General features: G+C 41.0%; 1 protein-coding gene across 1 annotated transcript; it reads right to left on the bottom strand.

Annotated features, from left to right (window-relative positions):
* Positions 1 to 50988: 50988 nt before the first annotated feature.
* Positions 50989 to 51378, bottom strand: LOC147459622 (uncharacterized). Its single transcript, XM_086509871.1, has one exon. The coding sequence runs from the start codon at positions 51376 to 51378 to the stop codon at positions 50989 to 50991; it is 390 nt and encodes a 129-aa protein (XP_086365997.1).
* Positions 51379 to 72089: the final 20711 nt, after the last annotated feature.

Here is a 72089-nt window from a genome sequence, read left to right as displayed (position 1 = left end):
AGATCTACTAGAATCATTACCGAAGGAGACTTGGGAACTTGTTTTCTTACAGCTTGAAGAAATTGCTCTCACCACTATTCCACCAAATTCCTCCATAGTAGAGCTCGAGGCAGAAGAAGAGCCTATAGATAGCTTCACAGTTGAAGTTGAAAAAACTCCAAAGGCAAACATCAAGATGGAAAGTGAAGATATTTGGAAAGAGGTCATGGGTTGGGAGCAAAGAATTATACATTCAGCAAATGTTGTGTAGCTCGCCTCAAATTAAATCATAGAAACCTGGCACTAACAGTCTCTAGTAGCAGATAGCTAATTTGCAAACAGTCCTAGCAGCAGCTGAAGAATAGTCAAAGGGCAAGCAAAAGTAGCAGAAGAAGATATACTAGAATCATTATTGAACGAGACTGGGGCACTCAATTTTCTACAACTCAAAGAAAACATTGATCCCACCATTGTTCCACTAAAGTCCTCCATAGTAGAGATCCAAGTAGAATAAGGTCCTATAGATAGCTTCACAGTTCAAGATGAAAAAGCTATAAAGGGCAAAATCAAGACAGAAATTGGAGATATTTGGAAAGAAGCTATGGTTTGGGAGAAAATAATTCTACATTCAGCTAATTTTGTCTAGCTCACTTCAAAGAAAATCACAAAATTGTGGCACTAGCAGTCTCCACCCTATCCCTTAATGAAATATGAAACCGTCAAGGTAAAAGAATGACTAGTGAAAGATCAAGCTCTGAACATTGCAAGACCAACACCTGGCTTGGAGAATGTATTAGCTAAAGAAGCACCCAAGTTTGCAATTGGGGTAGCCATTAGAAACATCCAACATGGTTGAATTACCGTAGGTTGAGTCCACCAAAGACAAAGCTTCTGAGTATTACATGCTCAAGACATTATCATAGACCATATAGATCTTCAAGATGATTTTTTATCTTGCATGTTTTATGTTCACCAAGATAGCCAAGCTCATCCTCACCTGCATCCAAACCTTCCGCCAGGTAGAGCAGACAAATTCCCCATGGATGGCATTTTCAGAGGCCAACCAAGGGCTTTGCTATGATTTATCATATCAACCGCCCGATGAAGCACTTCAAGGGATTCATGCCAAGGTGATCTTCTTTACCTCTTACTACATGCAAACCTTTGAAGAAGCATTCTACATGGGGTTCTTCAATTTTTGATCCAAAATATTTGGCCCCGTGGAGGAGAATATTTGTTCTAGATTTGTGGTATACTCTACAATGGAGCTCAATACTCCAGCTGATTTACAATTCTTGGCCAAAGAAAGACAAGAATCTCCGGATAAAGTACTGATAGCCGTTTTTCGGCTCTTTGTAATTGTCACAGTGAGTTACCTCACGCTACCAAAATCACCCAAACACTGTGGCTATCCCTACCATTTCAATGTACATAGGCGTGCGTGAGTCACGGGACTTTTCCCATATCTTCTTAAAAAACCCTCAATTAGCTAGGCATTGGGCTAGTTGAGCCAAAAAAAATAAAAATAAAATAAAAAATATAAGTATATTATGGCCCATGCGTATGTAAATATTTCTTTGTATATAGGGCCTAAATAAAAGATTTTTTCATAATTATTTTGATATTTATTTAAATATTTCTACCTAGGTGTGTGTTATTTATGCTCTGTACATTGCCTCACCATTACCACAATTTTTCTTACCATTTTTCATACTCTTTATTCCATATAGAAATATTTTCATGTAAGCTTCTCTTATATTTGGTGTAACTCCACCCCAACAAAAATCCAAAAAAACTAGTTTTATTTATGTGTATATTTTTTCACTATTGTGATTTTTCCCTTCCTACATCTATTTTGTTTTTTTTCTAAAAAATTAGAACACCAAAAATATTTATCTTTTTATGGTAGCCTCATAATGAGAGAGATTTCTTTTGACCCCTTTATATTTTTTCCACTTATATTATTTATATTTGACATGTACATATTTTTTAGACCCCTCAATATTTGATTTTCTTAGTTGTACTATTCACTTATATCATAATCTCAACAATATCTTCAATTATAGACCTACCAAATAAGGTCAAGGGTAGGTGGCATGCATACATGCACTATGGAGGGCTCACTCTTGGAGGTATTCAAAAGATCATCCAAAGAAGGACCCCACAAGGACCTTGTGCAGTGGAAAAACACGGTCGGTTTTGCTGAATTTTTAAAGTTCACTTGCTCTCCGAATTTGAAAAGGTGATACAAACAAAAGTTGTAGCTCGTAGGCTGAACTTTTGCCTCAAATTTTTTCATATTTTTCTGAGCTACGAGCTGTGAGCTATGATTTTATTAGTGGACCCCAGTTTTCCCATGCTATGCAGCCACACTCTCTCTTCCACTTTATCATTTTCCTCTTTCACACACACTTCTCCACTCATCATCCCCACCTCTCTCACCACTCCTCTCTGCACCCTACTCACCTTCTCCTCAACCTTGAAGAATAAGAGAAACCATGGTGAACTCATACCTCCCACACACAATTCCATTCCAAAATTGACCACCTAGTCTCATTTTTCCTCCTCCAAATTACCCATATCTATCAAAAAAACCACAAAATTCAGCCTCTTCTCTTAAAAGACAGCATCATGGTGGTTGATTACTCAGCTTCAATTACCTTGTCTCTCAAGGAAGGTCAAGAGTGGAGAAAAAATGTACCGTCAAAGCTAGTGGACCGTCAACAAGCGTCAAAATTGGCCCTACTCAAGACACTTGGAGCATCAACCTTGTAAGAAATCCACCTTTTCTTACCTCTTAAGAGTTTTTCTTCCTTATTTGTATCCTACATGGATACTCCCATTGTAAATATCCAATTCCATTTGTAAATTAATACTAACTCTACTAACACTAACCCACTATGAAAAGTCCTATCACCTCCATTTCTCTCCTCTCTCTTTCCCCACCAACTTCTTGATAATTCCAAGCAAAAGAAATTAGATAAATTGCTGAAAATCTAACCCAACCATGGTTAGAGGAGTAACCCTAGCCTTCAAAATTGCTATAAAAGGAGGGTGTAGCTAGCACAAAAAGGAGAGCCATAAGCAAGAGCACTATGCTATAGCTTGAAAAGCCAAGCTCAACCTCTCTAGAAGGAGCTCTTGAGTGGAAGCTCATTGTCTTATGCATGTGCATGTGTTGTAATAGGGGATTAGCAAGGGAACTCTATGCCATTGTAAGAGAGAGAGTGATCATTCAATTGAGAGTAGGAAATCTATCATTTCTCCTACTAGTGTAAGCCCAACATTTGTTGAATCAAGGAGGGTGGATTTGGACTAAGCTTGGATACTTTGTCTCCCTTCCAACGTGAAGTAATGGACAACAATGATGCGTAAGTGTCTTGGTGTTTTTTGTTAAGTTCTTGATAGCTTGTCTCTAGTGTTGTCATCAATCTAGCCATAAATCCCACATACTGTAAGAGGGCGACAGGGTGGAGAGGACTCCCCTGGCCTTAAGACAGTGATTGGGGTCGCTTTTCTTGTGATGTGTTGTGGTGAAATTTACGCAAGCTATGTTGAACAAATACTAATTTCACTTTGATTTGTCATGACAGATTTGTAAGAAGGTATTAATGCAACAAGCACCCCCTCCCCCCTTTCTCTCTCTTTCTTAAATATATAGTTGTGTTTGCTTGATCATTGCCGATACGTTTCAAAGCAACCCGAGCACTATCTCTCTCTCTCTCTCTCTCTCTCTCTCTCTCTCTCTCTCTCTCTCTCTCTCTCGTGTTTTAGTGTGTGAGAGTGTTCCATTGGTGTTAGGGTTAGTGTAAATTCCTTGCTTGTTTGTGGGTTGCTCTAACGATTCTCCTCTTTTGCGTCCTAGTTCGCTCTTAAACTAGGTGATGCCCCTTGTGTAGTTGGGATTTGGCTATGGGTTTGTTGTTTTGGTTTGTGTTGTGTTGTGCCCCAGCCCCATTGAGCAGCACGGGAGCCTTGAAGGGTGTCTAGAGGTTGCTCTTCTTGTTGCCCGCCCCGGACCGCCTCAAATTGGTGCCCCCACGGAGGACGGCTTGTGTATTTTTGTGTAGAATCAACCTTTAGCATAGTCAAGTAGTTTGCATGAATCACGAAAATTTGTATGATCCCTTCATTCCCATTGCAAGGCAAAAGATACACATAATTGTTAGTACTAAGTTGCAATTTCAAGGTGTCATTCGTAGAATTTTAGGTCCTCTTAGGTTGGCCGAGATAAACGCTTTAGTAAATCCTTTTATTTTGCCTCTCATTAGGTACAACCTTAGTTTGGACGTCTATATTTTTGTTTTGTTTTAAGCATTAGGTCATATGCATAGACCATGGATAATGGCCCAGGAATAGAGATTTTCCCCTTCCATTTCACTCTACACATTAGAATAAACATTGCAATTAGTAGGAAAATCCATTTTCAACAACGTATGGTGTTCATGTTTGGTGCCCAAAGAGTAGGAGAAATTCTCGCATCACCAAACCCTGTTATCCTACCTCTTATTGATTATCATAGGTCGTTTGATGTGAATATCTTTATTTTGTTGTAGAATAGATTGCAAGCTAGAAAACATTATTGTGTAAATCTTTTTAAGAAAGAAAAACAAAAACAGGTGTCACTTTGAAATCAATTCAATGGAAAGCCAACGCCAAATGTCTGGGTATCCTCTTTTCTTTGGAGAGCCTGGAGAGGATGCAGAATTATTTTTAGCGAATTTCAAGATGTCTTGCCGTATCAAGAGGATAATAACTGATCAAGAACGTGTAGAAATGTTTGAGGTGGTCCTTAGGAAAGATGCTAGCACTTGGTTTGACTCTTTGCCTGAGGAAGTTAAGGGGAATTACACAGAAGTTTTGAATCGTTTCAAGAAATACTTCTTTGATCCCCAAAACACTCAAAAATTATGGCAAGACATTGTTTGTCATAAGCAAAAAGACTTAGATGACTACTACTTGTACAAGCAAGAGTTTCTACGTCTTTGGGCTCTATGGATACGAAATGTTGCTAACCCTGGTGATGGTGCAGAATTTCTAAAGAAGGAGAGATTCATAGCCGGACTCTTTCCTGACCTTAAGGTAAAAGTCGAGGTGGGTGCACTTGCTACCTTTGATGCAGCTGAAACTAGGGCTGCTGAGAAATATAGGAAACTCAAGTGCTTAAGGGGAGAGCTTCCAATAGAAGGTCTTAGACGCAAAGGTAAGTCACAAGCATCAACATCGAGGGAGCTTCCTGAGGTAACGACGGAAGTAATTGAGAAGTTAAACGAATCTTTAAGCAGCCTGTCAATTCACCTTGCACAAGCTGTAGGTCGAAAGGGACAAGCAAAGAAGTCTGAAGAGCGAGATCCACGACCTAGGAGAGTCTCGCAATGTTGGAATTGCGGAGAGTCTGGACATGGGATGTATAATTGTCCTTGGCCCCGTGGGGAGCCAGGGAGACCTAACTTGAATTACCCAGTGATGAATGCAGGTGAAGGAACTGGTCAACAACCAAGGCTTCTACAAAAACCAAATGGACCAAGACCACCTCCACAAGGGGTAGAAGGAGTTCCACCTTTGCCAGATCCAAATGTGCATGTGGTAGAGGTGACAAACTCAAATGAGGTTGACATGGAAGCAAATGTCATTAAGCGTGGCCGAGGAAAAGGTAAAGAGAAAGAGGGTGTCCCATCACAGAGTGACCATGGACAAGGAAAGAAGGCAAAGGAGACCAAGGAAGCTAAGAGGACTCGACGTCGTATCAATCTCCAAGACTTCCCTCTTGGACATGGTATGACTCCATACAACCTGTTGGAAGACATGCGAGGTAAGGGTCCTGATATCTCATGGCCTCAGTTTCTTGCATTATGCCCACAAGTTAGGAGGGATTTAACAAAGGCAGTTAGCACTAGGAGAAAGGTAAAAGAGAGTTTTCCTGTTGTAAAAATTGCACATGTTGCAATGAACGAGGATATTACACCTGTGCTAGATTGTTACATAAAAGGAAGATTGGTTAGGAAAGGTCTAGTGGATGGGGGTGCACAAATTTGCATCATGACAGAAGGGCTCATGCAAAGACTAGGCATGCACATCCATGAGACACCTGAAATCAAGGTGAAAATGGCAAACAATAGCAAGGCTAGGTGCGTAGGCATTTGTAAAAATATTTTTGTGGAGGCCTTTGGCATTAAGAAGGCAGTGGATTTCTATGTCATGTGTACCAAGGGAAATGGTTACCCATTTATCCTAGGAAGACCATGGCTAATGAAAATGCGAGCTTTGCAGGATTGGGAGAGTGGAAAGCTAATTTGCAGGAATGACAATCACAAGAAGGTTGTCTTTGACATGAAGGAGCAACGCCAAGAGGAGCTCCATGAAGAATCATCTCAAAGTGAGACGGAAGAAGGTTGGACCGATAGCACTTCAGAAGAAGAAAGTAGCAGCAGCATTACTGAAGAGGAGTCTTCCATCGAAGTCATGGGGGTAAGGTTTAAGCCAAGCAACCAAGAGACCTCTTGTCAAGGCTTGGAGGAGGTAGGTCCTCAAGAGAACGAAGGTGTTCAAGATGAAGGAATGCTAGAAGGTATGCTATCAACAACACTTACAAAGGATGAAAGAGAGGAGTTCAAATGTGTGCTAAGAAAGTTTCCTAGGCTTTTTGCTAAAGACAACACCGACGTGCGTGGAGTAGATGCTGTTCAACACAAGATTGAGTTGAAGCCAGAGGCCACACCTAAGGCTCAAAAGCTACGAAGGCTAGGAGTCATTAAGGAGCAGGCTCTACTCAAGGAGGTAAGAAAGCTTCTAGCAGCAGGTTTCATTTATCCAGTGGAGAATTCAGAGTGGGTCTCTCCCGTTGTTGTCACTCCTAAGAAAAACGGCAAGTGGAGGGTGTGTGTGGATTATCGTCCACTTAATGAGGCAACAAAAAGAGATCACTTTCCCCTCCCATTCCAGGATGAGATACTAAATGAGGTAGCTGGTCATGAGAAGTACACTGTGTGCGATGGTTACTCAGGTTACTTTCAAATAGGGATTGCATTGGAGGATCAATTGAAAACAACCTTTATCACTCCTTCGGGTTGTTATGCTTTTAGAGTCATGCCATTTGGTCTGACAAATGCTCCTGCAACATTCCAACGTTTCATGAATATGGTGTTTCAAGCATTCTTTGGAAACTCAATTAGAGTGTTCATTGATGATTTCTGTATTTATAGCTCAAAATCATTGCATCTACAAAGGGTAGAAGAAGGTTTAAAGAAGCTCTACGACATGGGAGGTCAACTCAACCCCGACAAGTGCCACATAGGTGAGGATGAAGTGATCTTGCTCGGTCACAAGGTTTCCTATAAAGGCATTGAGATGGATCCTTCAAAGGCAAAGGCTCTTATTGAGCTCCCATCACCGAAGAGTCTTAAGGAGGTTATCTCTTTCATTCAGAAGGTGAAGTATATGTCACGCTTCATTCACTTAGCCTCGGAGTTGCTTCATCCTTTGCAAAAGTTGACACAACAAGTAGAATTTGCATGGTCTGATGAGCTTGAAGAGTATTTTTGTAACATTAAAGTCATTTTGTCAGAGCTACCAACACTCATGCCTCCTTGTTGGGAGTACACATTCTTTGTTAGCTCTAGTGTTGGAAGGGAAACAATTGGTGCTGTTGAGGCGGTCCGGGGCGGGCAACAAGAAGAGCAACCTCTAGACACCCTTCAAGGCTCCCGTGCTGCTCAATTGGGTTGGGGTTGGAAAAAACAACAAACACACACACAAACCTGCAACCTAACCCTACACAAATTTGGGGCACCACCTAGTTTTGGATGCGAACTAGGACGCGTAAAGAGAGAGAGAGAGAGAGAGAGAGAGAGAGAGAGAGAGAGAGAGAGAGAGAGAGATAGAGAGAGAGAGATAGTGCTCGGGCTGCTTTGAAACGTATCGGCAATGATCAAGCAAACACAACTATATATTTAAGAAAGAGAGAGAAAGGGGGGAGGGGGTGCTTGTTGCATTAATACGTTCTTACAAATCTGTCATGACAAATCAAAGTGAGATTAGTATTTGTTCAACATAGCTTGCGTAAATTTCACCACAACGCATCACAAGAAAAGCCACCCCAATCACTGTCTTAAGGCCAGGGGAGTCCTCTCCACCCTGTCGCCCTCTTACAGTATGTGGGATTTATGGCTAGATTGACGACAACACTAGAGACAAGCTATCAAGAACTCAACAAAAAACACCAAGACACTTACGCATCATTGTTGTCCATTACGTCACGCTGGAAGGGAGACAAAGTATCCAAGCTTAGTCCAAATCCACCCTCCTTGATTCAGCAAATGTTGGGCTTACACTAGTAGGAGAAATGATAGATTTCCTACTCTCAATTGAATGATCACTCTCTCTCTTACAATGGCATAGAGTTCCCTTGCTAATCCCCTATTACAACACATGCATAAGACAATGATCTTCCACTCAAGAGCTCCTTCTAGAGAGGTTGAACTTGGCTTCTCAAGCTATAGCATAGTGCTCTTGCTTATGGCTCCCCCTTTTGTGCTAGCTACACCCTCCTTTTATAGCAATTTTGAAGGCTAGGGTTACTTCTCTAACCATGGTTGGGTTAGATTTTCAGCAATTTATCTAATTTCTTTTGCTTGGAATTATCAAGAAGTTGGTGGGGAAAGAGAGAGGAGAGAAATGGAGGTGATAGGACTTTTCATAGTGGGTTAGTGTTAGTAGAGTTAGTATTAATTTACAAATGGAATTGGATATTTACAATGGGAGTATCCATGTAGGATACAAATTAGGAAGAAAAACTCTTAAGAGGTAAGAAAAGGTGGATTTCTTACAAGGTTGATGCTCCAAGTGTCTTGAGTAGGGCCAATTTTGACGCCTGTTGACGGTCCACTAGCTTTGACGGTACATTTTTTCTCCACTCTTGACCTCCCTTGAGAGACAAAGTAATTGAAGCTGAGTAATCAACCACCATGATGCTGTCTTTTAAGAGAAGAGGCTGAATTTTGTGGTTTTTTTGATAGATATGGGTAAATTGGAGGAGGAAAAATGAGACTAGGTGGTCAATTTTGGAATGGAATTGTGTGTGGGAGGTATGAGTTCACCATGGTTTCTCTTATTTTTTCAAGGTTGAGGAGAAGGTGAGTAGGGTGCAGAGAGGAATGGTGAGACGGATGGGGATGATGAGTGGAGAAGTGTGTGTGAAAGAGGAAAATGATAAAGTGGAAGAGAGAGTGTGGCTGCATAGCATGGGAAAACTGGGGTCCACTAAAAAAATCATAGCTCACAGCTCGTAGCTCAAAAAAGTATGAAAAAATTTGAGGCAAAAGTTCAGCCTACGAGCTACACCTTTTGTTGGTATCACCTTTTCAAATTCGGAGAGCAAGTGAACTTTAAAAATTCAACAAAACCGACCTTTTTTTTCCACTGCAAAGGTCCTTGTGGGGTCCTTCTTTGGATGATTCTTTTGAATACCTCCAAGAGTGAGCCCTCCATAGTGCATGTATGCATGCCACCTACCCTTGACCTTATTTGGTAGGTCTATAATTGAAGATATTGTTGAGATCATGATATATGTGAATAGTACAACTAAGAAAATCAAATATTGAGGGGTCTGAAAAATATGTACATGTCAAATATAAATAATATAAGTGGAAAAATATAAAGGGGTCAAAATAAATCTCTCTCATTATAAGGCTATCATAAAAAGATGAATATTTTTGGTGGTCTAATTTATGAGAGTAATAGAGAATATATGTAGGAAGGAAAAAATCACAATAGTGAAAAAAATATACACATAAATAGAACTAGTTTTTTTTGGATTTTTGTTGGGATGGAGTTACACCAAATATAAGAGAAGCTTACATGAAATTATTTCTATATGGAATAAAGAGTATGAAAAATGGTAAGAAAAATTGTGATAATGGTGAGGCAATGTACAGAGCATAAATAACACACACCTAGGTAGAAATATTTAAATAAATACCAAAATAATTATGAAAAAATCTTTTATTTAGGCCCTATATACAAAGAAATATTTACATACGCATGGGCCATAATATACTTATATTTTTTATTTTATTTTTATTTTTCGGCTCAACTACCCCAATGACTAGCTAATTGAGGGTTTTTTATTTCAGTAAGGAGATATGGGAAAAGTCCCCTAACTCACACGCACCTATATACAGTGAAAGGGTGAGGGTAACCACAGTGTTTGAGTGATTTGATAGGGTGAGATAACTCACTATGGCAATTACAAAGAGCCGAAAAACGGCTATCACTGTGTTGCTACAACAAGATCCCCACAGTACAAGGATGCGACCCATCTACTTTGCTAGTAGGGTCATGAATGCTTTGGAGAGAGACTACACAGAAGCAGAACTCATGATGCTTTCTCTCATGTTTGTGGTGAGAAAGTTTAGATCCTACCTGCTACCAAAACCTTTTGTAATTCTCACTCCAGAGAATTTGTTCCCTTGGGTGTCATCTCAAATGAATCTTAGTACTAGGATCTCAAAGTGGATTATGGAGTTGCAAGAGTTTCAATACTCTTTCAAGGTAGAAGATAGTGTGCGTGCACAATTGGCAGGGATTCTCACTTATAGGGTGCATGAAAACGAGATTAAGGTGCCTGAAGTAAAGACCCTACCATTACCACCACCAAAAAGTATTCCTAATGCTTTTACCTTGTTCTTTGATGGAGCTTTTCGTCGAGACACAGGAAAAGCAGGGGGAGGGCTAGTGGTAATGGTGAGGCAATGTACAGAGCATAAATAACACACACCTAGGTAGAAATATTTAAATAAATACCAAAATAATTATGAAAAAATCTTTTATTTAGGCCCTATATACAAAGAAATATTTACATACGCATGGGCCATAATATACTTATATTTTTTATTTTATTTTTATTTTTTTGGCTCAACTAGCCCAATGACTAGCTAATTGAGGGTTTTTTATTTCAGTAAGGAGATATGGGAAAAGTCCCCTAACTCACACGCACCTATATACAGTGAAAGGGTGAGGGTAACCACAGTTTTTGAGTGATTTGATAGGGTGAGATAACTCACTATGGCAATTACAAAGAGCCGAAAAACGGCTATCATTAGCCCTCCCCCAGGATGATGGTATATTCATGTACCATCATAGAGCATCTTTTCCAAAGAGAGTGCTTCAGAGTCCTTGACGAGATTTTCATTGTTTGGCCCCTCAGAATTTTGGCTGGAGTTACACTCATGCTTCATGTAACAATACTTACATGAGACAGTGGCCTTTGGATAGATCTTTGGTAGATCCTTTGGTAGAAGGCGACTCAAATAGGGCTTCAAGCGATACCCGTTTACCTTCCTGGAGTGCTCTTTACCATTCAAGTCCATAAGCTGATAGTAACTAGAATTGAAAGCCTTCTTGACCATGTATGGCCCCTGCCATCTTGTTTCGAATTTGGCATCAAAACGATTATCGAGTCAATTGTCATACCTTAGCACAAGATCTCCTTCATTGATGCCTTTGTCCTTCAGTTTCTTGTCAAGCTTCTCCTTTGTCTGTGTGGCTTTCCTCTTATAGCACTCGTATGCTACTTCTCTTTTCCACTCAAGCTCAGCTAAGGTAAGAAGTCGATCCATCCATGCTTCTTGATCATCTTGTGCTGCTTTGTCATGAAGTCGCATTGTTGGAATGTTGAGCTCAATTGGTTGTAAAGCCTCTTGACGTTGACCAAGTGAAATGGTGTGAACTCCGTGGCTTCCCTATATGTGGTTCGATACGCCCACAAGGCATCATCCAAGAAGTCATCCCACAACTTTGTCTTGTTTTTCACCATCTTTCTAATGATGCCTGCAATGACACCATTAGCTTTTTCCACCAATCCATTTGACTGTGGGTAGTATGGTGTGCTATGACGATGTAGAATGTGAAGTTCTTCACAAACTTCTGTGAGCAAGCCCTTCCTAAACCCTGGACCATTATCAGAAACAATCTCCAAAGGTGTGCCAAATCTGCAACAAATGTGATTGTACACAAACTTGCTAACTGTCCTCTCATTCACTCTTGCCACACTTTGAGCTTCCACCCACCTAGTCATATAGTCTACAGCCACTAGAATGTAGAGTTTACCATTTTTTGTCCTAGGCAGAGGACCCATAGCATCAATGCCCCACTTTTCAAAGGGTCCATTTGCAAGCACTATTTGCCTCGGGCCATGCACCAATCTTCTATTTCCATTTATCTGACAATTGTGACAGCTTTTACACCAATGTTGAACATCCACATGCAAGCTTGGCCAAACATACCCCGCAAGCAAAATCTTCTTCACAACTGTTGATTCTTGGGCAAAATGACCACCACATGCCTCTTCATGCAAACCTTTTAGAATGGCTGGAATTTCCTCGATAGTTGGTACTCTTCTGCACACTTGATCCTTCCCTCTTTGATAGAGGGAGCCTTCTAGGAAGAGATATGCGCTTGCCTTCTTCATGAGTCTCCTCTTCTGAGCTTTTGTGAAGTCTGGTGGAAACTCACCCTCCAAAATGTAGCCAATGATGGGAGCCAATGACTCCAATCCCTGGTACCTCGGTTGCTTCACAGCAGCCGCCACCATGATGACCTGCACTTCTTTCTTTACACATGCAACGGCTTGTTGTGCAAGTAAATCAGCATCTTCATTTTGTTTCCTAGGAATATGATATAATTGCACCTCCTCAAATTGATTAAATAGCCTACGGATGGTATGAACTTTGGCCCTTAGTCTTTCATTTTTGCATGCCCAAATGCCTAAAATCTGCTTCACAATGAGAAGTGCATCCCCTTTTACCATGAGACGTTGTATACCATGGCCAATGCATACTTTTAAACCATGAAGTAGTGTGTCATATTCTGCTTCATTGTTGCTAGCTGAACTTGGTAGATTGAACTTCTCTTTCATGACCACCTCTCCACTTGGGTTGAGTACCACTAGCCCTCCCCCTGCTTTTCCTGTGGCTCGACGAAAAGCTCCATCAAAGAACAAGGTAAAAGCATTAGGAATACTTTTTGGTGGTGGTAATGGTAGGGTCTTTACTTCAGGCACCTTAATCTCCTTTTCATGCACCCTATAAGTGAGAATCCCTGCCAATTGTGCACGCACACTATCTTCTACCTTGAAAGAGTATTGAAACTCTTGCAACTCCATAATCCACTTTGAGATCCTAGTACTAAGATTCATTTGAGATGACACCCAAGGGAACAAATTCTCTGCAGTGAGAATTACAAAAGGTTTTGGTAGCAGGTAGGATCTAAACTTTCTCACCGCAAACATGAGAGAAATCATCATGAGTTCCGCTTCTGTGTAGTCTCTCTCCAAAGCATTCATGACCCTACTAGCAAAGTAGATGGGTCGCATCCTTGTACTGTGGGGATCTTGTTGTAGCAACACAGCACCAATTGTTTCCCTTCCAACACTAGAGCTAACAAAGAATGTGTACTCCCAACAAGGAGGCATGAGTGTTGGTAGCTCTGACAAAATGACTTTAATGTTACAAAAATACTCTTCAAGCTCATCAGACCATGCAAATTCTACTTGTTGTGTTAACTTTTGCAAAGGATGAAGCAACTCCGAGGCTAAGTGAATGAAGCGTGACATATACTTCACCTTCTGAATGAAAGAGATGACCTCCTTAAGACTCTTCGGTGATGGGAGCTCAATAAGAGCCTTTGCCTTTGAAGGATCCACCTCAATGCCTTTATAGGAAACCTTGTGACCGAGCAAGATCACTTCATCCTCACCTATGTGGCACTTGTCGGGGTTGAGTTGACCTCCCATGTCGTAGAGCTTCTTTAAACCTTCTTCTACCCTTTGTAGATGCAATGATTTTGAGCTATAAATGCAAAAATCATCAATAAAAACCCTAATGGACTTTCCAAAGAATGCTTGAAACACCATGTTCATGAAGCGTTGGAAAGTTGCAGGAGCATTTGTCAGGCCAAATGGCATGACTCTAAAAGCATAACAACCCGAAGGAGTGATAAAGGTTGTTTTCAATTGATCCTCCAATGCGATACCTATTTGAAAGTAACCCGAGTAGCCATCACACACAGTGTACTTCTCATGACCAGCTACTTCATTTAGTATCTCATCCTGAAATGGGAGGGGAAAGTGATCTCTTTTTGTTGCCTCATTGAGGGGACGGTAATCCACACACACCCTCCACTTGCCATTTTTCTTAGGAGTGACAACAACAGGGGAGACCCACTCTGAATTCTCCACTGGATAAATGAAACCTACTGCTAGAAGCTTTCTTACCTCCTTGAGTAGAGCCTGCTCCTTAATGACTCCTAGCCTTCGTAGCTTTTGAGCCTTAGGTGTGGCCTCGGGCTTCAACTCAATCTTGTGTTGAACAACATCTACTCCACGCACGGTGTAGTCTTTAGCAAAAAGCCTCGGAAATTTCCTTAGCACACATTTGAACTCCTCTCTTTCATCCTTTGTAAGTGTTGTAGACAACATACCTTCTAACATTCCTTCATCTTCCACCTTTTGGTTCTCTTGGGAACCTACCTCTTCCAAACCTCGACAAGAGGTCTCTTGGTTGCTTGGCTTAAACCTTACCCCCATGACTTCGATGGAAGACTCCTCTTCAGTAATGCTGCTGCTACTTCCTTCTTCTGAAGTGCTATCGGTCCAACCTTCTTCCGTCTCACTTTGAGATTATTCTTCATGGAGCTCCTCTTGGCGTTGCTCCTTCATGTCACAGACAACCTTCTTATGATTGTCATTCCTGCAAATTAATTTCCCACTCTCCCAATCCTGCAAAGCTCGCATTTTCATTAGCCATGGTCTTCCTAGGATAAATGGATAACCACCTCCCTTGGTCGACATAACATAAAAATCCACTGCCTTCTTAATGCCAAAGGCCTCCACAAAAACATTTTTATAAATGCCTACGCACCTAGCCTTGCTATTGTTTGCCATTTTCACTTTGATTTCAAGTGTCTCATGGATGTGCATGCCTAGTCTTTGCATGAGCCCTTCTGTCATGATGAAAATTTGTGCACCCCCATCCACTAGACCTTTCCTAACCAATCTTCCTTTTATGTAACAATCTAGCACAGGTGTAATATCCTCGTTCATTTCAGCATGTGCAATTTTTACAACAGGAAAACTCTCTTTTACCTTTCTCCTAGTGCTAACTGCCTTTGTTAAATCCCTCCTAACTTGCGGGCATAATGCAAGAAACTGAGGCCATGAGATATCAGGACCCTTACCTCGCATGTCTTCCAACAGGTTGTATGGAGCCATACCATGTCCAAGAGGGAAGTTTTGGAGATTGATACGACGTCGAGTCCTCTTAGCTTCCTTAGTCTCCTTTGCCTTCTTGCCTTGTCCATGGTCACCTTGTGATGGGACACCCTCTTTCTCTTTACCTTTTCCTCGGCCATGCTTAATGCCATTGGCTTCCATGTCAACCTCATTTGAATTTGTCACCTCTACCACATGCACATTTGGATCTGGCAAAGGTGGAACTCCTTCTACCCCTTGTGGAGGTGGTCTTGGTCCATTTGGCCTTTGTAGAAGCCTTGGTTGTTGACCAGCTCGTTCTCGTGCATTCATCACTAGGTAATTCAAGTTAGGTCTCCCTGGCTCTCCACGGGGCCAAGGACAATTATACATCCCATGTCCAGACTCTCCGCAATTCCAACATTGCAAGACTCTCCTAGTTCGTGTCTCTCTCTCTTCTGACTTCTTTGCTTGTCCCTTTGGACCTACAGCTTGTGCAAGGTGAATTGACAGGCTGCTTAAAGATTCATTTAACTTCTCAATCACTTCAACCGTTACCTCAGGAAGCTCCCTAGATGTTGATGCTTGTGACTTACCTTTGGGTCTAAGAACTTCTATTGGAACCTCTCCCCTTAAGCACTTGAGTTTCCTATACTTCTCAGCAGCCCTAGTTTCCGCTGCATCAAAAGTAGCAGGTGCACCCGCCTCAACTTTTACCTTAAGGTCAGGAAAGAGTCCGGCTATGAACCTCTCCTTCTTTAAAAATTCTGCACCATCACCAGGGTTAGCAACATTTCGTATCCATAGAGCCCAAAGACGTAGAAACTCTTGCTTGTACAAGTAGTAGTCATCTAAGTCTTTTTACTTATGAGAAACAATGTCTTGCCATAGTTTTTGAGTGTTTTGGGGATCAAAGAAGTATCTCTTAAAACGATTCAAAACTTCTGTATAATTCCCCTTAACTTCCTCAGGCAAAGAGTCAAACCAAGTACTAGCATCTTTCCTAAGGACCACCTCAAACATTTCTACACGTTCTTGATCGGTTACTATCCTCTTGATACGGCAAGACATCTTGAAATTTGCTAAAAATAATTCTGCATCCTCTCCAGGCTCTCCAAAGAAAAGAGGATATCCAGACATTTGGCGTTGGCTCTCCATTATTATGAAAGATTACAACACGAGTTACAATAAGGGATACAATAGAGATTTAGAACCACTCGCCTGCAAATGAAGAAGTGAGAAAATACCACTCTAGGTTTTCTTCTTCAGCTATCCAAGCTTCAATAAGGTCTCGATTTGTTTGATCAAAACAAAAAGGTAGACTATTGATGAGCTCTAAGAAGGGTTGAAATTCTTCAAAGCTAAGGCGATAAACAGAAATCTCTAGAACTTCATTTTCTGGATCCAAAAGAGCAACCACGTCCCAAGTGATAAATTGCACTTGCTCTACAATTCCCAACGCACAAGCGGTTTGTATAAAAACTAGATCTTCATGCTCGTCGAAGGCCGTGAGAAAGTAGCAATTGACTAGGAGCTCCTTTCCTTCGAGTTCCACACAGTCGGAGTGAGGCAACCTTCTCACAATTTCATAAAGAACATCCTCATCAAGTCCAATCAAGTTTGCAAGATTTAAAGACTCCACTTGTGCTACAAAATTCCTGGACAAAAACTCCTTAGGATTATGGTTAAATCATTCAAAAGCATAAAGAGATTTACAATGTCTCTATGAACAAAGTGTCATAGAAAGTAGAGAAGGATGAGAATTTATACAAATTTGCAATCTTCTCTATGCTCTCTTTATTAAGACAAGCTCTGAATAGCTCCCTATCTCCTTTGTTGAAAGCGAAAGGAAGACTATTAATAAGACGCAAATGAGGGAAAAATTCACCAAATGTGAGTCTATGAAGCATGAACTCTGGCCGCAAGTTTCCTGAAGAGTCTTCCTCAATGGTGAAATGCACTCGCCAAACGCCAAATTTCACTCTATTTACCAATCTTAGGGCACACACTAGTTGGATGAATGCGCGGTCTTCCTTAGTGCCCAACAACAAGAGGAAAATGGAATCCACGCGTAGGACCTTCCGTCTTAACTTCACCACCCTCTTGTTATGAGGGAGACGCCTTACTACTTGCTCCTGCAACTCAATTGGTAATAGAGCTAGATCTCTAAGGATTGAACTTTCACTGCACACACATTCCCAGTTAGAACAAATGATCGTTTTTTTGTTTCTTGTAACAAAGAAAAAACAAACATATACACTATTTTGCCGGGCTGCACTTCATTTTAAAATAAAATGAACACATGTACATCAAAAGAAGTGTGGTAGTTGATGAGAGGTAGAATGACAGGGTTTGGTGATGCAAGAATTTCTCCTGCTCTTTGGGCACCAAACATGAACACCATTCGTTGTTGAAAATGGATCTTTCTACTAATTGCAACGTTTATTCTAATGTGTGGAGTAAAATGAAAGGGAAAAACCTCTATTCCTGGGCCATTATCCATGGCCTATGCATGTCCTAATGCTTAAAATAACACCAAAATATAGACGTCCAAGCTAATATCGTACCTAATGAGAGGAAAAATGAAAGGATTTACCGAAGTGTTTATCTCGGCTAACCTAAGAGGACCTAAAATTCTACGAATTACTCACTGAAATTGCAACTTAGTACTAACAATTATGTGTACCTTTTGCCTTGCAATGGGAATGAAGGGATCATACAAATTCTCGTGATTCATGCAAGCTACTGGATTATGCTAAAGGTTGAGCCTTCACAAAACATACACAAGCCTGTCCTCAGTGGGGGCACCAATTTGAGGCGGTCCGGGGCGGGCAACAAGAAGAGCAACCTCTAGACACCCTTCAAGGCTCCCGTGCTGCTCAATTGGGTTGGGGTTGGAAAAAACAACAAACACACACACAAACCCGCAACCTAACCCTACACAAATTTGGGGCACCACCTAGTTTTGGATGCGAACTAGGACGCGTAGAGAGAGAGAGAGAGAGAGAGAGAGAGAGAGAGAGAGAGAGAGAGAGAGAGAGAGAGAGAGAGAGAGAGAGATAGTGCTCGGGCTGCTTTGAAACGTATCGGCAATGATCAAGCAAACACAACTATATATTTAAGAAAGAGAGAGAAAGGGGGAGGGGGTGCTTGTTGCATTAATACCTTCTTACAAATCTGTCATGACAAATCAAAGTGAGATTAGTATTTGTTCAACATAGCTTGCGTAAATTTCACCACAACGCATCACAAGAAAAGCCACCCCAATCACTGTCTTAAGGCCAGGGGAGTCCTCTCCACCCTGTCGCCCTCTTACAGTATGTGGGATTTATGGCTAGATTGACGACAACACTAGAGACAAGCTATCAAGAACTTAACAAAAAACACCAAGACACTTACGCATCATTGTTGTCCATTACTTCACGTTGGAAGGGAGACAAAGTATCCAAGCTTAGTCCAAATCCACCCTCCTTGATTCAGCAAATGTTGGGCTTACACTAGTAGGAGAAATGATAGATTTCCTACTCTCAATTGAATGATCACTCTCTCTCTTACAATGGCATAGAGTTCCCTTGCTAATCCCCTATTACAACACATGCATAAGACAATGATCTTCCACTCAAGAGCTCCTTCTAGAGAGGTTGAACTTGGCTTCTCAAGCTATAGCATAGTGCTCTTGCTTATGGCTCCCCCTTTTGTGCTAGCTACACCCTCCTTTTATAGCAATTTTGAAGGCTAGGGTTACTCCTCTAACCATGGTTGGGTTAGATTTTCAGCAATTTATCTAATTTCTTTTGCTTGGAATTATCAAGAAGTTGGTGGGGAAAGAGAGAGGAGAGAAATGGAGGTGATAGGACTTTTCATAGTGGGTTAGTGTTAGTAGAGTTAGTATTAATTTACAAATGGAATTGGATATTTACAATGGGAGTATCCATGTAGGATACAAATTAGGAAGAAAAACTCTTAAGAGGTAAGAAAAGGTGGATTTCTTACAAGGTTGATGCTCCAAGTGTCTTGAGTAGGGCCAATTTTGACGCCTGTTGACGGTCCACTAGCTTTGACGGTACATTTTTTCTCCACTCTTGACCTTCCTTGAGAGACAAAGTAATTGAAGCTGAGTAATCAACCACCATGATGCTGTCTTTTAAGAGAAGAGGCTGAATTTTGTGGTTTTTTTGATAGATATGGGTAAATTGGAGGAGGAAAAATGAGACTAGGTGGTCAATTTTGGAATGGAATTGTGTGTGGGAGGTATGAGTTCACCATGGTTTCTCTTATTTTTTCAAGGTTGAGGAGAAGGTGAGTAGGGTGCAGAGAGGAGTGGTGAGAGAGATGGGGATGATGAGTGGAGAAGTGTGTGTGAAAGAGGAAAATGATAAAGTGGAAGAGAGAGTGTGGCTGCATAGCATGGGAAAACTGGGGTCCACTAAAAAAATCATAGCTCACAGCTCGTAGCTCAAAAAAATATGAAAAAATTTGAGGCAAAAGTTCAGCCTACGAGCTACACCTTTTGTTGGTATCACCTTTTCAAATTCGGAGAGCAAGTGAACTTTAAAAATTCAACAAAATCGACCGTTTTTTTCCACTGCAAAGGTCCTTGTGGGGTCCTTCTTTGGATGATTCGTTTGAATACCTCAAGAGTGAGCCCTCCATAGTGCATGTATGCGTGCCACCTACCCTTGACCTTATTTGGTAGGTCTATAATTGAAGATATTGTTGAGATCATGATATATGTGAATAGTACAACTAAGAAAATCAAATATTGAGGGGTCTAAAAAATATGTACATGTCAAATATAAATAATATAAGTGAAAAAATATAAAGGGGTCAAAATAAATCTCTCTCATTATAAGGCTATCATGAAAAGATGAATATTTTTGGTGGTCTAATTTATGAGAGTAATAGAGAATATATGTAGGAAGGAAAAAATCACAATAGTGAAAAAAATATACACATAAATAGAACTAGTCTTTTTTGGATATTTGTTGGGATGGAGTTACACCAAATATAAGAGAAGCTTACATGAAATTATTTCTATATGGAATAAAGAGTATGAAAAATGGTAAGAAAAATTGTGGTAATGGTGAGGCAATGTACAGAGCATAAATAACACACTCCTAGGTAGAAATATTTAAATAAATACCAAAATAATTATGAAAAAATCTTTTATTTAGGCCCTATATACAAAGAAATATTTACATACGCATGGGCCATAATATACTTATATTTTTATTATTATTATTATTTTTTGGCTCAACTAGCCCAATGACTAGCTAATTGAGGGTTTTTTATTTCAGTAAGGAGATATGGGAAAAGTCCCCTAACTCACACGCACCTATATACAGTGAAAGGGTGAGGGTAACCACAGTGTTTGAGTGATTTGATAGGGTGAGATAACTCACTATGGCAATTACAAAGAGCCGAAAAACGGCTATCATTGTGTTGCTACAACAAGATCCCCACAGTACAAGGATGCGACCCATCTACTTTGCTAGTAGGGTCATGAATGCTTTGGAGAGAGACTACACAGAAGCAGAACTCATGATGCTTTCTCTCATGTTTGTGGTGAGAAAGTTTAGATCCTACCTGCTACCAAAACCTTTTGTAATTCTCACTGCAGAGAATTTGTTCCCTTGGGTGTCATCTCAAATGAATCTTAGTACTAGGATCTCAAAGTGGATTATGGAGTTGCAAGAGTTTCAATACTTTTTCAAGGTAGAAGATAGTGTGCGTGCACAATTGGCAGGGATTCTCACTTATAGGGTGCATGAAAACAAGATTAAGGTGCCTGAAGTAAAGACCCTACCATTACCACCACCAAAAAGTATTCCTAATGCTTTTACCTTGTTCTTTGATGGAGCTTTTTGTCGAGACACAGGAAAAGCAGGGGGAGGGCTAGTGTTGCTCAACCCAAGTGGAGAGGTGGTCATGAAAGAGAAGGTCAATCTACCAGGTTCAACTAGCAACAATGAAGCAGAATACGACACACTACTTCATGGTTTGAAGATGTGCATTGGCCAAGGGATACAACGCCTCATGGTAAAGGGAGATGCACTTCTCATTGTTAAACAGATTTTAGGCATTTGGGCATGCAAGAATGAAAGCTTACGGACAAAAGTTCATGCCATTCGTAGATTGTTTAATCAATTTGAAGAAGTGCAACTATATCATATTCCTAGGAAACAGAATGTAGATGCCGATTTACTTGCACAACAAGCCGTTGCATGTGTAAATAAAGAAGTGCAGGTCATCATGGTGGCGGCTGCTGTGAAGCATTCGAGGTACCAGGGATTGGAGTCATTGGCTCCCATCATTGGCTACATTTTGGAGGGTGAGTTTCCACCAGACTTCACAAAAGCTCAGAAGAGGAGACTCATGAAGAAGGCAAGCATGTATCTCTTCCTAGAAGGCTCCCTCTATCAAAGAGGGAAGGATAAAGTGTGCAGAAGAGTACCAACTATCGCGGAAATTCCAGCCATTCTAAAAGGTTTGCATGAAGAGGCATGTGGTGGTCATTTTTCCCAAGAATTAACTGTGAAGAAGATTTTGCTTGCGGGGTATGTTTGGCCAAGTCTACATGTGGATGTCCAACATTGGTGTAAAAGTTGTCACAATTGTCAGGTAAATGGGAATAGAAGATTGATTTATGGTCCAAGGCAAATCGTGCTTGCAAATGGACCCTTTGAAAAGTGGGGCATTGATGCTATGGGTCCTCTGCCTAGGACAAAAAATGGTAAACTCTACATTCTAGTGGCTGTAGACTATATGACTAGGTGGGTGGAAGCACAAAGTGTGGCAAAGGTAAATGAGAAGACAGTGAGCAAATTTGTATACACTCACATTTGTTGTAGATTTGGCACACCTTTGGAGATTGTTTCTGATAATGGTCCAGGGTTTAGAAAGGGATTGCTCACAGAAGTCTGTGAAGAACTTCACATTCTACATCGTCACAGTACACCCTACTATCCCCAATCAAATGGTTTGGTAGAAAAAGCTAATGGTGTCGTTGCAGGAATCATTAGAAAGATGGTGCAAAACAAGACAAAATTATGGGATGACTTCTTGGATGGTGCCTTGTGGGCATATCAAACCACATATAGGGAAGCCACGGAGTTCACACCATTTCACTTGGTCTATGGTCAAGAGGCTTTGCAGCCTATCGAACTAAACATTCCAACAATGCGACTTCATGGCAAATCAGCACAAGATGATCAAGAAGCATGGATGGATCGACTTCTTACCTTAGCTGAGCTTGAGTGGAAAAGAGAAGCAGCATACGAGTGCTATAAGAGGAAAGCCACATAGACAAAGGAGAAGCTTGACAAGAAACTGAAGGACAAAGGCATCAATGAAGGAGATCTTGTGCTAAGGTATGACAATCGACTCGATAATCGTTTTGATGCCAAGTTTGAAACTAGATGGCAAGGGCCATACATAGTCAAGAAGGCTTTCAATTCAAGTTACTATCAGCTTATGGAATTGAATGTTAAAGAGCACTCTAGGAAAGTAAACGGGTATCGCTTGAAGCACTATTTGAGTCGCCTTCTACCAAAGGATCTACCAAAGATCTGTCAAAAGGCCACTGTCTCATGTAAGTATTGTTACATGAAGCATGAGTGTAACTCTAGCCAAAATTCTGAGGGGCCAAACAATAAAGATCTCGTCAAGGACTCTGAAGCACTCTCTTTGGAAAAGATGCTCTATGATGGTACATGAATATACCATCATCCAGGGGGAGGGCTAATGATAGCCATTTTTCGGCTCTTTGTAATTTTCACAGTGAGTTACCTCACCCTACCAAAATCACCCAAACACTGTGGCTATCCCTACCATTTCACTGTACATAGGCGTGCGTGAGTCACGGGACTTTTCCCATATCTTCTTAAAAAACCCTCAATTAGCTAGGCATTGGGCTAGTTGAGCCAAAAAAAATAAAAATAAAATAAAAAATATAAGTATATTATGGCCCATACGTATGTAAATATTTCTTTGTATATAGGGCCTAAATAAAAGATTTTTTCATAATTATTTTGATATTTATTTAAATATTTCTACCTAGGTGTGTGTTATTTATGCTCTGTACATTGCCTCACCATTACCACAATTTTTCTTACCATTTTTCATACTCTTTATTCCATATAGAAATATTTTCATGTAAGCTTCTCTTATATTTGGTGTAACTCCACCCCAACAAAAATCCAAAAAAACTAGTTTTATTTATGTGTATATTTTTTTACTATTGTGATTTTTCCCTTCCTACATCTATTTTGTTTTTTTTCTAAAAAGTTAGAACACCAAAAATATTTATCTCTTTATGGTAGCCTCATAATGAGAGAGATTTCTTTTGACCCCTTTATATTTTTTCCACTTATATTATTTATATTTGACATGTACATATTTTTTAGACCCCTCAATATTTGATTTTCTTAGTTGTACTATTCACTTATATCATAATCTCAACAATATCTTCAATTATAGACCTACCAAATAAGGTCAAGGGTAGGTGGCATGCATACATGCACTATGGAGGGCTCACTCTTGGAGGTATTCAAAAGAATCATCCAAAGAAGGACCCCACAAGGACCTTGTGCAGTGGAAAAAAAACGGTCGGTTTTGCTGAATTTTTAAAGTTCACTTGCTCTCCGAATTTGAAAAGGTGATACCAACAAAAGTTGTAGCTCGTGGGCTGAACTTTTACCTCAAATTTTTTCATATTTTTTTGAGCTACGAGCTGTGAGCTATGATTTTATTAGTGGACCCCAGTTTTCCCATGCTATGCAGCCACACTCTCTCTTCCACTTTATCATTTTCCTCTTTCACACACACTTCTCCACTCATCATCCCCACCTCTCTCACCACTCCTCTCTGCACCCTACTCACTTTCTCCTCAACCTTGAAGAATAAGAGAAACCATGGTGAACTCATACCTCCCACACACAATTCCATTCCAAAATTGACCACCTAGTCTCAATTTTCCTCCTCCAAATTACCCATATCTATAAAAAAAACCACAAAATTCAGCCTCTTCTCTTAAAAGACAACATCATGGTGGTTGATTACTCAGCTTCAATTACCTTGTCTCTCAAGGACGGTCAAGAGTGGAGAAAAAATGTACCGTCAAAGCTAGTGGACCGTCAACAAGCGTCAAAATTGGCCCTACTCAAGACACTTGGAGCATCAACCTTGTAAGAAATCCACCTTTTCTTACCTCTTAAGAGTTTTTCTTCCTTATTTGTATCCTACATGGATACTCCCATTGTAAATATCCAATTCCATTTGTAAATTAATACTAACTCTACTAACACTAACCCACTATGAAAAGTCCTATCACCTCCATTTCTCTCCTCTCTCTTTCCCCACCAACTTCTTGATAATTCCAAGCAAAAGAAATTAGATAAATTGCTGAAAATCTAACCCAACCATGGTTAGAGGAGTAACCCTAGCCTTCAAAATTGCTATAAAAGGAGGGTGTAGCTAGCACAAAAAGGAGAGCCATAAGCAAGAGCATTATGCTATAGCTTGAGAAGCCAAGCTCAACCTCTCTAGAAGGAGCTCTTGAGTGGAAGCTCATTGTCTTATGCATGTGCATGTGTTGTAATAGGGGATTAGCAAGGGAACTCTATGCCATTGTAAGAGAGAGAGTGATCATTCAATTGAGAGTAGGAAATCTATCATTTCTCCTACTAGTGTAAGCCCAACATTTGTTGAATCAAGGAGGGTGGATTTGGACTAAGCTTGGATACTTTGTCTCCCTTCCAACGTGAAGTAATGGACAACAATGATGCGTAAGTGTCTTGGTGTTTTTTGTTAAGTTCTTGATAGCTTGTCTCTGGTGTTGTCATCAATCTAGCCATAAATCCCACATACTGTAAGAGGGCGACAGGGTGGAGAGGACTCCCCTGGCCTTAAGACAGTGATTGGGGTGGCTTTTCTTGTGATGTGTTGTGGTGAAATTTACGCAAGCTATGTTGAACAAATACTAATTTCACTTTGATTTGTCATGACAGATTTGTAAGAAGGTATTAATGCAACAAGCACCCCCTCCCCCCTTTCTCTCTCTTTCTTAAATATATAGTTGTGTTTGCTTGATCATTGCCGATACGTTTCAAAGCAACCCGAGCACTATCTCTCTCTCTCTCTCTCTCTCTCGTGTTTTAGTGTGTGAGAGTGTTCCATTGGTGTTAGGGTTAGTGTAAATTCCTTGCTTGTTTGTGGGTTGCTCTAACGATTCTCCTCTTTTGCGTCCTAGTTCGCTCTTAAACTAGGTGGTTCCCCTTGTGTAGTTGGGATTTGGCTGTGGGTTTGTTGTTTTGGTTTGTGTTGTGTTGTGCCCCAGCCCCATTGAGCAGCACGGGAGCCTTGAAGGGTGTCTAGAGGTTGCTCTTCTTGTTGCCCGCCCCGGACCGCCTCAGTACTATGATACTCTAGAAGCCTTGAAGAAGCAATCAAAAGATCAAAAATTGGACCACCATATCCGATACCCTGAAGTTGTTTCACAGAGGACCTAGTCTAGGAGGGGGGGGAAATGTTAGCACACTGCTAACCTCAAAGTCTATATATATATAGCCTATGATATAATCGCTCTTTTTTTTAATCAATGTGGAGATATTTAGCCTTAAGCCCTTGTAATTCTTTGATTTTCCGGCTCAATTTGTAAACAGTTAAGTGATTATGAGCCAGACAGAGTAGGGCTAAATGCTTCTAGATTGTATCATTTGAAATCTTAGGCTACAATGCCATTAGAGAGTTTCTCATTTTTTAAGCCAAAACCTTTGGCTAAGGTATAAACGCCATGTTTTTGTAAAATCGAAGAGAGTTCTTTTTGGATAATAAGCGTTACAACTATTCTTGCACTGTTTTCTTTTTTATTGTCAATCTCATAACTCCCTCATGAAGTGTTTGTTTGATGGGTCGTCTGCTTCATTGCATTCACAAGTGAAACCCCTTCGTGGCATTGTATTGTTACCATATACATGTGGTAGTGATGTGTGTGAACACACTAGGACCGCCGGGGCAGTTTTTCCCTCTTTAGGAGGTTTTTTCCCCCGTGCATTGTATATACGCCCATCACTTCAGGGCTATCTATCTTTCCATTGCACACTAAGTAACACACTCTCTATTGTGTTCCTTGAGATTCCTTCGTCTTCTCCAAGCTGTGTGTGTTTCTCTGCAACCCTAATTCCAACAATTGGTATCAGAGCAGGTCACGTCCTCCCGGGCTTAGTCGCCAGATGCTCTAGCACACGCCTGCTCACTTTCTCCGATTTCAGTGAGCTTTGGCAAGCGTTCACAGGTCGACAAATATTTTGGGCGAGCTCGAAGAGCTCGGTCTGCTCAGAATTTTGATTTGGGCTCATTTCGGCCTCCAATTCCACTACAGGTAGTACTGCACAGGCTATTTCTTCATTTTGTGCAGAATTTCTGTCAGTGCCGTTTTCTGCATAGCAGGTGCCTTATAGTCTTCTACGGTTTGTGCTATATAGCACAGGTTGTTCCTGCTCCGTTTCTCCTATTTTCGGGCAGTTTTCACATCCGGTGCAACATTTACCATGGCTGACAACAACAAGACAGATGTGTTCAAGATGTTTGCTGCTGAGAACAGGTTGGATGGGGACAACTACCCTATGCGGGCTTATATGATGCAACATGTTCTTGTGTCAAAGGGTGTCTGGAACATTGTGCAGGGCATTGATGTACGTCTTGGTTCTGAGGATGTAGGCGATGTTGAGGATGTTGCAGGTCTTGCTGCAAGGATTGCAGCTGTTAGAGTTGTTTTACCTACGGCATAACAAGCTCGTTGGGATGTTAAGGATGCGCAGGCTCATGCATTGATTGCGTTGTTTATGAAGCGCACCATTGTTCCTCACATCCGTTCAACGAAATCTGCAAAACAAGCATGGGATATTCTAGCAGGTCTTTATGCAAGCCGCAATGAGGCTAAAATTGCTTTGCTGCGTAAAGAGCTGGAGTCGAAGATTATGCATGAGGAAGATGATATGGACAATTTCCTTGCTAGTGTCAAGGATATCAATGAGCAACTTATTTCTGTAGGTGAAGTCATTTCAGACAGTTCCCTTGTGCAGACTGTTCTTGATGCCTTACCAGATTCCTAACAGACTTTTGCTAGTACTTGGAGACTGATGACCCAAGGAAATCCTGAAGTTGTCAAGTTTGATGCATTATGCACATTGCTGTTGCAAGAGTCACTTTCTAGAAAAAACAGGACTAGGCAACGTGCAGTTGAACAGGCTTTTATTGCTTCTCAAAGAAAGGGTGGTAACAGTAATGCAGGCACTTCTTATGGTTCTGCTGCGAGTGGCAAAAATTTTGTTCCTAATGCTTCTACTGGCAGTACTTCGTCTGGAAACTCTGGTTATAAGGGCAAAAAGAAGATGCGTTGCCATTATTGTAAATCCAATGATCTTTGATCAAGTCATGTCCTAAGTTGAAGGCCAAAGAGGCTAAGAAGAAAGAGGGTGGTTCCACTGCAAATGCTGGTTCCACTACAAATGCAGCCATTGTTGAGTCTTCTATGAAAGGAGACTGTGTTGCTGATGTTGATGTAGAATGGGCTTTTAGTGCAGAGTGCACTTACAATCCTGCTATCCATGATGCATGCTTGTTAGTTGCTGCAGATTCACATGTGGTATTTTGACAGTGGTGCTACAAAGCACATTACCTCAGATCGTGAATTGTTTACCTCTCTCGAGTCTGTCCCTCATGAGAATTCAGTCACTTGTGCCAACAACGCCTCTTATCCAGTTCAGGGAGTTGGAAAGATTATGCTCACTGCTGCTAATGGCAGTTCCTTCACACTTGTTGATGCACTTTATGTACCTGGGATCAAGAAGAATCTCTTGTCTGTATCCGCACTTGCTAGACTCGGACTTGTAGTCAAATTTGTGGATGACAGATGTACAGTTCATGATCTCAGTTTTGGTGATGAAATTGTTGCATCTGGGCTTTTGTGTCGTGGGCTGTATAAGCTCAAATTGTATGACAAGTGTGGACAAAATTTTGCAAATGCTGTTGCAGATTCAAGGGCTATTTCAGATGCAAAACTTTGGCATGCACGTTTTGGTCATCTGAATTTTGCCAGTTTGCTGTGTTTGCAGAAATCTGATATGGTTGCTTCTTTGCCGCCTCTTGAAGCACCTGTCAAACATGTTTGTGAAGGCTGTATTTTGGGTAAGATGTAGCGTTCTAACTTTCCAAAGGATGGTTCAGTTCGGGCCACATGCAGGTTGCAGCTTGTGCATAGTGATGTTTATGGGCCCATGCAAACTCCGTCCTTGGGCAATTACCTGTACTTCGTGACTTTCATTGATGATTACTCCAAGCATGCATGGGTATTTTCGCTTAAAGCGAAGTCCGAAGTTTTTATGTGCTTCAAACAATTTCTGGCTATGGCTGAAAATGTCTTGAAATGTACTATGGGCACCCTCCGTTTTGATCCAGGGGGGGAGTATATGTCTCATGAATTTAATGCATTTCTGGCTAGTCGTGGGATAAAACACCAATGTACAGTGCCTTATATACCTCAGCAAAATGGTGTTGTTGAGAGGAAAAACAGGTCACTGACGGAAATGGCACGATGTATGGTCAAAAGTCAATCTTTGCCGCATTCTTTTTTGCTTGAGGCCATCATGTGTGCCACTTATGTACTTAACAGGTGTCCTATGAAAGCTTTGCAGTCTATTACTCCATATGAAGCATGGCATGATAGAAAACCTTCTATTGAGCACATGCATGTTTTTGGTTGTTTGGCATATGCTTTGGTGCCACAAGTGCAACGCAGAAAATTGGATGATAAGGTTGTCGAATGTATTTTTGTTGGTTATAGTGCTGAAAGAAAAGTTTACAGGTTGTATCATCTGCAAACAAAACGTATTCTGGTTTCTCGGGATGTAGTGTTTGTGGAAGATTTTGTTCAGCCCTTGCTGTCATGTACTAGAGACAGTTATGTAAGCTCACAGGACATTTATGACACTTTGTTGCCTCTTTTCAGTGGTGGAAATACGAATGTATGTTCCAATGAGGAAAATGTACAGCCTATGGGGGTTTCTGAAAATGTTTTAGATCAGCCTATTACTGATGCAGATGTACATGATGTACTTGATGAGGAAAGGGCTGAAAATGAACAGGCTAGAGGTATGCCAAAATGGCTGGTGCACACTTTGTGTGACAGTAAATTGGATGCACCTTTGTCTATTCGTACTCATTCAGGCTCTTGCCATGCATCTTATGCATCAGGTTGTTATGCTTTGGCTATGTCTAGCTTACATGATGTTGAGGAGCCTCTGTCTTTTGATGAAGCACAGAATTCAGAAAATTGGATGGCTGCCATGCAATCACAATATGATGCACTTATAGAGAATGACACATGGACTTTATGTGATTTGCCTCCTGGCAAAAAGGCCATTGGTACGAAGTGAGTTTACAAGTTGAACGCAAACCGGATGGTGAGATCGATCGCCATAAGGCTCGACTTGTTGCAAAGGGTTATACACAGCAAAAAGGCATAGATTATGAATTAAGAGACTTTTGCTCCCACTTGTCGTATGACTACTGTACATTTTCTATGTGCATTGGAAGCACATTTTGGTTGGGATGTACATCAATCATACATTGTTACTGCTTTCTTGAATGTTGACATATTTGATGAAGTTTATGTAACGCAGCCTCGCGGTTTTGTCATAAAAGGACAAGAGGAAAAAGTGTGCAAATGTAACAAGGCTTTGTATGGGTTGAAGCAATCTCCTCGTGCTTGGTATGAGAAAGCTGACACTCATTTGGTCAAGCAAGGCTTTCGTAGCAGTCCAACAGAAATCACATTGTATGTAAAGCGTGAGGGTGATGTATTTCTCATCGTGGTTCTTTATGTTGATGATTTGCTGATCAATGGACCAAATGAGAGACATATTGATGAATTTAAGGCTGATTTGAATGCTACTTTCAAGATGAAAGATTTGGGGCTGTTGCATCATTACTTGGGTATACAGTTTAAGCAGTGTGATGGTGGTATTGCCTTGTGTCAGAAAAGTTACATAGAGACATTGCTATGTAAGTTTGGACTTGAGGATTGCAAACCTATTGTCACTCCCATGGAAACATGTTTGAAGTTGAGTCTACATGATGCTGGTGATCGTGTTGATGTCACTCTTTAAAAAACTATTGTTGGCTGCCTCATTTATGTATGCAACACGAGGCCGGATATTCAGTTTCCAGTGTCACAAGTTAGCAGATTTATGCATAGCCCAGGGTCTAAGCATTGGCAAGCTGTCAAGAGGATTTTTCGCTACCTTAGTGGCACTTTACATCTTGGCTTGTTTAATCCCAAGGGGGGGATCATTGCCGCTAGACTTACATGCTTTTTCGGACTCAGATTGGGCTGGTTGTTTTGACACGCGAGTGTCCACAAGTGGTTTTTGTTTCATGCTTGGCAGTTCATGTATATCATGGTTGAGCAAGAAGCAAACTACTGTGGCCACTTCGAGTTGTGAGGCTGAGTATAGGGCAGTCTTCACGGCTACGGTTGAGTGTGTATGGCTTGGACGCCTTATGGCTGATTTGGGTGTTGGACAAGACACTGATGGGGGCTTTTCACAAGCCAAGCTCCCATACCCCTCTTCTCTCGTCCCCACCCCATGAAAACCCCCTCTTAGGGAGGGAGTGATAAAAGGCATTGGAAAACGTAAGAAAAAAATAAAGTATGATTATGTAAATATATAAGAAAGGTAAAATAGGCCACCTCATGCCTGCGCGGCAGCCCATCCCCACCTTGCCTCCTTTTTCTTCACTGTTGCCCCGCCGTGTGTCCCTTTTCCTCTCCTCCACTCAAAAGGTCAACCCCCTCTCTCTTCCCCTTGTCCTTTCTCCTTTCTCTCTCCCCTCCAGCTACCCCACCTCTCACCAATAATGCATTATAACTCACCAATAATGCACCCTAACTCACATGCAACTTACCCTATCTTCCAAAATAGTATACCCCATCCCTTCTTTCTCTCTCCTATCATATCCCATGAACCAAATACCCCCCTCTCTCTCTAAAGGGCACCATGTCTCTTGTATTATAGCTAAATAACCTCCCCCACACTCACACACACTCAGTTTCACCGAAAAAAGGTGTCCACAGACCCATCCCCACCCACCTAATTTTTCTTGTGTTCACACACATCTGCACACAGATTCGCCTCTGAACACACTCCCCTCTTGTAATTACTTTATTCTCCATGTCACCTCTTACTTTTTTTCCATCAACCCATCTCTCTCTCTCATGAGACTGCTATTCTGGCACATATACACACAGCCAGACAAGTGGGGTCCACAGTCACATGGCCTATGTAGATAATGATTTCTTCATTTCTAAATTCTAGAATTTCTCCCCCCTCCTCCCCTATATAAAGAGGGGTCACCATCACACTAAAGACACACACCATCACCAAAGAGTACACTATGCACTGTGTGTGCCTAGTGCACACACACCCACACCATCACCATCACCGCAATCACCATGCTCGTCTTAAGCATGACCTCTACACCCTTGGGCTATGGAAGATGAAGGGAAACTAAATGAAGGATGATGGCCGTAACCCTCGTGCAAGTCTTCACCATCAACTCCCACCTATCCGCCATGTGCTCTACCACTCTCTCCCTTCTCATTCCCCTACCCTATGCTCCCCATTTCATCGCCTTATTCTCTAAATAAAGCTTCAGGTTTTGTGAGTATGTTTTCTTGCAATGTTTTGCGCATGTGAGGTGTGCGGAATCGCCACCTAGTCTTGTGTTTGGAGTGAGCTTGTGTATGTGTGAAGGGTGTGCGGACTCGCCATCCTTCTGTGGTGCCTAAGTACTAAGCCGCCATACCCCCTCCCTCTCTCTCTCTCTCTCTCTCTCTCTCTCTCTCTCTCTCTCTCTCTCTCTATTTATCTCATTTCCATTCCTCTTCATCATTACTCCCAAGCATCCATCTCTCTTGGATGAAAACTTTGTTATGGTGGTGTGTTGTTTGCAACCTAGCCGCTGAAGCTAGGTAGTGCCCCCCTGTTTGCTTTACCATGACAGGCTCGAGGCGCGCCATTCGGTCCCCGGTGTTTTAGAGGCCGTCGGGGTTCGGGGTTCGCTTTGCTCCCGTCATTTGGTGCCCCCACTGAGGATCTTTTCATGAAACACTTCGGTTTACAAGACTGAAACCCCTAAACTATTGTGAATGGATGAATGGCTGGCTAGCAGGATTTGCTAATTGGACGACAGAAGAAGAAGAGCTCCAAGCACAACTAGACGAACTTCGCATCTCCATTGAAGCTCGAGTGCCAGGCGTAACGGTAATCAATTTGCAGTGGGAGAGTCAACCAACACGCTAAACCTAGTGGATATACATAGGCCAAGTGCCAAGAAGAAGAAGGAGAAGGTCGAAACCATGTCCGCAACCTACAACCAACCCACAACAACAAAATGGAAGGAGCTCTACACAATAGAGAACCAACACTATTATACTTTGAGAATCGGGTAACTCAAGTCACCGAGGTAATTATCACAGTCAGTTTTCAAGTCACACCTGATGCTGCAGCACAGATAACGGAATCATTGGCTCACACTCTCACTAGAGAAACTAGGGATCTACTGAGTTTGTTTCAAGAAAGAACACCACCCTCTCCCACAAGCTTGGACAGTGACTAATCACCTGTAAGCTTCACATGAATCGGTACAACCTACCTCAAGACAGATCACACATACCAACACGTGTACGCTCAATCAAGGTAATACTGGATTTGAAGGCTCACTACCAGCACGTCATTGACACCATGCTGGGTGGGGAGCGATTTTTTGAGGTTCTGGCATCAGATCAACCATTTGTCCTACCTTTGGTACAAGGCAATGTACCGTTTGAAGTTTTAATCTATGTCCTAGTATAAGAGGGTATACACGCCTCCTTGTAAAGAAGAAAAACAATTTTGCAAGTTAAGCAGTGTGTCTTTCTAGCTCTCTCTCAGTAATCATGGCAAGTGTAGCATTTCCAACATTTAAAGGAAAGAAGGGGGAGGATTTGGTAGCAGACTTCCTAGATGACTTTGAAGTAGCATGTGTAGTGAGCAACAAAGATATGGATGAATCCCGGGTTAGAATCTTTAAGCATCTCATGAAGCTAGAAGCTAGATCATGGTACAATGCACTTCCACAAGCAACCAAGGATGACTGGGAACCCTTAAAAACCGCTTTTAAGAGGCGCTTTGGAAGAGGTACCACTTCAGAAAAGTTGTGGGACAAGTTGAGAGACTTGAAGCAGGAGGGTCTTTTAGAATATGCCACCTATGAGTCCAAATTTGTGGATTTGTGGGAACGGTGGGTTGAGTCACTGGCAAGGGGGGAAGCTGCACCCGATTTCCTAAAAAAAGATCGGTTCACGCATGGCCTATGGCGGCTTCTCAAGGAGAAGGTGAAAGGTAGATTCCCGGCTACGTACGAGTTAGCCGTTGAGATTTCTCGCCTTAAGGACAAGAAGCTACGAATGAAAGCCAAAGAAACCGAGTCAACAGAAACAACAACATCACGTCGACCAGCAACTATGACAACCACCATTCCACCACCACCACCGGATCTTGGGGTAAGAGATGACCAACAAGATATGTTGGCCCATATTACTGACCAACTGCAGAATTTGTCTGTCCACTTAATACAACAAGGGAGGAGTCAAGAAAGAGATCAAGACCTTGGAAGAGCACGACGACAAAACAGGGAGTATCATTGCTACAACTGCGGAGAAGACGGTCACGGTATGTACTACTGTCCCAAACCACGACAAAACTATAATAGAGGAGGTAGGAGGAACCAATAGTCACCCCCTAGAGAAAGAACACCCCCACCCCGAGCACCAACCCCACCAACAAAAATTCTACGTCCACCCCAGACACCACTACAAGCATCCATTCCACCTCTTCCACCAGCCCCACCACCTAATCGCCCTGTAAACATCATAAGGCTAGAAGAGAAAGGAAAAGCCGTAGTAGTGGATCCACCCAGAGCAAAGGAGAGGGACAAGGGTAAGGAGAAGGTAACATTTTTAGAACCACTTGAGGCCATGACTGTGAAAAGAGCTAGGAGGGAGAAGGCTACACAATCAGATGATGAGAGAAGCATGAGAGGAGAAACTAGCAAGAGGCCATCCAGGCCACGACGGAAATTGGGCATCACCGACTTCCAGCTAGGGGAAAGTTCTAAGCCCTATGATCTAACATTGGATGTGGCAGAGCAAGGACCGAAGATTACATGGCCACAACTGCTACATCTTGTACCTAAAGTAAGGCGACAATGGTCTAAAATGGTAAGTACAAGACGCTCCAAAGCAAAGGTAGCCAGAGCAATTTCGGGATGCAACATGGATGACATCCTTCCAATTTTCGACGTAAACATAAAAGGAAAGAGGGTTGGAAACACCTACATTGATGGAGGTGCACAAATCTGTGTAATGAGCGAAGCTATGATGATTCGATTAGGGCTCGAGGTTGACAGGCCTTCTCCATGCAAGGCAAAGATGGCAAACAACGCAAAAGTAAAGTGTGTGGGTGTGGTAAGTGCCGTGAAAATCAAATCTTTCAACACTGAGGTAGAGGTAGATGTTTTTGTAATGCCTACTAAGGGGGAGGGCTATCCACTAATTTTGGGAAGGCCATGGTTGATGGCCATGAAGGCAAAACAGGTCTGGGGTACTGGCCTTCTACGCATGACCGGTAAGAAAGGGGAGACAATCTACTACGACATGAGGATTGGCAAGCAGAAGCAAATGAATCTGGAAACATCGGCAGATGAAACCACTAGCGAATCTTCCAGTTCTGAGGAGGAGACCACATCCACCGACGAAAGTGACAGTTCCATTGATGTGATGGGTATCATTATAAAGGATCCACAAAGGGTAAGCACAACTGGTGATCCATCACCAAAAGGGCAACCCAATGAAGAGGAGAGCAAATCACCTGGCCTAGGAGGAAGTAGGTTGAAGGGTATGTTGTCTACGGAATTAACACTTGAGGAGAAAGATAGTTTTTTGCAAATGTTGATGGGATTTCCTAACCTGTTCATTGACAACTATGAAAGAATCACAGGCATTACAGTGGTGGAACATCATATTAAGCTGAAGGAAGGGGTAAAACCAGTTGTGCAAAAGCTATGACGACTGGGGGTCATACAAGAAAAGGCACTCTTGGCCGAGGTAAGGAAACTGCTGGAGGCGGGATTCATCTATCCTGTAGAAATCTTAGAATGGGTGTCACCCGTAGTGGTGACGCCTAAAAAGAATGGTAAGTGGAGGGTCTGTGTTGACTACAAACCACTAAATGCAGCTACAAAGAGAGACCACTTTCCTCTCCCTTTCTTGGATGAAATTCTGAATGAAGTAGCGGGTTTTGAATGCTATACCGTCTGTGATGGTTATTCTGGATACTTTCAAATACGCATAGCCTTGGAAGATCAGCTAAAAACTACTTTTATCACGCCATGGGGTTGTTTTTCATACAAGGTTATGCCATTTGGTCTCACAAATGCACCTGCCACATTCCAAAGATATGTCACATATGTTTTTCAACCGTTCTTTGGAACATCCATAAGAGTGTTCATTGATGATTTTTGTATATGTAGCTCCCGTATTTCACATTTAGAAAAGGTAACTGAAGGTTTGGCCAGGTTGCAGAGCCTAGGTGGGCAATTAAATGTGGATAAATGCCACATTGGGGAGAGTAAAGTCATTCTACTAGGCCATGAAATTTCAGCAAGAGGTATCAACGCCGACCCAAGTAAGGTCTCCGCACTCATAGCCCTACCTTCACCAACGACCGCACGTCAATTGGTCTCTTTTCTACAGAAGGTGAGGTACTTAAGTAGATTCATACATCTACTATCAAAACTTGTTCTACCACTGCAACAACTCACTCAAAGATCAACTTTCACTTGGGACGAGGAAAGCGAACATCACTACAACAAGGCAAAGGAGGTCTTAGCCACTCTACCAACTATCTCACCACCTAAGTGGGATGAAAAATTCTATGTCACCTCAAGTGTTGGTGATGACTCATTGGGGGCTGTGCTACTCCAAAAGGATACGACGACATCTTTCATGAGGCCAATCTACTTCTCTAGTCGAATGATGACAGCAGGAGAGAAAGGTTTCACCCATGTGGAACACTTAGTCCTAGCTCTTAGATTTGCAACTACAAAGTTTAGGTCATATTTGTTGCCTAAGAAATTTGTGATTCTAACCACGGATGAAATATTTCCCTATGTTGTACAACACATGGATGTGTTTGCTAGGATTACTAAATGGCTAGTTCGTCTGCAAGAGTTTGACTACACGGTACAGGTAGAAAGCACAACAAGGGCAAGTTTGGGGGGACTCATGACCTACCAAGTCTCTGAAGGGAAGGAGAAGCAATCTAAGGGAGGAGAAGTCCGATTACCTCCAGTACCACCGATGTTAGAAGGAGCATACTCTCTCTACTTTGATGGAGCCTACAAGCGAGCGTCTGACAAAGCAGCTGCAGGCATAATGTTCTTTGATGACAAAGGGACAAAGGTATTTTCGCTGGGCCAATTGTTAGATTCACATTCTAACAATGAAGCTGAGTATGCAGCGCCAACCTAGGGTCTACAATGGTGCGTCTCGCAAGGTGTACAACGCCTTAATGTATTTGGGGATGCTCTACTTCTGGTAAGGCAAGTAAATGGAGCATGGACATGCAAGAATCCTAGTTTAAGGACTCACTTAAGTGGTGTAAAAACCTTGTTGGGTAAGTTTGAAGAAGTTCAAATACACCATATCCCAAGGGCTCAAAACCAAGAAGTAGATGCCCTAGCAAGTGAAAGACTACAGGAAGTGGTGGTTGGAGCAATAAAACTAAAGCTCCCTCTATTTCAAGGAAGTGATGCCTTGCCTGACATCATGCATTTTTTGGAAACAAGGGAATGCCCATTAGATTTAACAAAGGGACAGAAGCAATGGCTGACGTGGAAGGCCACAAGGTATCGACTCATCAATGACGGTTTGTACTGTAAGGGTAAGGACCAAATACTCAAGAAGGTCCCTCTCTCTCAGGAAATCACGGGAGTAATTGCTAGTTGTCATGATGGGGTTTGTGGTGGTCACTTCGCCCTAGACATAACAAGTAGGAAAATCTTGTAGGCAGGCTTCATATGGCCTAGCCTCAACCGTGATGTACACCACTGGTGCAAAACGTGTAAGTTGTGTCAAAAGGCCGGCACTAGGTCACTTATGCCTGAACCACAGACACCTATTCTCTCATATGGCCCATTTGAAAAATGGGGTATCGATGCCATTGGGCCATTACCTAGGGCCAAATCAGGAAAATTCTACATTATCATGGGGGTCGACCACATGACTAGATGGGCAGAGGCTACAGCCACCACTAGAATCACAGCGGTAGAGGTAGCTAAATTTATCTACGAGCACATATGCTGTAGGTTTGGCACACCTTTAGAGATCATCTCTGATAGAGGGCCAGGTTTCAGAGCAGACTTGGTAGGAGAATTAATGCAGAAACTGGGCGTTACAAGGAGGCACTCTTCACCATATTACCCTCAATGTAATGGCCTAGTTGAAAAGGTAAATGGAATGGTTTCTAAAATTATTACCAAGCAGGTAAACAATCATCCTGGAGACTGGGATAAGTATCTACTACCAGCTTTATGGGCCTACAGAACTTCATTTCGTACATCCTTGGGATTCACACCGTATCATCTAGTATTTGGTAAGGAAGCAATCTTGCCCATTGAAGTGCAACTACAAAGTCTCAGAGTAATGGCAAGCCAGCTTCAACAGCCCAACATGCATTTGAGAGATCACATCATCAACTTGGAAAGATTGCAGCTGGACAGAGAAGAAGCAATAAATTATTATGCAGCACAAGCAGAGCATAGACGGCTTAGCTTTAAGGAGCATCTCCGGAAAAAAGAATTGAAGAAAGGAATGTTGGTGCTCCGCTACGACAATCGATTCGACACGCGCAAGGATACGAAACTCCTACTCTGATGGGAAGGTCCTTTCATCGTCAGGAAAAAGTATGCCAATGGAAGCTAACAGCTTATGGAGGCTGATGGAAAACTTCATAAAACCAGGGTAAATGGTTGGCGACTTAAACCTTATTTTCTTCGATTTGACCAGGCTCCACCAATTGACATTCCAGATGAGGACACACCATCAGCCGCCACCTCCGACGATAATGATCAAATAGATGAGCTAGAGACATGAATGCCTCTAGCCAAAAGGGAAGGGCTAATGATGGGGGCTTTTCACAAGCCAAGCTCCCATACCCCTCTTCTCTCGTCCCCACCCCATGAAAACCCCCTCTTAGCGAGAGAGTGATAAAAGTCATTGGAAAACGTAAGAAAAAAATAAAGTATGATTATGTAAATATATAAGAAAGGTAAAATAGGCCACCTCATGCCTGCGGGGCAGCCCATCCCCACCTTGCCTCCTTTTTCTTCACTGTTGCCCCGCCGTGTGTCCCTTTTCCTCTCCTCCACTCAAAAGGTCAACCCCCTCTCTCTTCCCCTTGTCCTTTCTCCTTTCTCTCTCCCCTCAAGCTACCCCACCTCTCACCAATAATGCATTATAACTCACCAATAATGCACCCTAACTCACATGCAACTTACCCTATCTTCCAAAATAGTATACCCCACCCCCTCTTTCTCTCTCCTATCATATCCCATGACCCAAATACCCCCCTCTCTCTCTAAAGGGCACCATGTCTCTTGTCTTGTAGCTAAATAACCTCCCCCACACTCACACACACTCAGTTTCACCGAAAAAAGGTACCCACAGACCCATCCCCACCCAGTGGTTACCTGATTTTTCTTGTGTTCACACACATCTGAACACAGATTCACCTCTGAACACACTCCCCTCTCTCCCCTCTTGTAATTACTTTATTCTCCATGTCACCTCTCAGTTTTTTTTCATCAACCCATCTCTCTCTCTTAGTCTCTCTCTCATGAGACTGTTATTCTGGCACATATACACACAGCCAGACAAGTGGGGTCCACAGTCACATGGCCTATGTAGATAATGATTTCTTCATTTCTAAATTCTAGAATTTCTCCCCCCTCCTCCCCTATATAAAGAGGGGTCACCATCACACTAAAGACACACACCATCACCAAAGAGTACACTATGCACTGTGTGTGCCTAGTGCACACACACCCACACCATCACCATCACCGCAATCACCATGCTCGTCTTAAGCATGACCTCTACACCCTTGGGCTATGGAAGATGAAGGGAAGCTAAATGAAGGATGATGGCCGTAACCCTCGTGCAAATCTTCGCCATCAACTCCCACCTATCCGCCATGTGCTCTACCACTCTCTCCCTTCTCATTCCCCTACCCTATGCTTCCCATTTCATCGCCTTATTCTCTAAATAAATCTTGAGGTTTTGTGAGTATGTTTTCTTGCAATGTTTTGCCCATGTGAGGTGTGAGGAATCGCCACCCTTTTGTGGTGCCTAAGTACTAAGCTGCTATACCCCCTCACTCTCTCTCTCTCTCTCTCTCTCTCTCTCACTTGATCTCATTCCCTTTCCTCTTCATCATTACTCCCAAGCATCCATCTCTCTTGGATGAAAACTTTGTTATGGTGGTGTGTTCTTTGCGTCCTAGCCGCTAAAGCTAAGTGGTGCCCCTGTTTGTTTTACCATGACAGGCTCGAGGCGCGCCATTCGGTCCCCGGTGTTTTAGAGTCCGTCGGGGTTCGGGGTTCGCTTTGCTCCCGTCAACACTTCCAACACTATCTACACTGAGAGTCAGAGCGCATTGGCAGTTGCGAGGAATCCAGTTTTTCATGCTTGCACAAAGCACATTGAGGTGCATTACCACTATGTCAGGGAGAGGCTGTTAGCAGGAGAGATCAGCTTGGCTTATGTGACAACATAGGACAACCTTGCAGATCTTTTCACAAAGGCATTGTCTCGTGAGAAGCTTGAAGCTTTCCGCAAAGCTTTGGGCTTACTCCCCTTTGTGGATTGATCCTGTCCTCAGGGCATGGCACTTCCCTTTACTCATGTGCCAGCTCTCGTTCACCGCATCACTCCAGGGGGGATTTGTTACCATATACATGTGGTAGTGATGTGTGTGAACACACTAGGACCGCCGGGGCATTTTTTCCCTCTTAAGGAGGTTTTTTCCCCCGTGCATTGTATATACGTCCATCACTCCAGAGATATCTATCTTTCCATTGCACACTAAGTAACACACTCTATATTGTGTGCCTTGAGCTTCCTTCGTCTTCTCCAAGCTGTGTGTGTTTCTCTGCAACCCTAATTCCAACATGTACTTTTATCATGGTAGAATTGTGTTTTCGTTGCAGCTCACCTTTTCCTCAATATGCTCATAACTTAGGATTTCCATAACAAAACTGCATTTTATGCATTGGAGGGGTGTTGGGGCATCATTGCTAAGCTCTAAGGTGCATTCAAGGCTGAAAAAGGTTGGGTCAAATCGGCCCCTTAGATAATAAGCATGATTTTGACAAGTGGTCAAAAGGGGGATTCAAGGGCATGAGCATGTGTCTTTAGATGTTTCCTACACATCCTATAAGTTTAGTCTCATTTGGATGTCATTGTTGCTTGGTGAATTGTTAAGATTTGTTTGTGGCATCGTAGTTAGCAATTGATGTCTGACATGCACTTGAGTGTAGCTTTGAATAGATATAGGGACTGAGTGTGTATTACGAGAGACTAAAAACCTCTCGTAGCCTTCATGCACTAGTCGAGTCGACTCCATCCCATGATATGATATTTATGCTCATGGTTCACACTGTCACTACAATAAGATAGCGAAGCTTGGTATTTAGGGAGCCCCACAAGCCCTATGAGCCCCACAAGCTATTTCTCTTGTCGTTCGCCCCATCTTACCTCAATTTCTAGGATTTCATATTCAATGAAATTCTGACAAGGATACTAAACTACTATAGCAAACTAAGTTATTCATGATATATATTTCAAGAATTTGGATTGGCAAATGCTCACTTTGCAAATACCCCCGGGCGTTCACTATGTAAAATTCCCCTTTATCACTCCATTCACCAAAATGGATTAATTCCATAATTTTACAAGAATATATAATCCTTCTACTGAACGCACGTGCTATGTTACATATACTTTAGTGAACTTCTCGGGTAAATACCCCAAAAGGATTGCATCCATTAATTATGGATGATTAACTCTACATCAATCATATGACAATTTTGTGACTGGCTATAGTTTGTGGGTTTAAATACAAGACTTGCTAATATTGTTAAATTCTCTTAGTCGGTATCTTGCTTCTTCGTCAAGTCGCTATACTTTTGGGTGACGTCATGATAAATTTTCTCCTCTTCCTTCTTCAAATCTTCTCAAGACAATTCCCTCACATCTGCTTACGTTAGTGTTGAAGTGAACTCCTTTACTCATGTAAACTCCATGTTTTTAAAGATAAAGAAGATCAAGAGAGAAATTTTCACATATAGAAGGCAGACCTATCAACCTACATATCTCCTTGTGAAAGGGTACATACACACACATATACATATATATACATACACACATATATTTATACAACCACATTCCCATTCCAACACCACATACTTTATTGTTAGACTTTTATCCCTTATCCCCCAATAAATGAAACAAATTGACCTTTATGAAAGCAACATGATGCATGAACTCGTGAGCATGAGAGCCCAATCAAAAGTACCTTTGATGGGGTCTACACACAGGTGTTGTGACCATTTCACTGTTTGGTTTCTAACTACCTTCCTTTAGTTCGTCGGCCACGGCATTTGAAAAAAAAAATCAGTTTTTCAATACTCCTCTTAGAGATTGATATATTTCTTTCTTGACATGATTTTATCTCCTTCATGGGCTAGTGAGCTAGGTCCTCTCATTTTTTGGTGGCACCATCAAGTACGAATGTGTGTCAATACCACATAAATTTGTCAGAGTTACAAGTCTACATGTGCAAGAGGGGTTATTGTGGTCAACTTTGGAAAAAACTCACAAGTTTACGAAGGAAAAGACATCATTATTTTCAAAATGGCATGTAAACGGAAGGAATTTCTAATATCACTTGGCCACGCATAATACGAAACATGTCTTTGGGACTTAATTATCAATACTTAGATCTTTTAATGTCTAGCCCCCCTTTAGTACTCAATATTAAAATTTTAGTCTTTGATGCAATTTCATCATCAGGCACTTTGCACATGTGGCCTCATGACCAATAGAGGTCTTCGGTCTTGCATGCTTGGTTTCAAAGAATTTAGTCGTGGGAATAAAAATATATGACTCCTCTAGTGATACAAATATATTCCCTAATAGGGCACCCACATACTCCACAAGGCAAACCATGTCCCTAACGATACACTTTCCTTTTTCTTGGCAAAACTCACAATCATCAGTGAATTGTATGATAACCATCGAAAGAAATACAGAATGGCCTCAAGCTCAAACCGAGCCTAAGGTCTTCAACGATACACTTTCCTCATAAGTTCTTCCTCAAAAGCATACCCTGTCTTCCACCAACTTTCCCTTGCAACCCTTAGCTATGTTTTGTGTGGGTGTATTCCGGCCACCTTTCAGAACTCAAGTGGTACTCTACTTCATCAATGCACCAAACCATATTAATGCATATAATCCAAAGCACTTATTGATCACATAGATTTGAGATCTAATTTAAGATCTGTCATCAAACATTATTTTAAGCTTCTTGAAGGAAAATTAATGGTAGCAACACAAACTTGGTCGCAAGTACAACTGCTGGTCACCCCAAACATTATTTTGAATATTTGCCTTGCAATTTTTTTATAATCTTTTGACTTAAACAATAAATTCTTATCATAAAATTTATTACCTCACACCCATGGTCCTATGCTCTCTAGACTACTCAATGTCTTCAATTGATGGTTGCACCTAAAAAATGAAGATATGCTTGGTTATTTTTAGTGTGGGTAGCGAGCTTGCTTAGTTGCTTCGAAGGTGATGTCATTTTTGCTGAGCGACTTTGATAAACCACTTTATAGTGTAAAATTCCCATTTAAAGATATAGAATATCAATAGTTTTTAAATTGATCTTTATTTTTAAGTCAAGATGTAAAAAATGCAATTTTGTAAAGTTAGAAACAGCTTATATTTTTATAATAAATCAAATCTCTAGTTTAAGCTTTTCTTAATAAGTAAAGGCATAATTTTTTTGTATGAATTTTGAAGTGATACGTGGCACCCTCCAAAACACGTAACAATCTCATGCTTGAAACAAGAAAACAAGCTACATTTAGCCACAAGTAGGTTTCTTGCTTTAGAGCTCTAGCAAATTGTTTCCATGTGACTGCACCCAAGCTCCATGCAGTAGCTCTATTCTCATGCTTAAAACATACCTGTAGCTATCCTTATTTGTGAACATGCCCACAAATTGGTTTTAAGCTTCAAGGACTCACCCACCTAGCCAATAGACAATTCATACTTTGCTGATTAAATAAAGTATCCATATGGCTGCCTTCATTCTATCCTCGTGCTCTAAATTTAAATTGTGGCCATCCCTGCCAGCTCAAATGGCCACAATTAGTTTTCAAGCTCAGTTTTTTCTTATGGCTTTGACACTAGGATCTTGCTTCAACTAGAAATTGCATGAGGACTATGCCTTTGATGGTTTAGAGTCTCATAAGATTTGATCGCCTCTTTGTAGTATGAAGTTAGCCATACCATTATTTCACTTGCAATATTTCTACAGGCTATGTGTACCTTAAAATCTCTTGGTTCTCTTGAGGTAAGTAAGATTGCTAACCCCACACTATTTGATGTTTGTCTCCCTCTTGGGATGCATTGTTTGAGCCTATTTGGTATCTTAGTGGTGGTAGCAATGGATTCCTCCCTCAACGGTCTATATGGCCCTTCCCTCACGTCATCGTCATTCTTGTTATAAAGACACTCACTCGTTTTGTGGTTGGTCTATTTATGCTCAATAGCACACCACTTCAAAATACATTATGCATCCACAAGTGTCACATGTTCCTCGTTGATTTTTGTCGTATATTTGGGTTTTGTCTAAAGTTTTGGTTTATCTTTCTTCCCACTTATTTGACCACTTGATCAATGTTTGTCATGGTAGGAGTTTGGACATTTCGCTTTGCCATGGGCTTACTCATTGTAGAAGAGGTGTTTCTAGTCACACTCTCTGCATCTTCTGTCATCTCTCTATATGCCTTATAAAATTGTCAACTAGATATAAATCCTCTCCAATGACTTTCTCAAACATTGTGCACGCTTTGAAGTGCAGGTCCTTCTTGAGAGTTTCATTCCTCAAGCCCTCTACAAAGAGAATTGATAGCCTCTCATCTTGTGGTAACTCTCTCACATGGCACCTCTCTATATATTGTTTGAAGAAAAGAAAATCCTTTTTCACTTTCTCATGCTCTTTTGCCTAAAGGCATAGATTTTCGACATGGTATTATGTTTTATTCCCCTTTTGGAGAATTCCTCTATATATTGTTTGAAGCAAAGAAAATCTTTTTTCACTTTCTCATGCTCTTTTGCCTAAAGGCGTAGATTTTCGACATGGTATTATTTTTTATTCCCCTTTTGGAGAATTCCTCAGCAGATTCACACAAAAGTTTCTCTATGTTTGGAAAATTGCCTCTGTTGAAAGGTTGGAGCCATGTGAAAGTTGTCCCTTCCAATGTTAGCCCAAATCCTTTGTACTATGTGTAAAAGTATGCAATCTAATCAGCTCTTAAATCTTGTTTGAATATTGAGACACGAGCATACGAATCTACTCATCCATTGTACGTTTTAGAAATGCATTGAACTGCCTGAGATGGTCGTATATGTTGTGTTTTTGCAACCATTCTCACTACTCCTAGATCTCCTACTAGGATGTCTCTAGCCTCATAACTACTACTAAGAACTCTTGTTGGAGTTCTTTTTACGGTCATATCCTCAAGAAGCGCATCTCTTGATTTTGTCAAGGTAACCCCGGTAACCTTATCTCTCATTGTATATATCGTGCTAGGAGCTTCACTATACCTATGTGTAGTTGTTAGAACCCTAGAATCTAAGGATTTCATAGATCTAATCATTGAAATATTGTTGTTGGCTCATTGAATTAGCAATCCTTAATCTTTTTGGACTCAATCTTTTTATCTCTTGTCTAGTATCTGATGCAATATATCTGATTGCATTAGGAGTGATATAATATTGATTGTGTGGGTCTCCAAAATTCTATATCTCTCAAATTCTCTCTGGTCTATCATCAAGTAACTATGTCCATACTTAATGTAATATTTTCATTTTGAATGCTTGTTGGGATAGTCTTGCTTCCACATTTGGGCCCTCCTTAAAACTCACCTTGTTGAATCTCTCAGCCATGATGGTGTAAGATCTCTTTGATGATGAAATAGACATAAATTCCTCAATAATTCACTCTACAAAAACCAATGGTCCTTGATTCACACTCTCTTCAATAGAGATAATGCTCATTTGGTCTCCTACTGCAAGGTTTCTAATCTTGTAAGATCTACCTAATCTCAAATACATCAAGAAATAGCCACTCTTGTAAAACCCTAACTTGTTACCTCCTTGGTTGCTTTAAAAATATTAAACTTGGAATCACCTCATGATACAATGCTCTAACCTTCACATTTTGCATAATAAACACTCGACGGCTATGAGCTTACATCCACAATGATTTGCCTTGTAACATTCTCAAAACTCCAAGAATTAGAGGTCTTAAGCACTTTACTTTCATAAAATAGGATGTTGCCTTATGAAATTTTCTATTTCTCTTTCTCTTCTTCTTCTCTTTTTGCAATTCCATAACTTTCTAGAGTGGTAGATATGAGAAACATCCACTATGATAACATTTGACTTTTTGAGACTCCTTAGTAAGCATTAGGGAAAGTTCTCAAGGGCCTCATTATATGTAGACCCTCCATATTACGTGCGTCCAAGGCCTATTTTAGAGGAATTCCAAAGACTAAGCAACATTTTTTGAGCGAAGAAAAAAATCGAGCAAAAAGAACACATGAGTTTAGTAGGAGGGATTTTTTAATGCAAAAGTTTTAGGCAAATTAACAAAGATACATTAACAAAAATTATTTTTATAATTCATTTTGGAAAAAATACTAATTAAATAAGGGGTCATTTTATTCATTCAAACGTGTTAAAAAATGGATTTGTAAATACCTCCGAATGCAAACTATATAGGGTGGGTCTCAATAGTGCACCCTCCAATATAAATAAATAAATATATATATATATGTATAGGCTGAAAGCAAGGGATGGTGGTACAAAATTGGTTGTCCTTGACACCACCTAGGCTTGGTGGGTGTGGTAAGGAGAATCAGACCCAAGTAAAAGATGCAAAATTGAACAAAAAGGAGAAAAAATAAAATCAATTTCTTGGAAGCTTTATAATTTACTCTACTTTATTCTTTTTTCCTGAAACGGATTATAATAGATAAACGACGTGGGTGTAAGAAGTGGGGAAGGAGATTCGGCAGGGTCGCTCTCTCTCTCTCTATCTCTCTCTCTCTAACATACACACACACACACACACTCACACACATATTCTCTGTTTTGTTCTCAGTGGAGCACCCACCCTTCCCGCCCACCCTCTCTTGCTCTCTCTCTCTCTCTCTCTCTCTCTCTCTCTCTCTCTCTCTCTCTCTCTCTCTCTCTCTCTCTCTCTCTCTCTCTCTCTCTCTCTCCATACAGCCAGGGAAGCTCAGGCCAGTACCATATCTTCAGAGATGACGATGGATACTGAGCGTGATTCCTTCACCTATCTTGAGTCAGGGATACTTGCATCTACAGAGGGTGCTATGATGGAAACCACGAGCATTCATGAACCTGTCAGCAACCAAGTATTTTTGCGGGACTATTGGGCACAAAAGAAGCATGAGCAACAACACAAGGAGCACAACCCTGCTAAGAGAGCTGAACTTGCTACAACCAGATCAAGGAACAATATATGTAAATCCATGGCTAGATGTTGGCGTCGGCAGACCCAAGGACTAACAACACTAGAACAACTAGAAATTCTAGAGCAGCTCATGCATCATCAGCCATTTTCCAAGTTGAGGAGTTCGGATGTGCAATCGAGTCTTCTTTCTGGTGTTCGCAACACATTGAATCAGCTAAAAGTGCCCCACTCTTCAACTGAGATTTTTGTGAAGAGAACCTCTTTGACGATGATACTGAACAATGGTGATCAGAGCAAAACCACTGTGAACCAGTCCAAATTTGTTGCTGCCTTGGGTGTTCATTGACGTAATATAGCGGTAGCAAGCAGTCGACTGGGAATGAAAGATGAGGATGAAGTGTTGCCACTTAGTGCTTTTCACAGACAGTTGCCTCTGCATACAAGTATCACAATCAAAACTACAGATTTAGTGGCCGCTTTCTCAAAATCCGAGACAATAATTTTTCCTTACAAAAAGGATATCTGTAAGCACAGGATCGAGGCAAAATGTGTCATCAAACATCCCATACATCTTCTAGATGATTCTCAAGTAATATGTGTTGCCCACACTGTAATCCTTGCTCGCCTTTTTACTCTTAGATTAACACAGAATACCACAACTTGTTAGCCAACAATCATTTTATGAATACTCAGCTCCATAGTACCATTTCTAGCATGCAGTATACAAAAAAGTACCCAAATTGGTACTAGGTTTCCAAATTGGTACTATGCAGGGTACAGACATGTACCCACTTTGGCACTAGGGATCCTGTTTGCTACTGTGAATTTAGGTTGGTACTATGCAATGTACAGAATTTGGTACTAGGGATACTGTTTGATACTATGAATTCACGCTGGTACTATGAAATGTACAGGATTTGGTACTAGGGATCCTTTTTGGTACTATGAATTCAAGCTAGTACTATGCAATGTATAGGATTTGGTACTAGGGATCCTTTTTGGTACCATGAATTCAAGCTAGTACTATGCAATGTACAGGATTTGTTACTAGGGATCCTTTTTGGTACTATGAACTCAAGCTATATAGTACTATGCAATGTACAATATTGGGTACTAATGATCCTTTTGGGTACTATGAATTTAGGTTGGTACCATGCAATGTGGAGAATTTTGGTACTGGGGATCATGTTTGGTACTATGAATTTAGGCTGGTACCATGCAATGTACAGAATTTGGTATAAGGGATCATGTTTGGTACTAGGTTTGGTACTATGAATTCAGGCTAGTACCATGAAACCTACAGAATTTGGTACTAGAGATCCTGCTTGGTACTATGAACTCATGCTAGTACCATGCAATGTACGAAACTTGGTACTAGGGATCCTGTTTGGTACTCTGAATTCAGGCTGGTACCATGCAATGTACAGAATTTGGTAGTAGGGACCCTGTTTTGTACTATGGATTCGGTTGGTACTATGCAATGTACATAATTTGGTACTATGGACCCTGCTTGGTCCTATGAATACAGGCTGGTTCTATGCAATGTACAGAAATGTACCCACTTTGGTACTATGAATCCAGTTTGGTACTATCAATCTAGTTTGGTGCTTTTCTGCACTTAATTTGGTACTATAGCCTGAAATCTGGCAATACAGTGCCAAATTTGGTATTTTAGAATGAGTTGTTGGTTTACATTGTTAATTTTGGTACTGTAAACTACTTTGGTGCTTTCATGTTTTATAGTAATATTCTGAGCTCTAATGTGGATCAAATTTTGTATATAGGTGGAGCTCTATAGAAGATTGAAAAGCACGTATCCTGCGGTGGAATTGTCACTTAGGTCCTTTGAGACACTCAAGCCATTCTTTGTCTGAAAATTAAATGAGCGCTATACTTGCTGCTGTATTTACCATATCTAGATGGTATACTTCAGGGATGATTTCAATCAAATGTGCCAGAACAAGTTTAGGCATCACGCAAAGGAACATCCATGTACATGCTCCATTTGTGGTAAACAGTGTGAAGTAGGTGAGTGTTCTGCAAACCAGGCAGTTTTTCAGCACATAAGTATCTTGCTGGATTTCATATTGTGCCCTTGCCCTAAGGATCATGAATCCCAAGGATTCAGTCCATGCATTGGTGGTCAAAACAGGTCACAATACTGGTGCACATCTCTTATATCAAAAATTCAGTAGGGGCCATTGAGAAGACACTGCATTTTAACATATCAGATGATAAGCTCCATGACACGCTCTTTGTTCAACATTGTTTTCTCTTGCATGACAAATGGATGAAACAACAAGGAAATTGTTTTTGTTATCATTGGGTTTGGTCACATGGTGCCACTTCACAGTTCAAGGCATGACGACCATACTATTTTGTAGCCAGGTATTATTAGTTGACAGGATTGCATATGATGCACAACTTCTCCACTTCAGGACATGGAAAAGGAGAGCATGATGGTGCAGGTGCTATTATCAAGAGAACATTGACACATGAGTATCTAAAGCCCGATGGCTGGCCCATGAAGTGTGCGGCTGATGTGGTCACTTTTCTAAATGTGAGGTTTAACAGAGCGAGGGAAGGTGGGGGTGCCTGCCTGCACAAGAAGGGTCTTCTGGTTGGTTTCATCGAATGATGTGTTTCATTCTCCACTATGGGACTTCAAACCAATTGCAGGGTCTCGCTCATTCCATTGTGTTGACGGCTACTCAACACACAATCCATGTGATGTGCGTTTTCGGACGCTGTATTGCTTTTGTGATCCTTGTGTGCATGAGCAATGGAGGATATGCAATAATAAACAGCGCACTGAAGAATGTAAATATCTCTCCATTGAGCCATTGACAGAGTCTATACAAGTAGGTAGTGATGAGGATGAGGATGATGAGGAGAACTACAATTATCTGCTTTCCTCCCAAGTGAGTGTGGATTTAACCATGCCTATGTATGAAGGAGACCCTAAGGTGCTGAGCCAATTACTGTCCATTGGGGATAAATTTGCAGTGAAAGCAGCCAAGGAGAAAGAGGACTTCTACCTTCTAAAGTGCACCAAAACCATGTACCAGGCACCAAGAGTACTGAAGGACCTTTGGAATAACAAGATCGTAAAGGGTGGAATTCTGGTTGAGGGTTTGTACTATGTCCTGGTTGAGGGCAAAGTTGATACTTATACCCTATTGAATGAGAAACCAACGGTCATGATCTACTCCCATCTTGTTAGAGCCATACGGTTCCCCATGGAGGTCAAACCGGGCCTGCATAACCATTTTAAACTATCCTCAAAGATATATGAAAATATCTACAACGGTATGCCATATGATGAAGGGAGTGACCACGAGGGGGGCCATACAGCGTAAACCCCAACTACAAGTCTAGCCACTGGCAGAAACAGTTGTAATTCTCTTGAATAGAATCTTACTTGTGATCAGTAGTATGTACTTGCTAATTCGTTTTCAGCTGACTCTTGTAGTACCAAATTTGATAGCCAGCAGACTGCCTAATCCTTGTTTGATAGAAGGATACATTAATATGGTTGAAAATATCTTAGGCAGGTGCAAGAATCCGGGTTTAATTATCAATGGGACAGAAATTAAAGTGGGAAGGAGTAATCAATGCTCGTAGGTTATTTGACATTTTTGCTGATTCAGGCTTCACATGCAAATAACAACAGAAAAATTACCAAAGAAGTGGCAAGAAAAACATCATGTGCAGAAAAATTAAGTGCATGTGTAAAAATTTTGCAGATGAAGGTTCATGCCCAGCAATAATTTCTTATTACACGAAAATGCCAATCTTTTACAGAATCTTTTACACATCAGGGGGGTCAAACCGGTACGAGTACCCTTCCAAAGATACAAAGTAGTCAGTAACATACAGGGAGATGTCGTCCTCTACATCAAACAGAGGTGTGCGCCGGCTATAAGAGGTGGGGAACTTCTCATCTAGCCATCGTGTGATCCATGGCAGAATGACATCCATGAGATACTTCGACTTGTTTGGATTGTAATAGTTTGGCTCATATGTCCGAATGCAGCAGCACGACTCATAATCGTTCTTCAATGATTTGTATCTTGTGTCGTCCACAAGGAGCGTGCTGGCTTCATTAAATTGAGGATGCTTGCGCCAAACTGTTTGCAGGAGCTTTAGGAAAATGGGCTTGTCGTCGAATTGCCCCAAAAGGCCTGCCACATCCTTCATAGAGGAAGCCCATTTTTCACAATGGGACTGGTCAAAAATATATGTGCCAAGTAAACTAAGTTGTTAGAGCAGGTATACAGTTCTGAGTACCAAAGTCTGAAATACAGCAACAAGTTTTGTACATAATAGTACCAAAGCACCAAAGTACCAAAGGACTTAATCACCAAAGTATAAAAAATAGCAAGTTCTGTACATAACAGTACCAAAGTACCAAAGGACTTAAATCACCAAAAAAAGAAAAACAGCAAGTTATGTACATATCAGTACCAAAGTACCAAAGGACCTAAATCACCACAGTCTGAAAAACAGCAAGTTCTGTACATAACAGTACTAAAGTACCAAAGGACTTAAATCACCAAAAAAAGAAAAACAGCAAGTTTTGTACATAAAAGTACCAAAGTACCAAAGTAAGCTGCGCAAATAGTACCAGGTTGTATGGACAGTATCAAGTTGTGCAAACAGTACCAAATGTACCAAAGGACCAAAATGAATAAAAAGAACCAAAAGAAACAAATAGTACCCAATTGTGCTAACATTACCAAAATTGTGTGGACAATATCAATTTGTACAAACAGTACCAAATCCTATACACGATAGTACCAAATAGTACAAAAAGAACCAATAGTACCAGAATATGTACAAATCATTAGCAAAGGTAGATACATTACCAAAATCAGCCAAACCAGTTTGGAAGTTAAGGGATTCATACCTAAAAAGAGACTTTGCATCTTCATCAACTTAGGGAAGCAAGCATGCAATATGTTCATCAGATTGTGTCTTTGCTGCAAGACCAAAGCATCACGTAGCATCGCCTCCTCAGGCTAAGGATGAAATCCTCCGCATCAGGTCTGACCACGCAATATTTGTGCTGGGAGACCTACACTCATTGGGGCCTACATCCCTCTGGAAATGGGATACACCACAAATCTTTGGGTTCTTTATGACAATCCTTCAACAGAACTCTATTCACATCCAGAATGACAAGGCGCTTAGTGCTCGCCTTTACGTCCAGCGGCATTGATGTATCCGATCGCTTTTCATTCAGCCACCACTTGTCCCTCACTGAAGTACTACGAAGCAAAATGAGTAAAGGAACACCCAGTCTTTTGGTAATAGAAAGTGTGGACATTTAGCACCATTAAAGGTTACCAATTGTTGACAGCATGACATAACAAGGAACGGACACATTAACATCTGACTGACATGACACCAAACATTGACAAACGCAAAATGGGATCGTATTTCATGATAAGACAGAAGCAAGTACAAAATGCTGTTAAATAGCTAATTCTTGGAGGTTCGCGGCTTGAGACCACGACCTTTGGGGCGCCTTTTTACATTTAATAAGGAAGAGTTCGGAGAGTGTGGCACAATCAATGCTATAACCTATTTCTAAGGTTGTCGCCTGCCCCGCACCTTCGGCCTCCTCCATGGATTTCGTCTCCTCCGCAAAATAAGCTGCCTCCTCCGTGCCATACTCTTTTGCAGCCTCCTTCGCACCCTCGTCAGGTTCCGCCTCACTCTTTGCCTGCTGCCTCGTCTTTCTGCCTGCCTTTTCCTCTACATACTTTGGAGTTGCATCCAAATACTCGGCCGCCGAGGGAACTTCCTTTGCCACCTCCTCATCAGCCTGAATTTTTGCGTTGTTCTTCTTGCCTAGCTCTATCTCTATGTCATCAACTTCCTCAATCGGTTCACTTTCCTGTTTATCCTTCTCTTGCACTTCAGTTTTCAGTTAAGCTTCTTCCATACCAGAGCCCACACCAGCCTCAGACCCTTTCCCTTCCACTGTGCTGGCATTAGGTCCTTGCTTGCTTTCCTGCGCTTCGGCTTTAGTGTTATCTTCCTCCAAACTGGAGTCTAGAGCAGGCTCACCCTTTTTGCCTTCCATCGTGTTGGCACCCATGTCATGCAGTACTTCATGCACTCACTTATAAGGATCTTCCTGGAACATGTGACTGCCGTATCCAGGAAGATCCTTCCGATCCATAGGGGTGTTGGTGTTGTCATGGGTGTCCGCACCGAAAGATCCTCTCCCTACATATACACAAAGATGAAAGAGAAGATTAGATCATAAATTGAACTGATATTATAAGCATGTAGTGTCCAACACAAATACCCCACTTACTCTTCAATAATGACCTCCCTGAAATACAGGCCTTTGCCTCCGAATGGATTGCAGTGTTGCAAAGTGCCTTCACGCACGTATCTTCCATTCTCAATACACCTGCAAAACACAATGGATGGTATTGATGCCTGAAGGGAAGTATTGACCGCTCGGTCAACAACACAACATAACTCAAGTTTCGTACCAAAGTCTTATCTTTTGCATTAGGCAAAATTTGAACTCACAAAGGGGCCCTTTAAGGAGTTTGACTTTACCTCTCTCTACCAAAACGGGCTCATGGATAAATTTTTGCAAACAAACTCCAAAGTTGGCGGAGGTTTGACAGTTAGAATTTCATCTTCAAGCTCTATCTTTTGCGAGTTATGAAATGCTGCGGATTATGGCTATAAATGTCATTTGTAATGAGTAGTTATTCTAGTTTCAGAAGCCGGGGTGCAATGGCACTTCCAGATTGTAAATACAAAGCCATTTGACCCTTTCAACCCCATTTTTGGTTAAACCTAAGGTAGCCTTAGTATATAAGGTACCTAGGTCAATTCGTAAAGGGGGGGGGGGGGGGGGGGGGGGAAACTTTAATGATAATCACAACTTTAGCGATGCCGTCTACTGTGTGTGAGAGAGAAAGAGAGTGAGCATGAGCTTTATCCTCTAGCTACACTCGGCTCGCTCAACACATTGGAGATCCGACTGCACCATTTCTGTAGGCTTGAGAAGAGCTACGCGACAATGCCAAGCATTCCACGCGAGAGGAAGCACACACGCCAACGCATCTACGAGCTATTTGTGGCCGTAAGTGTATCAACCGATGTCTATTTTCTACGTGCTAGTAGTCTATAGAATCGAGGAGACAAAATCTATGCATAGGTACTCATAAATTTCAATTTCGGGCACTTTCAAAATTCTGTTTTGTCATCCTACGCGTTTTTCGCAGATGGGTTTAGAGTGAGGGCTTTGAGTGTAGAATCTTAGGGACAGGTGTATCCTAGTGAGGGGATGGTGTTCCTTAAGTTTCGTACGAATCTGGCATGATTAGGCGACTTACCTTCTGTATATGTGTATGTGGCTAGGTGGTGTAGTTGAGAGCAGTGAAGTTCTTGATTGTGGTATAGTTGGCCCTCCAGAGTGTTGTATGTGTAGGATGGTCTCAGCTTGACAAGCTAAAGCGATTTCCTCCGTGTGCCTATCGTGTCATCTGTGTCCTCGATTGCCATTATGTTGATCTAGGTAGTGTTTGCATGCACTTCATGGGTGTGTGAGTTGCTCCCGTAACATTGCCTACAGCAATGGTGCAGTCGGATCTCCAATGTGTTGAGCGAGCTGGGCATAGCTAGAGGATAAAGCTCACGCTGAGTCTCTTTCTCTCTCACACACAGTAGACGGCAACGCTAAAGTTTTGATTATCATTAACACTAGGTTGGTAATGGGACACTTTTATGTCCTGTCAAGTGACCATTTTCCTTGAATTATGTCAAGAGTTTCAAAATGGATTTTGAGGTGCTATCTGTCTAGAAAGTTGTCTAATGAGCTGAAAAAATCTCGACATTTTTTTGGAATATCAATTCCATCTTTAACCTTGTCCTTGCACAACATTTCACAACCTAAACTGTGTGAAAAAACGGGTCCTGTTTTTGGATTTTTTCAACTTTTTGCAACTATACCACTCTAGAATTCATGTTTGTGAGGTCTATAATGCTAGAGAACTATCTTTAGTAGTCCTCAACATGTCCTGATGCTTCTAGGGAGAAATAAATGTTAAAGTTGTAAGTTATGACCAAATTACAAAAATTGTCAAATCCTATTTTTTAGCCAATTTTAGCTCTTCTATGATTTTTTTGGTGGCTTTCATGATATCCAAATGCAGTTTTTATTTTCTATGTCGCATATTGTAACATAAAGCTAATATTCCTTGAGTTTTGGGGCACCCAATACCCTATTTTGCATAGTAGACAACGATGGTTGATTTTTTCAATTATAGAAGAAAACGAAACATTCTAGTATATCAAGTATAGCTTTTTCAATATTGTTAGTTTCTTGTGACAACTACATGAATTTTGTAGGTAGTAACCATATCTAGTCATAAGGATCAAATTTGGCTAGATATTGAATAGTTTCTATGGGATTCTACAACTCATAATGTTGAACCCAATTTTTTCATGTTTGCTGTATTTAGCACTTCATCTTTGTCCCCAAGATTCCCGTTGGTAAGAGATGTATTATTCTTTTGACATGCTCCATGGCTCTTTATGAACCTAAAGGACAATATAAAACTAAGAAAACATGCATATATTATTTGTATTGAGCGTGGCTATAGAAACTTTGATGATAGGTTTGCAGAATGGAAAAAATTCAACTTTTTTGTACCTATTTCTTTTGGCAAAACAAAAAATAGTGAGTGAGAAGCAATCATATGTTCTGATCACCAACCCATTGAAGTTAACTAGGGAATTTATCTCAAGTCCTAAAGAAATCCCTAATCTTATTTTTATGCAACAAAACGTAAGAAATGACTATTTTGATGAAAATGTACTGGTCCATCAGCTTTGGAGGCTTGGTGTGACCAAAAGATAAGAAATTTTACAAGTTTTTTATTTTCTCCATGTGTAGTAGGCCTTGAACTATAACCTCATGAAAGGATTTTACAAAATGAGTGGATCTACTATGGTTTTGGAGGTTTTTTTCAAAACCCTGAAAGGACACTTTTATGTCCTGTTAGCTTACCAACCTAGTGTTAAAGTTCCCCCCCCTTTACAAAATGACCTAGGTACCTTATATACTAAGGCTACCTTAGGTTTAACCAAAAATGGGGTTGAAAGGGTCAAATGGCTTTGTATTTACAATTTGAAAGTGCCATTGCACCCCGTCTTCTGAAACTAGAATAACTACTCATTACAAATGACATTTATAGCCATAATCCGTAGCATTTCATAACTCGCAAAAGATAAGACTTTGGTACAAAACTTGAGTTATGTTGTGTTGTTGACGCAGCGGTCACACTCTCCCCTTCCGCGTTCATGTCATCCCCGACATGACCTGATTGTCGATGGCGATGTGGTCTTTGCTGTCGTTTTGGCTTCATCTGTTGCACTGCTTGTAACTTTGTCGAACCACAACAAGAACTATGATCCATTAGAGTGGACATCTATCATCATAACCATTCATCTTTTGAGATCCTCTGATTACTTTTATGTCTGCTCTTCTTCATTGGGGACTTCTTTGTTCCTGTGCAATCATTGTGTTAGTGTTGTCTGCAGCTTTGTCATTGTAGGCCATTCTTCGACTCGCCATTGAGGAGAAGTATGCTATGATATGAAATTGGTGCTCCAATTCATTTGTCAATTGATTTGATTAGAATTTCCTTATTGTTGATGTAGAAGGAATATGTACAAGAGGATGGTGGTAGGTGTCTTTAGATTAGGGTCTAAAACCTGGATGCCCAAAGGGAAAAAAAATGCCTTTCGTATACGCTCTTATTGGAGTTGAGCAGTTGAACGTGAAGTACATGTTCATGAAAGGTGAGTGCTTGGGTGAAACACGAAAAGATTTCCTGATGCAAGTGGCAATTATGGGACACTCTATATGCATATGAGAAATTTGTCAACAAAAGCATGCAATGTGAAAGAAGGAGATGATGGGTGTTTCGAGGAATAAATGTAGTACATGTGACATCAAAAGATGTCTCAATAGCTTCCACCTTTCCAAGAAGGGTTATCGATGTAGAAGTTTCTCCACTTGTATCTCACTGTGCTCCCAGGGCGGTCACTTTTTATAATGTGTATGATATCACGTGAGTTAACCGGAGAGGATTATTAAAAGATCAAAATGTATCAAAATGTATACATACAGAGGGGGGTGGGGTTTTTTTTAAATAGGCACGTAGTTTAAATATAGTATGTATATTGAGGTATTATTAATAACCTCTTGAACGCACGTGATATAGGAAGCTTTTGATAAGTGACCGCCCCGGGACTGTGCTCAGTACGTGAGTGTCTTTTGGACCTTCTCCTTCACTTCACCAGACTTAAGTATTTAGACTTCGACTCTTTTGCTCAACTATACCAGCATGAGCGACACAATGTAAATATTCTCAACTCTTCCAGCTTGAGCAGTACCTAGAATAGCTAAGACGCTTAGACCACATAGAATATTACTTGAAGCTTTGGGACTAACACCTCACTCATTTTGTGGCTTAGCTACTCGACTCTGACTTGTATGACTTGTCGGTTGCATGTTGACACTGCTTTGTGACAAGTTCTTGGGCTATTGTAGTGGCTGATGAGACATACTTCGTGAAGTTTCATCGTTTTCCTGTACCTTCTTCTCTTTGTAGTGCTCAGGCCTCTCATCAGTCTTTTCTTCATGTGGATTATGAATTTTTTATATTTTTTTCTTAATAATAAACAAAGAAAGTCTTAAAACAACTCAACAAAAGAAAAATCATTCAAATAGAAATCTAAATGCTATGTACACTATACACATGTCCCTAGGGGCTCATATATGGATTTTGTCCCCATACTCCTCTGTAACAGTACTATGAGGGCATATACTCTAAATTTCGTCAAAAAATTATCATAATAAAACACAACAATTCTATGCATCTCACAAAACATTGCCCTCTAATCGTCATAATGTTAGGTCCGCATTCAGAATGCCTCCCCCCTTCCTATTTGGAGTCATCCTTTACGACAGGGTATCGCAAAGAGTATGTGTTGTGCTTGGGCAATTAAAAGTTGTGCCTATGCAGGCCTTGTAATGTAGCCCCATTATGCATACACAGTCAATGCATGGAGAAGATTTATGTTGTGCAAGATGTGGGTATAAGCAATTTGCTTATTGGCATTTGTTGGCGAGGCTTCCTATTCTAAGCAATGTAATGGTCTTTGAAGCTCCTGTATCATTGCTTGATCGAAGCGACTTGCTCTCTTCTAACTGTATTGTAATCGTAGGAAGAATTGTAAGAATTCAAGCGGCGATGCACTGACAGCAGTTTTGTTGTTCTTCTTTGGGACCCATTTCTTTGTGATTATTGGCTGTTTTGTTGCTGACTCTCGTTGGGAACCCATACTTGCCCGTTCTTCGTTTGTGTTTGAAGAGACTTCTTTGGGATCCACCTTTTTGTTGTGTGAGTCGGCAGTGGTCTTTGATTCAGCCTTTGTACGCTTGGTTGGGGAAAGGATTCAGGCTTTGAAAGTTGATATTGTGGTTGTTTTGGAATCGAAATGAATTCCTGACTTTTTTGTGCTTGAATCAACTTCTTTGGAGCCCAAACCTGAGTTGTGAAAGCTTGCGACTTTGTGATATTCTTACCCGCTTGTGCACGCTTTCCTTGTTTTTGTTTTGGTGTTGGATCTTGTGATTTGTCATTAGAGATCTTTGTCTTCTTGATCCATATCTGTTTTTGGCCGATTTGGCTTTTTGGTATCCAGATTTTTCGAGCTTTTTGGCTTTGACTTGTTGTCCTGTTCTTTTGACCTGTCATGGTTGTTGCTGAAGGGGTTGGTCATAGTGATGGCATGAGTTGATGATAGGGGATCTCGTAAGATTCATCAATATCGCTATTCTCCTCACCAAGCTTAACTTCTTGTACTTTCCCTTGATTTTTTGGCTGGTAGTGGAAAGTTACTGTGTGTTTGCTTGTGGGTGGTAGTTTCTTGGAGGACTTTTCTAGCCCATTGATTAGAGCATTGTTAGCTCATTGCTCTGGTCGTATTCCTCCTAGCTGAGTCTTTGCATCCTTATTAGGAGCCATATATGAGGATGATTGTGGTGGCTGTGTCTTCACGGAGGACTTTGGAATCCACTTTTGATGCACTTTATTCGTGTAGCGATGACATTGATTCCCGGGTCCTTGATCTTCTTGAAGTTCGAAGTGTTCTACAGAGTCATAGAACTCGTCGTCTTCTTCATATTTTGATTCTCCACATTTCTTTGTTTGCTCCTTATTTTGAGAGCTTGTTGGTGTCTGGTTCTCTTCGTTTTCTTGGATTACACTCACTGCAAAATAAGGAACGACATCATAGCCATTTTCATCACAAAACTTTGTTGTGGGAGCATCCTCCACGGCGCACACGTCTAGAGTAGCCAAGATGTGTTCCCATCCAAAAGGCTCTAGCTCTTCTTCAGGAAATGGTTCTGGGATATAGTCGCTATCCTCTATAACCCGCTCTAGGATACATTCCTCACATTTCAAGCTACCACATTGTGAAGCTCCACACATCCACGGTTATTTAGGCTTACCTAACCAAGCTGGAAGTTCTGATCCTGCTACTGTGGCAGAATCAAACTCCTCAACTGGTGTTCTCATCACATCCCTATAGCTATGGTCCCTCGAGTTTATCTTTGTTATGGTTTCCATATGTCTTAGGTATATATGGTCATAACCCCAATCTTGAACCATTTTCAATTGTCGCATGAATGGTCTTCCCAGAATGATGTCATAGTTGTTCTTCTTGCCAAAGTCAACAACAGCAAAAGTGTGTTCATATTCAATGCCACAAGAAGTAACAAGTACTTTTTCTAGCAGTCCTAGAGGCTTTTCCTTGTGTCCGTCTGCAAGCTGCAGGGTCATTCGTGTGGATATCAAGGCAGGTTTTCCCCATTTTTTCCAAACCTCTTTGGCTGCAATGGCCACACCAGCTCCACTATCAAGGATTGCCATGGTTTTTACACCATTGAATTCCATAGGAAGGGTGGTGTTTCCATCTTCTCGCTCGTAATACTCACCTACCTTGTTTAATGGCCTAGTATTTAGTTGAGGTTTTTCAAGCTCTTTGATGCCTTCCTCGATTTGAGTCATTGTGGTTTTTACACCAAATTTCTCTAGACATTTACCCACATTAGCCCACATGTTTGGTCTTATTCTGAGCAACTCGGCTAACATTATTGTACAGGTGACTGGGGTAGATAGAATATCTACTAGCCCCTTTGAATCGATGGCCTTGTTGGGAGACAGTCTCTGTGATGGGACTGCAACCACATCTGACTTGGTCTCGTACTCTCCCATGTAGGACGGTAGTGTTCTTCGCGAATGGGGTTGACTATCCATAGATTGTACAGATCCTTTCTCGCCCCAATACGATTGCACGTCTAGATTCATTTGAGATCTAGTCTCAAATTCCTCTATTGGTGGTAGAAACACTCCTCGTTCATCACCAGTCTTGTCTACTCGTCTTCTTAGGTCATCGGCTTCATTGTCCTCCCTGACTTGTTTCCACAATTCGTCAAGATCATCTGTCTCTTTAGAATCCTCAGGTATAGCTTGGTGAAATCCCTAGGAAGAGTTATCCGTGGTATTCAGTACTATCCTTGGTTCTAATGCTGGTGATAGCCATTTTTTGGCTTTTCATAATTGCCATACTAAGCTACCTCACCCTATCAAATCACTGAAACACTATGGCTATCCCTACCATTTCACTGTATATAGGTGTGTGTAAGTTAGGGAACTTTTCCCATATCTTCTTAAAAACCCTTAATTAGCTAGTCACTTGGCTAGTTGAGCCAAAAAAATAAATAAAATAAAATAAAAATATATTTTTTGACCCATTTGTGTGTAAATATTTCATTGTATATAGGGCCTAAATAAAAGGATTTTTCATAATTATTTTGGTATTTATTTAAATATTTTTACCTATGGTGTGTTATTTATGCTATGTACATTGACTCAACATTACCATATTTTTTCTTACCATTTTGCATACTCTTTATTCCATATAAAAATAATTTCATGCAAGCTTCTCTTATTTTTGGTGTAACTCCATCCCAACAAAAATCCAAAAAAACTAGTTCTATTTATGTGTATATTTTTCACTTTTGTGATTTTTTCCTTCCTACATCTATTCCCTATTACTCTCATAAATTAGACCACCAAAAATATTCATTTTTTTATGGTAGACTTATAATGAGAGAGATTTATTTTGACCCCTTTATATTTTTTCCACCTATATTATTTATATTTAACATGTACATATTTTTTTTAGACCCCTCAATATTTGATTTTCTTAGTTGTACTATTTACTTATATCATGATCTCAACAATATCTTCAATTATAGACCTACCAAATAAGTTCAAGGGTATGTGGAATGTATGTATGCACCATGGGGGGCTCACTCTTGGAGGTATTGAAAAGAATCATCCAAAAAGGACCTCACAAGGACTTTGTGCAGTGGAAAAAAACAGTCGGTTTTGCTGAATTTTTAAAAATCACATGCTCTCCGAATTTGAAAAGGTGATACAAACAAAAGTTGTACCTCATGGGTTGAAGTTTCACCTCAAACTTTTTTATATTTTTTTGAGCTACGAGCTATGAGCTATGATTTTATTTGTGGACCCCAGTATTCCCATGCTATGCAGCCACACTCCCTCTTCCACTTTATCATTTTCCTCTTTCACACACACTTCTCCACTCATCATCCCCACCTCTCTCACCACTCCTCTCTGCACCCTACTCACTTTCTTCTCAACCTTGAAGAATAAGAGAAACCATGGTGAACTCATGTCTCCTACACACACTTCCATTCCAAAATTGACCACCTAGTCTCATTTTTCCTCATCCATATTACCCATATCTATCAAAAAACCACAAAATTCAGCTTCTTTTCTTGAAGGACAGCATCATGGTGATTGATTACTCATGTTCAATTACCTTGGCTCCCGAGGGAGGTCAAGAGTGGAGAAAAAACGTACCGTCAAAGCTAGTGGACCGTCAACAAGCGTCAAAATTGATTGTACTCAAGACACTTGGAGCATCAACATTGTAAGAAATCCATATTTTCTTACCTATTAAGAGTTTTTCTTCCTTATTTGTATCCTGCTTGGATACTCCCATTGTAAATATCCAATTCCATTTGTAAATCAATAAAAATACTAACTCTACTAATTTACTAGCACTAACCTACTATGAAAAGTCCTATCACCTCCACTTCTCTCTTCTCTCTCTCTTCTTCATCTATCCCCACCAACTTCTTGATAATTCCAAGCAAAAGAAATTAGATAAGTGCAGAAAATCTAACCCAACCATGGTTAGAGGAGTAACCCTAGCCCTCAAAATTGCTATAAAAGGAGGGTGTACCTAGCACAAAAGGGGAAGCCATAAGCAAGAGCACTATGCTATAGCTTGAGAAGCCAAGCTCAAACTCTCTAGAAGGAGATCTTAAGTGGAAGCTCATTGTCTTATGCATGTGCATGTGTTGTATTAGGGGTGATTAGCAAGGGAACTCTATGCCATTGTAAGAGAGAGAGCAATCATTCAATTGAGAGTGGGAAATCTATCATTTCTCCTACTAGTGTAAGCCCAACATTTGCTGAATCAAGGAGGGTGGATTTCGACTAAGCTTGGATACTTTGTCTCTCTTACAACGTGAAGTAATGGACAACAATGATGTGTAAGTGTCTTGGTGATTTTTTTAGTTCTTGATAGCTTGTCTCTGGGTGTTGTCATCAATTTAGCCATAAATCCCACATACTGTAAGAGGGCGACAGGGTGGAGAGGACTTTCCTGGCCTTAAGACAGTGATTGCAGTGGCTTTTCTTGTGATGTGTTGTGGTGGTGTAATTTACTCAAGCTATGTTGAACAAATACTAATCTGACTTTCATTGGTCATAACAGATTTGTAAGAAGGTATTAGTGCAACAAGCACCCCCTCCCCCTTCCCTCTTTTTCTTACATATATAATTGTGTTTGCTTGATCACTGTCAAACATTTCAAAGTAGCCCGAGCTCTCTCTCTCTCTCTCTCTCTCTCTCTCTCTCTCTCTCTCTCTTTACGCGTCCTAGTTCGCATCCAAAACTAGGTGGTTCCCCAAATTTGTGTAGGGTTAGGTTACGGGTTTGTGTGTGTGTTTGTTGTTTTTTCCAACCCCAACCCAATTGGGCAGCACGGGAGCCTAGAAGAGTGCTTAGAGTCCACTCTTCTTGTTGCCCGCCCCGGACCGCCTCACTGGGTCTTTGAGGTTTGGTCTGTGTTCATGACTAGAATCTGGCTCTTTTAGTTCCTGGTTTGGTGGGATTACTTGTGTAGGCATGACACGTATCACATCTTTAGGTTTTGCAACTGGTGGTTATAGTAAAGTTTGGGCTGTTTGAATCATTTTCTGACACATTTCAAACCTTTGATTTTCTAGTTCCGCATAGGGATATGTCATCCACCTCTATTCTTGGGTTTGGTTGTTTTTGAGCCGCACATCATAGGCTTTCAAGAGGGCATCTAATGTCTCATTAAACTTCTCTACCAACACAGATCCTCTTGAACTAGCACTTCTCGATTTCTCATCCTTGGATGGTTCTTCTAGAGGTTTAACCATCTGTGTAAGAGAAGGTGCCTCCTTTTCCTCATGTTGTTTTATCTTCTCCTCAGCTTCGGTAAGCTTCTCAGCTAGGGATTTTTGCTCTCGTTCCCTGCGTGCTTTCATCCTAGTCTTTCTAGCTTTCCAACTATTTCGTTTGCTCTTGGTTTTCTGACTAGGTGCGTCTGTCTTTGGACTCGTGTCACTTTCAGTGTTCTTTGTCTCTGGATTCTCATCAGCTTTCTTTTGGGCTTGTGCTCTCGTAACCACTTGAACTGGTACAACATTTTCATTTTCGGAGCTACTAGGTAGCTGAACAATCCCTAATGCATTTGTCGTGCTTTTCCTGATTTAGTTTGGGTTTTTCGGGCAATCGGGGATCAAGTGAGTGATGCCACACTCAACACAATAGGCATTTACTTCAGTGATCTCCATATGAGGACATTGTTTGACCAAGTGGTTGTCACGACTTTTGTGACAATCTGTCTCTGGTTGAGGAGATTCTTTTAGCATTTCCTCTTGGCTATAAGCAAGCTTTGACCTAGATAAGCCGTTATTTGCAATGAATCGCAATTTCCTTTCATCCATTTCATACCTTCTTTCTTTCGACTCAAACCCAGGAGGTGGAGGTTGTACTGGCCTCACCACTCCATGTGTTTCTCTCACATTTTGTTGCTCCGAAGGGTAGTACTCACTTTGGTTGCTATACCACATTGTAGCTGGTACTGGCATTGGTTTATTTGATGCTTCCATCATTGGCATGTATCTCATGTCTACCGGCATTCTAGCACCTGGCAGCGGAGGTTGTTGTCCTAAGACAAGCTGTGGCCTTAAAACTCCTAGTGATCTTGGCGCATTCCCCGTAATGTATCTAGGTGGAGTAGGTGCTTCTGGAACAGGTTGTACACACCTCTTCCTAGCATTTTCCATGCTATAATAGCACTCTTCCCCCGTATGGTTCGTCCATTTTCTCTCAATTTCACACCACTTCGGCTCTCCCGAACCAGACCTTACAAGAGGAATCAACCTCTTGACCAAGTCGTCGTTAAGCTTTTCTTGATCAATAGGTGCCGTTGGCTTGGCAATGGACTCACTTATCTGTGAAACACTGTGCTGAGAGGATGTGTCATCTCCTTGACTCTTTAAGTCCTTTTCTTTGTATGCCTCACAATTATCCACTAGATAAAGAGCTTCTTTGATCAACTCGTTTAGAGTCATCCTCCTTATCATATGCAAATCCTTCTGAAGGCCCGCATGTCTCATTCCTTGGATAAAGATCAGCATCAGTCGTGCTTGCGTAGGTAATTCCGCTTTTGGACAGAGCTTGACATATCTCTTGAGCCGTAATGATGCTTTGCGTACTGATTCATCCTCTTTCTGTTTGAATCTATGGATTTGCGAGACCGTGTTGTGAGCAATGCCTTTTGGCGAGAATTCTTCAATAAATTCCTCAAACAGCTCATCTAGGGTCTCAAAATCCCACTTTTCCACTGAGTCGAACCATGTAGCTGCATCATCTTCTAGAGTCAATCCAAATCCCGCAAACTGTGTCGCAAAATCTGAAACTTCCTCTTCTCTAATCACTCTTCTAAAATCCGTTATGTGATCTCTCGGATCTTTATCTCCGAAGTATTTTCTGTTTACCCATTTCTGGACTTGGATGGTCTAACTCGTCGATTGTCTACAAGACTCTCCCAATCCTTCTCTCGTTATCGCTCTTGAAGGGAATCCTGGTGGCTCTCTTCTTGGAATTCCTATAGGAATTCTCGTGTTTGGTGGAGGCATTTGTGGTCCTTCATTGACCAAATATCCACCTCTTTCTAGTACAGTCTATGGATTTGTGCTTTCTACAACTCTGTATTCTCGTCCATACTTGTCGACAACTATAGATCTCCATTGACAGTCGACTCCGTATGTGTAGACATATAAGAGCTTGTAATCCGTTATCTCTTCTAGGTATGTATCTGAGCACCTATAAAGATTGACCTCATTGTCGTCAATGTATCTATATAGTCCTTCACTCTCATGACCAATCATCCAAAATCTCTCAACATGATGGATCTTTATCAATTGCAAGTTTGGAAGATCCATTGTGGGAGGATATTCCTCTATCGTCGGGATCTCCAAGCTTGTGTAAGCTGCGTTTGAATCTAGGGTAGACATGATTTTTGGGCTTAAGAGCTTTTGCTTGGTTTAAGTAAACTTAGTCCACTGTGTTCAAGTTCTTTGGTTAGGGAAAAGTCAAAACTATGTCCAAAACCGCAACCGTTTCGTCACAATTCTCGCAAATTGTCGCTTTTAGACACCCCTAACTTCCGGATGAATTTTGAGGCCTTAAACGATGTTTTTTTCAAAATTGACCTACATGGTTGCCAGGCATACATTAAGTTCAAGTTTTTCTCTAAGATATGTAGAGCCGCTCTCAAGCTACGTTTTGATATAAAAACTTTTCCGATCCGATACCATTTGTGAAAGTTATGGACAAAACAGTGAATTGCAGTTTAGAATGGTCAAAATGAGTCCAAATTCAATTTTGAAAGAAGATTTGGGATCTCTGTGACACTGTGAACACTCCTGTATAGTCGAAAGTACAGTTGGACCCTAAAACTGGCCTAGAGACATCCTACGCGTAGGATGTCTATATGCTCAGAATTTAACAAAGTTTGGTCCAGAGACTCCCCTTAAGTCCAGCAACACAATGGTATGCTCAGATTTTGATTTGGATGTAAAAATGCCCTTGAGACATCCTACGCGTAGGATGTCTTTTTGCTCAGAATGACTTGAAATTTTCACCCTAGCTTCTCCTTGATGTGCCGATCACAGTGGTGTGCTCATATGTTGATTTGGAGTCCTAAATCATGGTGAAGACATACTACGCGTAGGATGTCTTTTTGCTCTGTTTTAGCTCAAACTTGTACTGTAGCTTCCCCTTGATGTGCTAAGCTCACGGCTATTTTTACTTTTTGATTCTGACACCTATAGGCTAGTCAAATGCTCAAGAATCTGTTTCAAAAGCCTGATGTCTGTTCTGATGAATTCCTTAGTCAAATCAACTCCAAATTGGACCAAAATTGACTAGCAGGCTTACCTAAGGCTATACAACACCCTGCTATGTCCACAATTTGAATTTTGGTCTCTAAATCATGCCTTAGATATCCTACGCGTAGGATGTCTAACTGCTCAGAATTACCCCAAATTTGAACCACAGACTCTCCTTAAGGTGCTGATCACTGTGGTATGCTCAGAATTTTGTTTAGAGTCTAAAATCGCACAGAAGACATCCTACGCGTAGGATGTCTTTTTGGCCTGTTTGACCCCAGACTTGTCCCACAGCTTTCCCTTGATGTCAGTAACCCAATGGTATTCTTAGATTTTGGTTTGGATTTCAAAAGTCCCAAATTTTAGCTGTTCTTGTCTTTTTCAGTCAAAAGTGTTAAAGTCCGCTTTCATCCCAATTTTCTCACCCAAGTGAGCTGAAAACTCTCACATACACTCAATACAACATTTAGAACATGCCTATGAAGTCACCCTATGGTTTGGTCTCAAAATTAGGTTTTGGACACAATTTGGGTAGGATATCTGGCAATTCTCGTCTTTTGGCCTTGATCTGTCAAAATTTAGTCAAATTTCCACTTTCCAGGTGAAAATAGGGTAAAACCTACCTTCTAAACACACTGGTAACCTCAGGTTTTCAAAATTTCCACTAGATCACCCTGTAGACATCCTACGCGTAGAATGTCTACTGCTGATTTTTTGAGACTGAACTGTCACTGATGCTTCCTTATGCTCTCAGCAAGTGCAAGTATGCTTCACAATTGCAAAAACATGCAAAAATCACACAATTTAAGCCTTTTCTGAAATTTTGCGTTTTCTGACTCCGCCTTTTGGCTTTTGGTCAACAAAAATAGGAAAAAACACTCAAGTCAATATGTTGCTAGGGTAAAACCTACCCTCTGAACCCACTGGTAACCTCAGTTTTTCCAAATTCCTTGCCAAAAGTGCCCTGGAGACATCCTACGCGTAGGATGTCTATTGATGAAATTTTTGGCAGAAATCATCCACTGGCATCCCCAAGTCTTGAGTACTACTTTTCAAGCATTCCTAGCAGTTTTTATGCAAAATTGTGCTCAGAATCTTAAGTTTCTTGTTTTCGTGTTATTGACACTCCGTCTTTGGTCTTTTGGGTGTCAAGAGTTGGTCAAAACTCTAGTTTCAATGTATACTTAGGGTAAACCCCCCCTTCTGAACACACTGGTGCAGTCAGAATTTTCAAATTTGGTATCCAGAAACCCCTTGAGACATCCTACGCGTAGGATGTCTATGTTTACAGAATTGCAGGTTTTCTTCACAGAACCCTTGCAAATGCTCTTTTATATGCACATCATCAGTTAGTCATACAAAAATGTCCACAAAAGCTTGTTTAATGCATTTTTACCCTCAAAAGCACACTTTTCAGTGATTTCAAATGCAATCTAGAACTTTAGCAAATAATTCAATGCTGAATAGCTCTAGATCAGAATCGGATCACTTACCTAAAGCTACTCCTACAAATCATATGGGGTTTTGTATCTATGAGTAGAAAAACGCTTCACTGCCACACACGGACTAGTAAACGCTTTTATCACCTCACAAATCACTCGACCACCAACAACTACTCTAGTCCACAGATCCTAACTAAACCTATCTAGTCGCAGACCCTCGGCAAGATACACGCTTCCTGGCTATCCACTTGATCGCGGAATATCCTCTTCCGAATCCACTTAAGAAAAACGCTTTCTTTAGCCGAAACTAAATCAAGCAACCATCACACGAGTGTTAGTAGGAAACCTACTTAGTTCCTTGTGTCCCCGGCAGCGGCGCCAATGTTGGACGGGAAGCGACTCACACACCCATGAAGTGCATGCAAACACTACCTAGATCAACATAATGTCAATCGAGGACACAGATGACACGATAGGCACACGAAGGAAATCTCTTAAGCTTGTCAGGCTGAGACCATCCTACACATACAACACTCAGGAAGTCCAACTAAACCACAATCAAGAACCTCATTGCTCTCAACTACACCACCTGGCCGCATACACACATACGAAAGGTAACTCACCTAATCATGTCAGATTCGTACAAAACATAAGAAACACCATCCCCTCACTAGGATACACCTGTCCCTAAGCTTCTACACTCAAAACCCTCACTCTAAACCCATCTGCAGAAAACGGGTACGATGACAGAACAGAATTTTGAAAGTGCCCGAAACTGAAATAAATGAGTACCTATGCGTAGCTTATGTCGCCATGATTCTATAGACTACTAGCACGCAGCAAACAAACGTCATTTGATACACTTACGGCCACAAATAGCTCGTAGATACGTCGGGGTGTGCGCTTCGTCTCGCGTGGAATGCTTGGCATTGTCGCGTAGCTCTCCTCGAGCCTACAAAAATGGTGCAGTCGGATCTCCAATGTGTTGAGCGAGCAGGGCGTAGCGAGAGGATGAAGCTCACACTCACTCTCTTTCTCTCTCACACATAGTAGACGGGAGCGCTAAAACTTTGATTATGAAGAAGTCCTCTGTACAAAATGACCTAGGTACCTTATATACTAAGGCTACCTTAGGTTTAACCAAAAAAATGGGGTTGAAAGGGTCAAATGGCTTTGTATTTACAATGTGGAAGTGCCATTGCACCCCGGATTCTGAAACTAGAATAACTACTTATTACAAATGACGTTTATAGCCATAATACACAGCATTTCATAACTCGCAAAAGATAAGACTTTGGTACAAAACTTGATTTATTTTGTGTTGTTGACCCAGAGGTCAACAATACCCGAAGCCGAGCTTTCTCTTGGGCTTCATCAATAACCTGCTATTGTTTGATCTTTCTTTGCTTGGCTGCAGTTAGTGGCAAATTGTATTTCTTTAAATGACATCCACTAATCCAATTAGCCATTGGTTCACCATCTAGGGTGGACAATTTTACTGCTCCACTTGGAGAACATCTTCAATGATAAAAGGCTCGTTTTCCTTTTTCTTAAACCTAGGAATGTGTTGCTTAAGGGAATAGACTAAAACTAAGTCGCCTTTCTTGAAGATTTTTGTGATTAAGTGAGAATCAAAAAACTATTTTTGTTTTTGTTTTTGTGCATGGACATGAGCTATAGCAGTTAGCCTTTGCTCATCTAGCTTTTCCAAATCTACAAGTCTTTTTGACAATTCATGTCCAGTTCACTCAAGATTTTGTCCTACCCTTAATGTCAGCAATAGGAATTCTACTAGAAGCGCGCATTAGGCAAAATTTGGACTCACAAAGGGGCCCATTAAGGAGTTTGACTTTAACTCTCTCTACCAAAACGGGCGCATGGATAAATTTTTGCAAACAAACTCCAAAGTTGGCAGAGGTTTGACAGTTAGAATGTCCTCTTCAAACTCTATCTACTGATATATAGCATGCCATGAGATTCCTCATATTTTAGGAGTTTTTTTTTTGAATCACCTATGATGTGACAACTCCATCGGAATCTAAGTGAATCAAAACAAGAATCTTCTAAAATAGGAGGAATCTCATGGCATGCTATATATCAATAGATAGAGCTTGAAGAGGACATTCTAACTGTCAAACCTCCACCAACTTTGGAGTTTGTTTGCAAAAATTTATCCATGCACCCATTTTGGTAGAGAGAGGTAAAGTCAAATTCCTTAAAGGGCCCCTTTGTGAGTCCCAATTTTGCCTAATGTATGGCATCAATACCATAAACAAGGTTAAAGTGTGTAGCATTTAAAGCTATTTTGAATGAAACTCGATAAGCCCATAGAGCAACATGGAGATCCATTTCCCAGTCTGTCCTTCCTGAACTAACCACTTTAGTCAGCATAGAGATAAGAAGTTTATTCGTATGCTCAGCTTGTCCGTTTGCTTGTGGGTGATAGGGAGCTGATTTGTTATGGATGATCATAAACTCATTGAGCAAATACCCGATTACCTCATTGAGGAAATGTGTTCCCCGATCACTGACAATTTATATTGGTAGTCCATATCTCGTGAATACATACTCATATAAGAATGCAACAGTTGTTCTGGCATCATTATTTTGAGTTGCTTTTGCCTCGGACCACTTGTTCAAATAGTCCATAGCTACAATGATATACTGAGCTTGAGTTCTATAAGCAGGTGGTTGTACTGGTCCAACAAAATCTATACCCCATTTTGCAAAAGCTCTAGTCCCCATCATTGGTCTTAAGGGCATGATATCTACTCGTGTTGGCATTTTTTCTCGTTGACACGCATCACACCTTCGAACATATTCTTTAGCATCTGCAAAAAGTGTTGTCCACCATATGCCTACCCAAGATTTCTCTTGCAGTGGTCTCACTAGAAAAGTGACCTCCAACTAATCCATGAAGTGCTTGTTCTATGATTGGAATATATTCATTTTCATTTGCACAAATACACAAATGTTGATCTTTACCCCTCTGATACAATTGGTTCCTAATAAGAGCATAGTCTCTTGCTTCAGTTTCAATTTCTCTTTGATGACGTTTACTCATATCCTCAGGAAATGTCGGCTCGATAAATAAGTAACCAGATAATTACTCCACTTAGGAATAGGTGACATTTGAAACAATGTTACATGAGGTATGGGTGTTTGTTTTTGACATTGAGGGCAATCCTTTACAAAAGATCAAACATCTCTCCTCATAGTCGGCCAAAATACTCCAAGTCTCAAGATCCATTGCATAGTTTGGTATTCCGCAAAGTGAATTCCTACTATGGTAACATGTTCTTAACTTAGATACTGTTCTTTTTCTTTAGGATTAATGCATAAGAGCAATACCCCGTCCCGATTTCTTTTGTATAACCTATCAGCTAGTAATTGATACATAGTTGATTGCTCGATTAATTCGATTGTGATAGGAAGTGGTATTTGTGAATCCACTTGAGCCATTGTCATCAATGACACAATGTTTTCTGACCATCTAGGTACCATTTCCACGGAGAACAAATAGGCATCTGGTAGATTATTGTCTACCCCTTTAGGTGATTCTCTTGAAACAATCCTTGACAAATGATCTGGTCATTGATGTGTAGTGCCCTTTTTTACAACCACAGTGAAATCAAATTCGAAAAGAATGATGAACCATCTCACTATTCTCCCTGTGCTGCATGGCTTGTTGACCAAATACAACAAAGCTTGGTGGTCCACAAAGAACACAAACTTGTTGGGGAATAGCTAATGCTTATACTTTTTAACGATCATTCCTAATCCTTCTCTTTTGGTAGTGGTGTAATTCTTTTCCGCCGTGTTCA

Source organism: Adiantum capillus-veneris, chromosome 4 (assembly GCF_014529385.1).
Source record: "Adiantum capillus-veneris isolate H3 chromosome 4, ASM1452938v2, whole genome shotgun sequence".
NCBI lineage: Eukaryota > Viridiplantae > Streptophyta > Polypodiopsida > Polypodiales > Pteridaceae > Adiantum > Adiantum capillus-veneris.
Note: the sequence above shows the minus strand (reverse complement) of the source record. Positions and strands in the feature narration are given on the sequence as shown.

Coding starts and splice junctions, on each gene's coding strand:
- LOC147459622 (XM_086509871.1), bottom strand. CDS start 51,378: ATGAAGGATGTGGCAGGCCTTTTGGGGCAATTCGACGACAAGCCCATT.